Consider the following 72,089-nt stretch of genomic DNA (forward strand, 5'->3'; position numbering starts at 1 on the left):
CTTTACTTCCAAATATATGGTCAATTTTGGAATAGGTGCAGTGTGGTGCTGAGAAGAATGTATATTCTGTTGATTTGGGGTGGAGAGTTCTGTAGATGTCTATTAGGTCTGCTTAGTGCAGAGCTGAGTTCAATTCCTGGATATCCTTCTTAACTTTCTGTCTTGTTGATCTGTCTAATGTTGATAGTGGAGTGTTAAAGTCTCCCATTATTATTGTGTGGGAGTCTAAGTCTCTTTGCAGGTCTCTAAGGACTTGCTTTATGAATCTGGGTGCTCCTGTATTGGGTGCATGTATATTTAGGATAGTTAGCTCTTATTGTTGAATTGATCCCTTTACCATTATGTAATGGCCTTCTTTGTCTCTTTTGATCTTTGTTGGTTTAAAGTCTGTTTTATCAGAGACTAGGATTGCAACCCCTGCCTTTTTTTGTTTTCCATTTGCTTAGTAGGTCTCTTCCATCCCTTTATTTTGAGCCTATGTGTGAAAAAGAATAAAAAGAAATGAACAAAGCCTCCAAGAAATATGGGACTATGTGAAAAGACCAAATCTACGTCTGATTGGTGTATCTGAAAGTGACGGGGAGAATGGAAACAAGTTGGAAAACACTCTGCAGGATATTATCCAGGAGAACTTCTCCAACCTAGCAAGGCAGGCCAACATTCAAATTCAGGAAATACAGAGAATGCCACAAAGATACTCCTCGAGAAGAGCAACTCCAAGACACATAATTGTCAGATTCACCAAAGTTGAAATGAGGGAAAAAATGTTAAGGGCAACCAGAGAGAAAGGTCAGGTTACCCACAAAGGGAAGCCCATCAGACTAACAGTGGATCTCTCAGCAGAAACTCTGCAAGCCAGAATAGAGTGGGGGTCAATATTCAACATTCTTAGAGACAAGAATTTTCAACCCAGAATTTCATATCCAGCCAAACTAAGCTTCATAAGTGAAGGAGAAATAAAATCCTTTACAGACAAGCAAATGCTGAGAGATTTTGTCACAAGCAGGCCTGCCCTACAAGAGCTCCTGAAGGAAGCACTAAACATGGAAAGGAACAACTGGTACCAGCCACTGTGAAAACATGCCAAATTGTAAAGACTATCAATGCTAGGAAGAAACTGCATCAACTAACGCGCAAAATAACCAGCTAACATCATAACGACAGGATCAAATTCACACATAACAATATTAACCTTAATTGTAAATGGGCTAAATGCTCCAATTAACAGACACAGACTGGCAAATTGGATAAAGAGTCAAGACCCATCAGTGTGCTGTATTCTGTGTTGCTTTTGAGTCTCAGATCCCAGGTCAGCATGCATTTCGGCTCTGTGTCACTTCCTTTGTGTTTATGTGGCGTTTTGTCTGTGTTGCTGTGTAGAGTAAATAAACTGTTTATAAAGAAAAAAAGAAAGAATTGTCACATGAACAAGGTCACAGACTTAATTTAACTGCAATAAGTGCCAGAAAAATCTGTGTGAGACCACTCCAGTGAAAGAAGAAGTGACCGAAGAAAGGACAATCTAGATAGAGCCCAACTAGAAATTGTAGCAGCAAATTAAAGGGAAGTGCCACATCTTTGAAACGAATGAAAAGCTATATCTCTGAGGAAGACGATCTAGGCTTGAATGAGCCAAGAGAAGAGCTCACAAGTCCATGAGAAACACTTCAGTAGATATCAGCATATAGGATCCCATTACAAAAATGATCCAGCCAACTCCAAAACAGCATAAGAACCTTTGTAAATTCGGAGAAACCTTTCTCCAAGCATCATGATGTCACTAAGTCACCTATTTCACCCACATGTCTATAAGCCCTCTTTGGTTGGAAAATGGAGAGGAGGAAGAATTCCAAAGGATTGAATATGTATAAAATTAAGCTGCTAAAAATGAACTAGAATGAATTACTATTAAATGGTTGATATAAATACCTTGGCCACATGCAACAATTTGGCTGGTGAAAACTGCATATCTTATTATTTGTTCAAAATTATTCTCTTCCCACCCTGACAGTATTTCATGGTAGGAGGAGTATTGCAATCCACCACATTGACTTTGCCTTGGCCAAGGGTCTTGTTTTGTTCAACGGATATTGAACAGAACTGACATATGCCATGTCTAAGCAGAAGGTTTAAATATGCTCATAGGGTTTCCTGGGACCTCTTCCTTTCTCTCCACCATGAGAACAAAATGTTTCAAATAAAAGCCAGTCCTTCATCCTGCGTTTTGGAATGACAAGATATGTGAAGCAAAGTCTAGCTGAGTCAGACAATCCAGATGGAGAAAAAAGTCATAACTGAATTTCAGCCTTCCTGTGACATGAGGAAGAAATAAATGCTTATTGCTAAATGCACAGACTGTTTTTATTTTCATAACAGCATAAAAGCTGACTTATTAATTGCTTTATAAAAAGATTATATGAATTATGGTTATGATTATGCAAATGACCTTTTTCAGTAGAGGATCAAGTCTGACAGCCAGTATCATTGGATTCTGTTATTCAAAGTGTCTCCCTCTTCTTGACAGTCATTAATCTTTGAGACATATACACTTGGACGGAGGATAGTTCTACATCTTTTCTTTTCCATTAGTCTTTTTCAGTACTTTTTGTTGCAGAAATTACCTACATTGTCATCAACTTTCAGATATATTTGTTATACTGTTTTCACATAGCTCTATATTTTCTGTCTTTACCAGTTTGCCCAAATATGAGTGTGCCTAGCATATTCTTTTTACATAAAATAAGTCATCAGAAACCTTGAGTCTTTAGGGTATTAACATTGCCATTTGGAGGTGGTAAAATTTTTTATGGAAAATAATTTACAACATTTAAATTTTATTAACTCCAATTAATGGCAGAAAATGAGAAAAGTAAACAAAATAACTGAGTGCCTACAGGTGAAGTGGTTCTCTGCTGATAACTATTGAAATATTGGCATTCAATTTTCACCCTAAAATGGGATAATAGTCAATGTCATCTATTTAAAAACTATATGGGATCATGATTTCATAATTAAATTAAATTAAATATAATTCTATTGCATTCAAATTTGTAAATTGACTTATTCAGCCAATTCCTCATTATTTGCAGCTGCAGTCATTTGACTTAATTAGGTAAAAAGTTAACGAGATGCTACCATTGATTTAATAAAATCTTTGAAGACACTTTTTATTGCTAGATTGTTATGGCAGAATATTTCCCTCCGAGAAATTCCTTCATGTGACTCTGTGAACAAGATCTATCACATCTATCTCTTAATGTTTATAATACTGGGAGTGAATATAAATAACTGAATTATTTCTTCAACTACTAGACATCAACCACTGGATTTGGATCCACTGTACTCTAAAGGAGGCCATTTTGCCATCAGACCTTAACATTCCCTTAGGTACCTAACACACCAACATTGACAGAGATATTAGCAATATTTTACAGGACTTGAATAGCAAGCTTAACATTGTTTAAAAAATAATGTCATATTTATAAATTGAGCTTAAGCTCTTGCTAAACAATCTTAGGCATCCTTAAATAACATCAAGATAACAACAATATTCTACAGCGAACCTATAAATGCCCAACTTCTAATTTTCATGGGAAGTTTTATTCTTCAGATAATGCTACTTGGGCTTCTAAATACTGAAACACAGAAAACTCTGCATAATGAAGGGATACATATCAAAGCAGTGAAACAAATGAAGTCTTGATTTCTCCTTTTATTGCAATGCCCTGAATTTTGTTTATATATAAAACATGAAAATGGCTTTCTAATTTTTCCCCTTTAAAAAACGTTATGTGGAAACACTTAAGTACAAACTGAGTTTTTTTCATGACTGCATTTTAATGTGACATCAGCCTACCTCTTCCACACAACAGAGTGTTCATTAAAGTCTGCAAGCTGCTGCAGCAAAGGTCTTCTGTCAAGGTTTCTGTGCATTTCCCCTTTGGTTTCACATTTTTAATTGGTTTAACCAAAAAGAACATAATCTCTACCTGGTAACAGGAAGATATCCAAGTTTCATATTGGCTTTCTTATCTCTAGTGGCTATCTCCAGCAATACAGAATACTAACAAACAAAATCTAAGGACCTCAGTGACTAGAAAAAAGAGAAAGACAATCATTTTTGGAAAGTTTTACCACCAGACCACATGGTTCCATGCAATTTTCTCTGGTGTGATCTCAAACATATTGTAAGAAGACTCCAATAAGTTGAGGATTTTTTTTGTTAAGGTGCTATATTGTCAAGCTGTTGAGTAATGCAGCTGGGTCTAAAATTTTTGGCTGTTTAGTCAAAGCTGAACAGTGTCCATAGATTTTTCTGAGCCACTTCCAACATACAGTAGCAGCTGCTGTGTTTATGTACAATACCACTGTGCAAGCGGCAATTAAACTACGAAATTCTAGATACGTAGTTGAGAAGCAGCAGGCAGTCAGCACACAACTGGCATTGAGCTAAAACAAAAGATTCCTACTTTTGAAATGTAAGTCAAACTAACAAACCCACATTGCTGTGTACAGAAAATGGTGAGTAAAGACAAACACTACTTGATAAAAGAGGACAAGAATCTTTCACATAAAATATAAATTTTGTTTTCATATTTTCCACATGTGGCTTCAAAAAATAATTACAAGCAACATGACTTCTTTTGATTTTTATAAAATAATTATTATTTAAGATACGTTTCTTATAATAAGGTATTATTTGAGTGTATATCCTCCACGTGCAAAATCCTAATAGTAATCTTATTAGGGAAAATGATTTTTAAATAATTACAGATTTTCCTGTTGATGTTGGGGGCATATGAATAAGGATGCCAAAATATCTCAGATGAAAAAAAGGCAATTATTGTCACAGGAATTTCACTTTCTGGGCACTTCCTATGCTGCAAGTTTTAGATACAGTGTAAAAATTGCCTGAAAAACTAAATTTAGTGGACATCACATCTCAGCATCTGTCATTAACCCCAAACTGGATATTTTCTCTGTGATTGACTGCTTTCTGGGTTATTAACTGGAACAACATCAGGCGAGCCTGGTTACTTTTCATTAATGTAGTGTCCAATGTTATAATTTTCCATATATTGTTAAATAAATCTTTTCGTGCTTTAAGGAGAGTATGCTATCTTGCCATATTTGGGAAAAATAATTTACTTTTATAATTTATTGGTTTATTAAAGGATATAAAATAAACTTGATTTAATTCATACTTATTCCATCATTAATGAAAGAAACCTTAAATACAAATATCAGAGATGTTGTGTTTGTGTATTAATGTAACACAAAACAAACAAAAACCACTTGGTCTCTTTCCGATATTTCAAACACTCCCAGAATTTCAGTTATTATTTCTATCTGTATCTCTTTTCACTACGGACACTCTATAATATGATTGAATTGCCCTGTTTCTAGCATCAACACTAACAAGGAGGTAAAATATAGGATATCTACTTGAAAAGATTCCAAAAGAGCTGAAATTTGATCCTATCTAAATAACTTATTAATTGTAAAACCTAGAGTGGTCATTTAAGCCTGGTTAAATTTGGCACTTTTTAAATAATTACACCTATGCCTCTTTAAAGAGTATGTAAGACAATTTCTCAAGTCGGGGCACAATTACCCTATGGAGCATTGTGGATGTGGCTGGAGCAATACCAGATCAATTGCAAGGCACTCCTCATGGTTAGAGGCCACGCCTTCCTGTTTACTGCTGTCTTCCATTCCCCCACTTCATGTCTGCCATGGAGTAGGTACTCAATACATGTTTGATAAATAGAGATTGAAACATTTCAAATTTGGGGAGTGCCAATTTAACAAAATGTTATGTAGTTGCAAAAGAGTTTTTTTATATTAAAATGACATTGACATATTATTTAGTAAATTGCAATATATGAATTTTTTTTTTTTTTTGAGACGGAGTCTCACCCTGTTGCTGAGGCTGGAATGCAGTTGTGATCTCAGCTCACTGCAAACTCCGCCTCCCAGGTTCAAATGATGCTTCTGCCTCAGCCTCCCGAGTAGCTGGGACCATGGGCAACTACCACCACACCCAGCTAATTTTTGTATTTTTAGTAGAGATGGGGTTTTACCATGTTGGCCAGGCTGGTGTCGAACTCCTGACCTCGTGATCTGCCCAAATCGGCCACCTAGAGTGCTGGGATTACAAGTGTGAGCCACTGTGCCTGGCCAAATTATTTTATTTTATTTTATTTTATTTATTTTTCATTTATAGTGATTTCAATTGCCATACTTCGTAAAACATTTAAGAAATCGAAGTTTACACTTGGGATGGGGATTGCTATTTGGCCCTCAAAATATATTTATCTGTTCTTTTGTATTAATCCTTTTAAGTGGGCTGCCCATTTAGCAACCAAGTGTTTCAATCTTCATGTTACGGAAGCCTGTTCGTGTTGACCAATATGCAGAGCTCCTCTTTTTCCTGGGACACGTGTAAACTACATTCACTGAGCCCCCTTACATCCCTGTGCCACCATGTAATGTGTCTGGGACATTGGAATTGACATATGCCAATTTCCAGCCTAACCTTGGAAATGGCCCATGAAAATGTCCTCCCACTCCTGCTCATTGCTCAATTAGACACCAGGAATTCAGGTAGGACCCCAAGACTCTAAGTGGAAGTGGAAACGCTATATAAAGCATCTGTGTCTCTGAATGATTTCATGGAGGAGAACCATTCAGAAGACCTATATAAATGAGAACACATGCCTTTGTTTGAGCAGGGAATAAAACTTCACTCTATTAAACTAACTGGGATATTGAGATTTCTTTATTCCTGAAAAGAAGCTTAGCCTACCCTAAATAAAGCAAATTTGTATCCAGAAAGGGGGGGCTGGGATATCAAATTACTATGTGTCATTGGCTTAATGTAAAGATATGGAAGATAAGGAATTTTATATTGAAACTTGTAAAGATATAGGTTATGTGTCAGGAAAACTTTTGGTAAAATCATCAACTTTGACAGCATAAAAGGGCTAGGTATATGCCATTGTGCTGGAAGCCATAAGGTAAGAAGTTGGAAAATAATGTCATAGTTGTAGGTGTTGGCTAGAATTCACTATTTTTGGAAAAATATGATGAGAAAGATGAGTTCAGGAAATAATTGAATGATTTATAAGTAGGAAAATACATAGATTATAAAGCTTCCATAAATTCTTGAACTTTCAGAGTTGGAAAATCATATTGTACTTACACTTCAAATAGGTGAAATTAAAAATTTAAGTCTTTGAGGCTGTGCACAGGGGCTCACGCCTGTAATCCCAGCACTTCAGGAAGATGAGGTGGGAGGATCCCTTGAGGCCAGGAATTTGAGACTTGCTTGGGCAACATAGTGAGACACCGTCACTACAAAAAATACAAAAAACAGCTGGGCATGGTGATGTGCGCCTGTAGTTGAAACTACCTGGAAGGGATACCTTGAGCCCAGGAGGTCGAGGCTGCAGCGAGCTACTATAGCACCACTATACACTCTAGCCTGCGCAAAGGAGTGAGACCCAGACTCCAAAAACAGTCTGGGATAGCATAGGACTAGTAACATTTCTGATCGAACAATGTAATCAAGACATACAGTGGTATGATCTGGAGAAAGTGGCACTGGGACAAGAAAGAAATGAGATAAAACATATCTGAAAGTTATGTCTAAGAAAGAAATGTTGGATTGGTTAGTAGCATTGAAAGGATTAGAAGAGACTGTTTTGAGAGGACTGCATTGCCTAAGAAATGAGGAGCCCAGGCTAAAATAAAAATGTCTCTTAGGTCAGGCGTGGTGGCTCGCGCCTGTAATCCTAGCACTTTGGGAAGCTGAGGCGGGTGGACTGCTTGAGGCCAGGAGTTTGAGACCAGCCTAGCCAACATGGCGAAACCGTGTCTCTACTAAAAATACAAAAATTAGCCAAGCATGGTGGTACGTGCCGGTAGTCCTAGCTACTTGGGAGGCTGAGACAGGAGAGTCCCTTGAACCCAGAAGAAGGAGGCTGCAGTGAGCAGTGATCACACCACTGCACTCCAGCCTGGGGGACAAGAGTGAGACTCCATCTCAAAGAAAAAAAAAGTCTTTCAATTATGACACTCATTAGAGTCATCAGGCTCCCGCCTTACAAAGGCAGGAGTGGGCTGTGAAAATGAAGAGGCTGCTGACACCCAAGGTGAGAAGCAGCCCCTCACTACTGCTGAGGAGGGATGGATATGCTGGTTTTCTCCTAGGCCTCTGCTGACACCACCCTACTGCGCACCTTATTGCCGATACTATGGAGTCAGCAGTTGCCTCATTATCTCTAGCTAGAGATGAAAGCCCTGACCCCTCCTTTCCACGTGCCTCCTCTGATACTACCCACTTATAATAATGAGAAGCTTCATATATTCTTGATACCTAGGAAACAGTTCAATTGGAATATTTTCTATTATAATATAAATTTGTCAATTTCTTCTTGTCATTCTGTCAAATAATATGCAATGAGATGTATTTCAATTTAACATTATATTACTTTTCCTGGTAATTATTTTTTATCATAATGAAGGTAGTGACCTTCACGAGATACTACCCACTTGGAGTAGGTGGCACCTTGTTCCTGCCGGATGGGGAGTTGACATCCAGGCCTTCTGTGTAGTCTCTGACACTGTAGAAAATGGTTTCTAGTTGCCCTGGGAGGGCTGAATGTCCCAATTCTCTATTCAGCCTACTCTGAGACCACCTTGGTGGTGGATGGTGGTATTTGGGTCACCTCATTACAATTTGGGAAGTGTGGAAGTCCAGGCTCCCCAGGCAGCCTTTGTGGGTGTGGGAGATGGGTAGGGGTTGAGGTCACATTTTGTTTTCTGTGGCTAGAGTTGGGCAGCATTGACTGTACATTTTCTGCATGGCTATGCTTCCCTTTTCTGGTCAGCTGGCTAGAGACAGCAAGCTTTATCGGAGCCTTTATTGGCATTTCTGGGTTGTCAGCTTCTCCTGCACACAGTCTGGGGCATAGGAGGCAAAATGAAAGCTCAGAGCACTCACCAGCACATCATTTTTGGCTGCCGAGGTCCCTGGCTGGTCTGCCATCTTCCCTCCACTTTTAGAGTCTTCTTAAACACTATAACATATTAAGTATTTTTAGTTGAACTTAAGTAAAGATATAGGGAAAAGTACATCTATCCCATCTTTCTAGAAATAGAAGTTGTATAATTTTAGAAGTATTATCATATATCGTGTTATTAATATCAAAATGTTTGAGATCAGAAAAATTGTAATACGAGCAAGTTATTTTACAGTTGAGACATGTGAAATCCAGAATTGTCAAGTTGATTTTTAGAAGGTTCTCAAGGCTGGGGATTTATTGCATCCTACATTGCTTCAAGCTTAACATAGAATTTTCTAACCCATGAAGCTTCACTATATTCTTGATACCTAGGAAACAGTTCAATTGGAATATTTGCTATTATAATATAAATTTGTCAATTTCTTCTTGTCATTCTGTCAAATAATATGCAATGAAGCATATTTTAATTTATCATTATATTCTTTTTCCTGGTAGTTTTTTTTTTATCATAATGAAGGTAATAACCTTCATTAGCCCTATTTTTTTAATTTAACATTCTTCAAACTTCTGTGTTGATACAGCAGCATTAACTCTATTTCTTAACTTTTAAATTTCAATCTTTTTGTGTTCTTGTAAGTGGTGTATAGCTGGATTTGGGGAAAAAAATCTAAAAGTATTATCTTCTTTGTAACTAGTGAGTTGCTATCATTTTTTATATTTTTTGATTTGTTACTGCCATCCATTTTTCATACGTTCCTTAACCCTGCTTTTTCTTTTTTTTTTCCATCTTACCTTCCTTGTAATTGATTGGGGTTAGCATTCTCCTTTTTACTGCCTTTATTTTGAACAACTGATACCATATTTCTGTTTCATAGTGATTCACTTTAAATTGTTATTATTTAAATTTAACTTTTATTATTATTATTATTTTTCGAGATGGAATCTCCCTCTTGTTGCCTAGGCTGGAGTGCCATGGCATGATCTTGGCTCACTGCAACCTCCACCTCCCGGGTTCAAGCAATTCTCTTGCCTCAGCCTCCTAAGTAGCTGGGATTACAGGTGCCCACCACCACGCCCAGCTAATTTGTGTGTGTGTGTGTGTGTGTGTGTGTGTGTGTGTAATTTTAGTTAAGAAGGGGTTTCACCATGTTGGCCAGGCTGGTCTCAAGCTCCTGACCTCAGGTGATACGTCTTCCAAAGTGCTGGGATTACAGGAGTGAGCCACTGCACCCAGTCTAAATTTAACTTTTAAAAGCAAATATCACCATTATGCTTGTTGAAAATAATTGGGGATCTTAGACTCCTTTAATTCTGACTACCAACTTCTGTGGTACATGCTGCATATTTCAGCATTATAATTCTATCCATTGCATATTCATCAAGTCAGTCACTTTCTTATTGTTACTTCTGCCTCCCCATGTCAATTTTTCCTCTTGAATCTTTCATTTAGGATCCACGTTTTTTTCCCAAATACTTCATCACTATTTTCCAGTTTTATTGTATTAGAAATAAATTCCCTTAGTCTTTTTCGAAAGTGACTTTATTTCATGAACTGTTGTAGAGTCATGGTTTCATTGCACAAAATTATACTATTTTTTTCTACTGTCAGCAATTTGAAGATGTTAGAATAGTTTGTATCATACATAAATCTAAGCATACTCAATATTATGTGGCATATTACACTACCTCACTGTATTTCTGTGTGTTTTTGAGAATGTTCTAATTTAAATGAAGTTCACTCCACAGCCACCTAATTCCTCTGACTTGAGTTATATTCAAGTGTCTCAAAATGTGACACAGCCATTATTTTGCTACTTGCCATGCCTTTACCGTTGACATTGAAGAACGGTACAAATGTGGTCACTCATCCATCTCCTTGCTCTAATTCATCCTAGGTCAACTGAAAAAGTGTTTCATGACAACTTGCAGCATAGAGACAGAGAAGACACATGGGCATATGCTTTGGACTGCAAAACCCATAAGGTGTCCTTCCAATTGTTAAATGGGATTCTATAAAAGAAGCAACAATGTTGATTATTTAACTACAGTATTGAAAGAAGTGATATAGTGAGTCAACTTGGCTCACAATACAAGACACTTGAAGACTAGAGCATGCTCTTGGGTTCTTAATAAGCTGTGATCTGTCTGTACCTCCAGGTGAACATGGTTGTTTTGACCTTATTGAAGTTTACACCTTTGCCTGTTACTGTCCATTATCTTCTAACATCTATTGTTGCCTTTGAAAAATCTGTTGGGAATTTTCTAAGTCTGATCATTTGTAAGATAACTTCTCTTTTTTTAGGTTATGGGTTGTTTTTCTTATCCCTTATCTTTTTCTTTCTTCTCCGTCTTTTACTGGTATATATCTAGAAATAGATTTTAAAATACTTTTCCAGACTTCATAAGTTTTTATAATATAAGATTACATGTTTCATCAACTCTGAAATATCCTCAGTCATTCTTTTCTCTGAATATTGTCTTTCCTAATTCTCTTTATTCTATCCTTCCGGAAGTCTTTTCCAAAGATTCTCTGGACATTCTCATTTCTTCTCCATGTCTCTCCAATTTTCTTATATTTTCTTTATTTCTTGGTCTTTCCTTCTAAGCAAAGCTTGTGAAAATTAATGCTATTCTCTTTCATGGGCTCTTACCCTGGGATGTCAGTTATATAGAAAAAAAAGTAGTATTCAAGAATGAGAATCTATTCTTGGTCTTTGGAGATCAAGTCAGTGTTAATTTAAATATGAGTTTATTGGCCCTATTTTCCTTCAGATTTAGAGGGATCTGTGATTCTTTTCAATGCCGCGGCACTGTGTAACTTTCTTAGCTGGAAAACTGCACTTTTCCCTGAAAATGATAACTCAGCTCTCCATAATGTCTCTTTCTAGTATCAAAATTATATGGTACATGAGTTCCACAGAAAGGTAAATATGTAAGTAATAGCATACAATCTTAATGATTTTAATCTTATTGAAACACACAAGTTAAAATTTTAGTTTTGCTCTTGCTTGTAATTTTGTGGCAAATTTTCTCCATTTTTTTTCCAGATTTGATTGGAATTTAAAAATATCCCTAAACCTTTACTTTATGATTAAGAATATGATCATTGAGGGCAAATGAGAAGAGATGATTTTACACTGTTATCATGAGACAATTTTTTAAAAGACAATTTTTAATGAATCAGCAATTGCTGTTTTGATACTATAAAAGATGCAATGTATAAGATATAACTTGCTCTTCAGGAGGTTCAGGAGGACTTTCAATTAATATAGTAAGAGCAAACTAATAAGACATGAGATGTTTAGACAAAGAAGTACGCCTCTTGAGTTCTCATCAGATATACTTTTAACAGAGATACAAGAAAAGAAAACCTTAAATTCCTTCATGTGCATAATGAAACACTAACGATGTTATCCTTGGGAAGAATTTTTTTCTGCGGAATGTATCCATATGGCCTTCAAATTCTTGAACATCCTAGAATGACATTCTAATTGAAGAACAACAGAAGAGAGGTCAAAGAAAATAAAGCTTTAAATAATCCAAGAAATTTCCCACATTTTGACCTTCATCTGTAGCCTCCATTTTTTTACCCCTTCCCTCAGTTTCCCCATACAAGGTTATTTCAGGGTTTTTCCCCACTGCTTCTCTCCTTTTTCCTCTTCTACTTTATCCTGTTTAAGCTACAATGTCTAATGTCTACAGTTGTTCAGAGTACATATTGTGAGACATATATATGTTGATTTTTCTTTCACAACACAAAGTATCTAAATAGAAGAAGCTATTTTTGCAGGAGTGATATGGCCTTTTGCTTTCTGTTCCCTGGTCAACTCAAAGTAAAGATAAAGAGCTCCATTAAATCTCTTTTTAATCGTGTAAGTGCCCTGATGAAATTGTCTCACAATACAAAACCATTATGTTAGACACAAATTAAGGCATACACAAGACATTACAATGGTATTTAAAGTGAAATATTTATGAAGTGATTTAAATACTAATGACACAGCATTCCTAAAGGAGTCACAAAATTAAAGGATAGGAACATTCCGCACCAGCATTTTAGTCCCTCAGTCTGTTGCATATATTGTTTCTCATTACTCAGTTTGTAGAAATGTAACCGGGAGATAGAAGAGAAAAAGAGCTTGTGGAGAATGAAGAATTATATTTGAAGGACATGCCCTCTCTTTTTACCCTTGAATATTAATACCAAGTCCAACTTTACATGGTTTACATAAGAAGCTCCTTATGCAGTAATTCCAACTATACCAGACACAATCTTCACCTTTATATTGGAGAGAACGTTTCCTGCTCTAGATGACTGTAAACAAACCAGCTTAATCCCGCCATTCTTCAAATCCAACTTATTTGCAGCTCTCTATCCTGCCATTCTTAGGACGCTGGTAATCAAGTTCCTCATTATTGCGTTCTAGTCGTCACATGCAGAAACTGCAACGTCCGGAAAAGACAAATACATTCCTTTCTGTATGTACCTATTTTATCAATGAGAAAATCTTTCCCAGATGCCCTCCAGCAGACTTCACCTGATTCCCATTGTCTAGGTTTAGGTCACATGTGCATGTGGTCTTATCCAGTAATGATCCAACTGCTAGTAGGACGGTTTTCCTGTGCACATGGATAAGCAGATGGCAATTAATCACACAAAACCAGGACTATTGCCAATAAAAAGAAAAGGGCTGGCAAGGCTTCTAATCAGAAAACTGACCATATCTGCCATAACTCCCGAACATTTTTCTAAAATTAAGTAAAATAATACAAAAGAGAAAATAGGAATTCATAAAACTTAATTAATACTATTTCCACCTTTGGTCACTGTATAGTCTCCTAAGGCGTTACTCTTCATTTATTAAGTCTATTTACTCACAGCTCTAACATGTGGTAAATTGATGTCTTAAAACTTTTAACATTAGAAACAGCAATATGAAGATGAGATGAAACAGACTAAAGCAAACATTTTACTGTACTAAATAATATTGGATCAAATTTACAAGCCCAGATTAAAATATTAACAAAGAAATGATATAACAAATGGTCATTTTGCACAGGACAGGGATGAATGTTGCTTTGTATTGCAGTAGCTCTTTAGCTATCATTGCATAAAAACCAAATGTAATGTTCGATGCCCTAGATAATACTTCTAAAATATATATAGATACATATTTCAGTTTCCTCAGTGTTTTGAACATTGTGATAAAGAATGGAGAGCAAATTTCAAGACTAAATATTACAAGCAGATATAATGCTTAAATTTGAAGGAAAAAACTACATTTTATTGGATAACTCCTCACTGCTTGGTTGATGATCTCACTTAAAATATGTGTATTGTGACTAAAATATAAAGCAGACAAAATCTACCACTGCGACTACTTTAAGAGTATGTGAGTAGACATACTTCATTAATGTATGCTATTACACTTAGTAATTAAAAATGAAAACAAAAAAATGTAATATTTTGATGTGATTCTCTTTAAATATTTTCATGTATGCTATTACACTTAGTAAATCAAAGAGAAAATGAAAAGAAAAAATATAATATTTTGATGTGATTCTTTTTAAATTGGTTGTTTTAGCTTTCATTCAAATGAAATGTTTTTGATACTGAAAAACAACGTTTTTCTCTAAGCAATATAATTAAATTCATAAGATAGTTTCAATAATTATGTCTTAAAATATCAACATCTCATATTTCAGAGTTCCCGCATTTTAGAGATTGAATATTGTAAATGTAACTATGCAAATCGACTTAAGTATTAAAAAGCAGTATTCAAAATAGTAAGATCTTCAAGGTATGACAGGTTACGTTCTCTAGATAACAAAATGATTGTTTTAAATGACTGACCATAAAATGGTTTAATATTTGCATTATGTAAACAGAAGATGCCATTAAATCATTTTCATAATATTATTTGAATGAAGTCAGATTATATATAAATTGAAACTCCCTGACACAAGGCTGTGTTGGGACACTGAGAATGTGACCCAACCAAAACTTATGTGAAAAAAGTGATTGAATGCTCCTGTAGAACTATTCAACTAGTTAATATCCCCAGTACCTCTCAAGAATATTTTTGTCTATCTAACTTCGCTGATCATTGGCAGAACTTAAAACAGTTACTCAGTTAATGTTAAAAAGATAAAAGATCTGAAGTCAATTTTGAGCTAAATAATTCATTGATGTGGCTGAGTTACTCATGATTTTTGATTCTTTAGTTCTGTTTTTGTTTTTTCTTTTTTCTCTTGACAGTAAAAGGAGTGGGTTGAGCTAACTGGTCTCTCTTCTACTTTGTCCTACACTGTATTTGAACGTTTTAGTTATTTTGTTAGAGCTTACACATTCAAAGACAGTGTGAGAAAAACAGAAGGTCCTAACATTAGTCATGTTATACATAAGGTATTTATGCAATATCTACATGTATTTAGAATTGAAATAAGGCTTGTAAGTTTTTATTCCATATCACTTATTTATTGGGATTCAGTATAAATATCTGATAAAATTAGTTAATAATTAGTTAAGACAAGAATAAAAGAATTTTAAAAACTAGTCTATCAACTGTGAAGAAGAAAAAGAAAGATATGTGGCTGATCTATATCCCTTTTGAAGTTAGTATGCAAGAAAAAACTTTAAACTCCAAAATATCCTTACCAGGAGAAATCTGTTTAAGTCACAATGTATTGTATGTATGTCAATCTCTCTATATATTATTGGTCTAAGCAATGCCTTGTAACTTGTTGGAATTATGTGTATATGTTTTCAAATATACCATTTCTTCTGCCATTCAAAATAAGACTTTAATGTAGTTAGTAATTCTTCTCCCAATACAGAGAAATACTATTAGGCTGAAATCATGTAAATGCCTTATCCAACATTAAGTTGTACCCTCCTTCTATAGTATTTCAAATTAGGAAGTGATAGTATTTGTGCAATTTATGATTAAATCCAATCATTGAATACAAGCCATATACCTCGAGGCAAAGAACAGAGACCAAATAAGTTACAAATTGTTTTCCATTTGACCTGCAGAATTATAAGGTAATGAAGAGCAAACTCATTAAGAGATCACTTTATATAAGAGACAGGACTGTGCACTTTACTTTAATAATCTAATTCTTATAAGACTCTAGGAAATAGGCACCATCATTTTCCACATTTTACAGATGAGATATCAAAGATTCAGAGAGGCTATGATATTAACTTCCTTAGGGTTATATAGTAAGTCAGATAGATTTTACCTTTTCAAGAAAGTTCATTGTTTACTCTAACTTTAGATTTAGAAAATTGCAATTTATAATCGGATAGGCCACACAAGTGCATTTTTAAGGGTCTAGAACCCTTACCATATTTCTGAAGGCAATGCATGATGTATATGTAGATATAAATATAGATATGGATATAGATATACTGAGAGTGAGGGAGAAAGGTGGGAGAGAAAGAAGAAAGGAGGAAGAAGGAGCAGGGAGAGAAAGGAGAGCGAGAAATGAGAAAGGCAGGGAAGTAACAGGAAGAAAAGAGAAAGGAAGGCAAGGGGAGGAGAGGAAGGGAGAGAAAGAGAAAAAGGGAGAGGAGAGGAAGGGGGAAAGACAGAAAAAAAAAGGGGGGGAGGAAAGCAGATGACCAATACAGAACTTTCACATGCAAAAAGGAAGAAAAAGTCACATGGTGAAGAAAATATAGGGTAGATTTGGAACCGGAAAATCATAACTCAGTGTCAGGCAAGCCCAGAGAGTAGAGCTATTCCTGAAATGAAGACATCTAGACCTTAACATGGTTGCATTTGTTTCTTAATTTTGTTTCAGTCTAGAGCATTTCTTTGCAGTTTCTTTAATTCTTTTGCATATTTTCAGCATTAAATATTTCCTAACACTTTTCAGCATTAAATATTTCCTAACATTTTGCCTCTATTTTCCCCTGCTACTCTTGTTTTAAAAACTTTCAAAGCACCCTTATAAACTCCAAATAACTCCAGAATACACTCCAAATGACTTAGTTTGCATTTGAAGACCTTCAAAATCTGCCTCAAACTATTTTTTAGCCTTAGATCCCAGGACTGTTTATCACTAGTACTGAATAAATAGAACATTTTTATATATTTCCAAAAACATAGCAAGTTTTGAAAATTTAAAAAATTATTTATAGTTTAAAAATATTCTTAGTTTCCCAAATTTTTATTTTAAAAAATACACTTATCACAATGAGAAAATGTTATCTCCGGAAGTAATGTGTCGTATTTTCAGTAAATAGACAGATTTAATTCATCCAGATAAAGGAGAGATAAGGGTACATCTCCTTTGCAATTTTAGATTCACAGCAGAATAGCTCAAAGGTTTATGCTCAGTCAGTGATGAACTTTGTATTTTGCCTCTTTCTTTTGAGATTTTAATACTGGTAAGAAACTATATTCTATGCTTCCATTTCTTATGTTTTAAATCCGTATGCACATGATCTTATTTTATCATGGGTTGTTGGCAAAATAAAAGAAATCTACAGCTCTTCATACTCTCCCTGCAAAAATGCTCTTCAAACAGCTGCAGAATACCAATAATTATCTTGGTCAGTTCCAGTGGAGCAAAGTCAGGCAGCTAGCATTTAACTCCTTGGCTAAAAAATAGCCTGCATAATGAAATGTAAAATAGAGATGCTCTCTCTTACACCCAAGAGTGGCTCATCCTCTTTGCCTAGATAAAAAGGAACTTGCAAGTACAAACAGCTGAGGGTTTGTCACAGCTGTAGAACAACAACTCTGGTGGATACTAAACCACCCTCCAACCACAGATTTTCATTTAAATATAGCTGCATAAATTGACATCTGAGTATATGGACAAAAGATTTCAAATAATCTATATTAAACCCTATTGAAATCCATCTGTTACTAGGTGTTATACTGAAAATATTTCCATAAAATTTCTTAGATAATGTGATAATATAATACTTTTTAAAAAATGCTTCTTTTCTGTAAACATGTTGATGCCAAATAAAATATTCTGAAGTTTTGTTCTTCAGAAGAACTCTTGTCCATGCTAAAACAAGCTGATAAAATATCAGCACAAATTATATTTCTGTGAGGCAGTATAAGAAATTGAAGGGAATCAGGTATTGACTGGCTGCAGAAAGCACAGACAAAATTATCTTAGAGAAACCATACATTGATACAGAGTCCCGAAAAGAATGCAGGCATGGAATGGAGTGAGGGGGATAAAAATATAATAGCTCCTTTTCAGTAGCTGTTGGTAAAAGTTACATAGCATCATTTAAGAAACCCTTGGCTTTGCTACATTCTGTGGAATACAGTACCCTGCACTTGGGGACAACGGGAGGAAAAAAAGCATAGATTTTGTCCTTAGGGGATTTATAACTGTATTAAAGCCAAATTTTTCATTTAAGAATATATTTATCTATATTAAAGAATAAAATAGTAAATGAAAATCAGCTACCATATAACAGGAATTATATATTTTAATTCTATACATATATAATTAGTGAGGAATAACAGATTGTCAAACTGATTCCTTAAAGGAGGCAAACCTTGAACCTAATTATGAACATGAGTAGGCCCTCTTCCTCTGATTGTATCTGCTATGCCTTTCCCCCGTGCTCTCCAGATTCCAGCCTCATTTGGTTATTGACTCTGTGTGCTGTGGGTAACCCAGGAGCTGAGACAAAGGCCCTTGAAGTAATCAGACTTCTTAGGAGAGAGTGCTGCTCAGCTGTGGCTGGTATCTCTAAAAGGATTTTTAAAAGCTGGCTCTAGGACCAGAAGAAAGCTGGAGTGTTGAAACTTACCTATTGTTGCTCACATCACAATTATTTCTGTTGAGAACCAGAAAATCAAAACTCTGATTATTTCTGTTGAGAATTAGAAAATCTAATTCTCCAATTATTTCTGTTGAGAATCAGAAAATCAAAACTCAGAGAGGTTAAGCAGCTTGCCCAGGGCCCTAGGCTAAGTTCCAAACACCAGCCGTCAAGTTCCCTGGTTTACACTCAATCATGCTAGGCTAGATGTGTGGTTTTTCTAAACACATGCCATATAAGCTTTCTTGTATTGTCATATCTCAGATAGTTATTGATATTAGATGTTAGCTTGGGAATAGAGAGGGGATGAGTGCTATGATTGTCCCTAATACATTTCACCACTACATTTTAGCATTTATCACAAGATAGTTGTTAGTAACTATTGGACTTTGGAATAAAGTACTACCTGAATCAAGAGTTAGTGCAATGCTGAAGGCTTTAACTTAAGACTGTCAGGTCACAAAGGTATTATTTGTCAAATTATTATAATAGTGCTCCAAACTTAAAAAGAATCTAATTTACTTCCAATGAGAAACTGAAGCCATATTTGTAAAACTGTTAATTGCTTTTTTAACCCTTTAGTAAATCATTAGTATGGCTTTAGGCTATTCACAAATCAGGAACTAAATTTCAATTTAGGAAGTTACTGCCAGAAATGTGTCTTAGTTATAAAAATAAATATAATTTTCATTACAGGAAAAAACATGTTTATAATTCTACACTTAAAAAATAAGAGAAGTGAATAAGGTGACCTTAATTTAAATGCTATAAATAATACCAGCATGGACTGACATGACATCCTGTAATACCTTTATGCAATTTTTTTCTTATATTATTAATGTTTTCTGTGTGTATATGTATGGAGTAGATAAGGATAATTTTAGTCTTAACTTTGAAAAGCATTGAAAATGAGATTTATTGACCATACTTTATGTTATGTCTACATTCACAAAAGGTGAAAATTACTTCATAAAATCTAATCTCTACTTATTCTCTCTTGATCCCCATTTATCTCTGTTATGGTAGTATACGATCACACTGGATGATTATAAATACTTAATAGTAGCTTTTAGGCAAGTTATTTTGAATTTGTAACATACATTTTGTAAAATACCTGAGCATTAAGCCAATAAAGCATGCTTCACTTCTAATAAATAATGGATGTTATCGGTAAACTTAGTAATCAACTATTTAGATTATTAATAAATAGTAGATTAACGGATTTACACATTAATACAATCGCCCCACTCTATTACTTACTCCTTCCAATGTTATATGTATTTGTCTCAGCCCATTAAATGCTTGTAAAGGAAGAATACATATATATATAATTCCATGTTTTGTACATCAAATTACTTATTAAATATATCTGTAATATATTTAAATTATTGTTTAAGAAACTTTCAACCTACATTTTATAAATGTTTTCTTCTTTTTTTCAATACTTTGCACATTAAGGATTCAATAATGTGTGGGTTAGGGAAACCCTATAATAGTAAAGAGAATACAATGAATTTATATAGCGTTTTTTTTTTAATAAGATGTTCACAGTACTTTCAGTATATTATCTTATTTATCCTCACTGACTTTTATTAAAAAATTGTTGGGGTGACATCTCTTTTATTCTCTCAACATTTTTATTGAAAAGCTTTTGTACTTCTCCTGTAAACTAGTAAGCTTTGTTACCCTTGAAAACCAATTTTTGTCAATATTGTTGGACAGATTGACCAGTTTTCAATCGATATTTTTACATAAATATACATACCATGTCAGAAACAGGAAGCAATTAAAAAGTAACTGTTTTGACGCTATGTCTTTCTGTTCTTAAAATTTTTCTTCTCTTTCATTTAGCATCTTCACTCTTTCTCTAAATAGTTGCCAGCATAATCTGAAATACAGTGTACTTCTCTATCAGCCCGAGTATATTCTTTAACCTACCCCATATTCCTCTTTTCATCTTTCAAAGCACTTCCTCCAGAAGATAAATATCTTTTGGTACGAAGTCTATTCCTGTACACTATTCTCCTCAGCCCTCTACAAAAGCTGACATCATCTGTTCTTGCTTTGCTGTACATCTTTCTATTCTGATCACTTTCCTTGGTAATGAATTTGAACATTTCTATCAATTTCAGATGCAGAAAAGAGGTCTAAAAATCAATTATTTCTTTGCCAGTTTTTTAAAAATAATTTTTAAAAGCATTACATTTATCCCCCATGGAACTTTTACCTCTACTCATATCCAGGTTTTTGTATCTATTCATCTCTCTCCTGACTTTATTAGTAATTATTTCCAATAGTTGAAATTATTTATTATGTACTTTGGATAAATAAATGTGTCCTGAACTAGTAAATTCTTTGAGGAGATAAATTCTCTTCAAAATTTTATTTTTATTATTTTATTTTATTTTATTGTTATTATACTTTAAGTTTTAGGGTACATGTTTAATTCTTATTGTTGCAACAGGATTTTTGTTTTGTTTTGTTTTGTTTTTGACAAAGTTTCTCTCTGTCGCCCAGGCTGGAGTGCAATGGCACCATCTCGGCTCACTGCAACCTCCACCTCCCAGGTTCAAGCAATTCTCTGGCCTCAGATTTCTGAGTAGCTGGGATTACAGCCACCCACCACCACATCCAGCTAATTTTTTGTATTTTTAGTAGGGGTTTCACCATGTTGACCTAGGCCAGTCTTGAACTCCTGACCTTAAGTGATCCACCCGCCTTGGCCTCCCAAAGTGCTGGGATTACAGGTGTGAGCCACCTTGCCCAGCTTCAATATATAGTTTTTGATATAAGACTCAGTGTGCCCATTTTAAGCTGCCAGAGTTTCACCGAGGGTGTTCTGACTTAAAGCATTTTACCAACAGTTTTATTCTTGTTATATCGCTGTCCTAGATTCTAGAGCTCAATTATTACATATTTTCTCTTATAGTCTTTTTTATCTTACATTCTCACATCATATTTCCAAAGGTAGAGTATATGCAGTCAGCTCAAACCACAGCTTCTGCCCCTTTCATTCACCTATTTACCTCTTGCTCTCCGTTTAAGTCTCAATTTAGCTATCATTTCTTCTACAAAACCCACTCTGGCACTTTCAATGGACTCTGCATTTTCTGGGTCACAACCTTTCTCATGCTGAACTCAAATAAGTAGTGACAGATTTAATCCTAGCATCTAGAATTGTACCTGGCTCGCTGTAAGTGCCAGGATATATTTACTGAATGAATAAATGAACGTGCTAAATTCCTTTCCGATGACATATTAAGAAAAGTACTTTGCTAAAGGAGGTTGCAAATTTCTGCTCGTTTTACTACATGTTCAGCATGAAAATGTTAATTTCTGAAAATACAGAGCTGTTTTACTTATCTGTGTATTCCCTGCAGCTTCTATTATGGTATTTTACACACAGTTGATTTTAAAATATTACATACGTATAAATATATAAACATATGTTTAATTTACCTATAAATATATTTAATAATGTTTAATTTACATATAAATATATAAGCATATACTTGATTTTAAAATGTTAAATATAGAAGTGTCAATATCATATGGAAACTTATTACATTAGCTAAGAGTACAAATTCTTGTTTCTGTATGTGTGTGAGAAGCATGTTTTGGTTTTTTCCAGATCTAGTTTTGATATGTTATTTTATTTTTGTTTATTACCTAAACTTTACACTGATTCTCATGTATTCCTCACGAAGTTTTGAGAAAACCAGTTTATCAATTTGCAGTGAAAAATGCAATCTAGCACAGAATAATTAAATCAGCACAATCCAGCTTATTTCTGTAAAGAGATTTCAATAAAAGCCACACTATAATCAAAACATACCTTGATAGTATGAATACGAATAGGAATAAGAAGTCAAAAGAAAAAAACTGCTTATATTCAGTACCAACATGCAGTGTTGTATTCATATTTCCAGCAAGGATGCTGGCACTGGACCTGAAGTTACCACGGCAGAATTCAGAGCTCTTTCAAATTAGCTTGAAGAGCACCATTCTGCTATATCTAACATATTCAACTCATCAAAGTAATCTACAAGCAGATTTTAAGTATTCAGACTCAAAATACAAAAAGAAGAAGGCACCTGTTTGTGTTCCTGACTTGTCTACATGATAGTATAGAGTTTGTACATTTAAGAATGTTAGAGTATAAAAGAATATTCAAATCGCTTCAAACAAAGGGTTTCCTCAAGCGGAGTCACATAAAGAATTTAATGGAGAAAAACTTTTAAGTTGAAATAAAATTGGCAGCAATTATTTTTATCAAAGAGAATGCAGGCTGACAGCATCAATTTCTTTACACGGGAAGACCTCTGCACACACAGACATTTGGGTGAAACACACAAGAAGAGAGAAAAATAATGCAAATCAGAGTGAAAGAACAGAGATAAGTAAATCATCTCACCAACAAAGTGAAACACCATTACTCTATAAAACTTAACTGGTGACAAACACCCGTCTTTGGCAATCAAGCAGAGTTTGAGTTTCAAATATGACCTTTGAGAATTTGCAGATAAAATCAGTAGTGTGAAAGGAAAATAAATCTCGGGACCCCAAACTCAGTAAGTCAAAGGGAAAAGTTAAGCTGGGAACTGGGTCACATAAACCTGCCTCCCCTTTTGGTTCCTAAATAAGAGGGCTACAAGATGAAAAGCTACATGCTTCACCTGTATTTTGTCCCCAAGGAAATTCCTAGTGAGCTCCAAAATCTTTACCCTAAGCTGTTTCTGTTAAAAGTTCACCATGGCAGTGTAGATTGATAACTTATCTTTACAGGTGCAGTCACCCCCCTGCCCACCAGATACAAATGCACATCTGATTGTTCCCCTGCCCCATTTTGTCTATGGTGTTTTATGTAAAAATGCAGATTCCCTGAATATTTCCTCTGCCCTATATGTCTATATCATCTTATGTAAAAAATACAGATTCACTCATAAACAAAAGTTATCTAGGGCCATGGAGGAAAAGGCAGGAGCCCCTATACAGAATTTCTCCATCATTTTTTTTTCAGGAAGAGAAGCCTTAAAATGCTGGGGAAGGGCAAGAATCACTGGCTTCCTGGAAACACTCTCAAAACCAAAGACAAAGACAATATTGAGGACAGCCAGAAAAAAAAAAAAAGACACACTATATAAATATAAAACAATTCCTTTCTTTGCCAGAAGTCATGTGAGCCACAAAACAACTTAAAATGAACTCACAGCTTTAAAGTGAAGAAAGAAAGAATGAAAAGAAGAAAGAAAGAAAGAAAGGAAGGAAGGAAGGAAGGAAGGAAGGAAGGAAGGAAGGAAGGAAGGGAGGAAGGAAGGGAGGGAGGATGGAAAGAACATAAACCAAGAACTGTATGCCACAGGGAAATAATTTTCAAAAATGAAAAAGAACCAAAGATTATCCAGACAAAATGGCATAACTGTCATCAGACATGATACTTCAAGAAATGTTAAAACTTCTCTGGCCAAGGAAATATAATCCAAACAGAAACATAAACATACACAAAGAAATAAAGAGACCCAGAAGTAAATAAATGAAGATAGAGTAAACTTACTCTTTTGTCGTTGTTGCAGTAAAGTGTAATTGTCTATAAAAAATAATTGTAATACATTGTATTGTGTTTCAATAGCACATGTAAAGTAAAATGTATGACAAGAATAGTGTAAGAATAGGAGAGAGAATCTGGGACTCTCTTATTATAAAGTCTTTACATGTGAAACAGTATAATGTTCCTTAAAAGTAGTCACTAATTAATAGTAAATGATGTAAAATCTAGGGTAACTATAGTAAAAATTTTAAAGTGGTATAAATAATAAGCCAATAGATGAAAAAAATGAATTATAAATTATAAAAAATCCTTAAACCAAAAGAAGGCAAGTAGAAGCCGAAAAACAAAGGAACTAGGAGAGCAAAACAATTCTGATAAAGAAGAACAAGGAGAATTCAAACAATCTAACTTTCATATTTACTATAAAGCTACAATAATCAAGAAAATGCAGTATTAGCAAAAAAAAAGGGATATATATAGATTAATGAAACAAAATAGTCCTAAAATAGAGTCATGAAGATCTGGTCAACTGATGTTTTTTTATTTGTATTTCAAATGAACTTTGAAATAATTTTAAATTTACAAAAGACTTGCAAAAAGAGTACAGAGTTCTTGTATACCTATTACCCAGGTTCCCCTAGAGTCAAAAATGTACATTGCAATGGTGCCTTTATCAAAATAAATACATTTATATTGGTATGATATAAACTAAACTAAACAGTTTGTTTACTGTTACCTTTTTTCTTATTTTTAAATAATAGACAATTTTTTAGAGCAGTTTTAGGTTCAAACAAAATTGAGCAGCAAGTACAGAAATCTCCTACAAGTCCCTCACCACATGCAAAGCCTCCCCCATTGACAGCATCCCACCAGGGTGGTGCATTTGCTGTGATTGATGAACTCTGTAGACACATCATTACACAGATCCACTTTCATTTAATATCCCAGAATCCAAACCAGGATGCCATGTTGCATTTAGTCACGTCTCTGCAGTCTCCTACAATGTATGACGGTTTCTTAGTCTTCTTTTATTTTTCATGAACTGAAGAATTTTAAAGGGTATCCCAGGTATTGTTTAGACTTCTCAGGGGTTTTTCTGACATTTCTCATAAGTTACGAATTTGGGGGGAAATCACAAAGCGAAGTACCCTTCTCATTGCATTATATTATGAGGTACATGATGTCAACATGTCATTATTGATGTTGTTAAACTCCATCTCTTAATGTCTGCCAGTTTTCAACCCTGTGAATTTCCTTTCTCTATTCTATTTACTAGAATTGAGTGTTTTATGATTTTAAGATTATTTTGATGGCAGGACACAATATAATAACACTCATAGATGAAAAGGCAGAACCTTTTGTTACAGCTAAAAAGGAGAGAATCTGGCTGGGCATGGTGGCTCACACCTGTAATCCCAGCACTTTGGGAGGCCAAGCCAGGCTGATCACCTGAGGTCAGGAGTTTGAGAGTGTGAGACCATTGTGGCCAACATGGTGAAACCTTGTCTCTACTAAAAATACAAAAAAAAAAAAAAATTCCAGGTGGTGCGTGACTGTGATCCTAGCTACTTGGGAGGCTGAGGCAGGAGAATCACTTGAACTTGGGGAGTGGAGGTTGCAGTGAGCCCAGATTGTGCCATTGCACTCCAGTCTGGGTGACAGAGTGAAAAAAAAAAAAAAAAAAAAAAAAAAAAAGGAACAAGGAAAGAAAGAAGAAGAAAGGAGAGAATCTTTCCAGGCAGGTCATTCAGGGGGTTACGCCCTCAGGGACAAGGTATTAGCAAGCTGTCACTGTAGGGGCAGCTTATGTATGGCAAGCAGGATGAGGTTAGCCAGGGTTTGCATGCTTCTTGTGGATTGGCCAATTTGAATAATTTTCCAGGTGTCAAGGCTGAAGATAGGGACTGCTTCTGGTTGTCTGGTACCTGGAACCAGGATGGCTGGGGAGGGTGCAGAGTGCCCTGAAGAATGAGAACTGGATAAGGGAAGTGGTTGGAATGTGGACTCAAGAAGAATGAGCCAGCCTCTAGACAAGGCCTCAAAGATGGATCAGACAGCATTGAAAAACAAACCAAAAAAACTCAACCAACCAACTAACCAACCAAATTATCTTGGAAGGATTGGTCCTTTCTGGAAGCTTTGAGGGAGTAACTATAGCATACCTCATTCTTTCTGGGGGTTGTCAGCAAACCTTGGTCTTCCTTGACATCACTCCAGCCTCTGCCTCCGTCTTCACATGGCCTTGTGTATTTTGTTTGTGTCTCTGAAACCTCTCCTCTTCTTATAAGGACACCAGTCATTGGATTGAGAACCTACTCTAAAAACAGAAGGATTTGGTTTCAAGGCCTTAACTAATTGTAATAACATCTGCAGAAAACTTTTTTCCAAAAAAAGGTAATATTCTGAAGTTTAGAGTAGACACAAATTCTGGGGGGACACTATTAATCCTTTTCCTGTTTAGAAAAATCAAGTACAGCTCACTGCCAGTGCTCAGTTAATTTTACATAAACATGCTCTTTGAGGCTGAAGCAAATCTGACTAATTTTCAATGTGCAAAAGAATATAAACACTCTTCTTGGACTTCATCTAAACAGAACTAACATCAGAATCATCTGAATCATCAGAATTGTCTATTTTGGAAAAATTAGATTCATCAAATGAATCTTTGGCCAACAACTGTTCAAGAATGATGCTAACATCACAAGTAGGTGTAGGAATGCTACATTTTCTAGGATTTGACATTTTCAGTGATCGAGAAGTACTGTATTTTGTAAAAGGAAAACCACTACTGAAAACAGCATGCTGTAAGTAGAATGATGTCATTTGTTTCCAAACTTGACATATTAGAATGACGCAAAAATAATAATAAAAGTGAAATAGTCTGTGGTAACATTGTCTCAAGGTAACTGCTGCAGCTGCAAGCACCACTGGCGAGTATCCTCGGGGCTAATGGGAAAAGTGTTAAACACACTACACTTGTTCTATGAATTACTAAGAGGAGAGTATTAAGCCTCTAACAATACTTGCGGGTTTTCCTACTTCTTTCAAATCTGCTAGTTTTTGCCTCCTGTGTTTTGAGTTTCTAAGTTCATATTTGATATGTCTTCTTGGGGAACTGACTCTTTTTTGTTATGTTACAGCTCTACTTTATCCCTGATTAATAATCTTTGTTCTGCCATCTTGTTTGTCTAAAATGGTTATGTCTGTCTCAGATTTGTTTTCTTTGTGTTTCCATGGCATAAATTACTTTATCTTTTTACTTTTAACCTAACTATATACTTATATTTAAAGTATGTTTCTTGTAGACAAATAAGTATATTTGTTTAAAAACCTGTATGTGAACATTTGTATTAGCTTGATTCATAATAGCCTCAAACTAGTAATTACCCAACTGTCTTTCAACTGGTTAACAGATAAACAAACTGTTATCACCATACGAGGAAGTACTACTCAGCAATAAAAATAGAAATAATCAATACTCTCAATAATGCAGATATATCTTAGATTTTTTTTTGCTAGCTGAAAAATGACAGATCAAAAAGGCTATATACGCAAGATTCCATTTATGTAACGTATTTTAAAAGGCCCTAAGTACAGACAGAGAACAGATCAGTGGTTTCCAGGTGCTGGGCTGGGGATTAGACAACAAGGGGCAGCTGGAGGGAATTTGAGGAAATGATTCTGATACAGACAGGAGACCAGGAAATACTGGGTCGAAGAGGGCTGTCCCCGGCAAAGGCCTCAAGCCTAGACCTCAAGCCTAGACCTGCCGCGCAAAGTGAGAATATTCACCAAAGCCACCCTGGCCTGCCCCACCCACCATCCCGTACCCATAAAAACCCGAGGTTCCACTGGCAGAGGAGTGGCAGAGAAGGAGAGAAGAGCAGAAGCAGCCAGATGTCGGTGAGAAGCAGCTTGACTTCAGAGGGACGGCTTGACTGTGGGACCTCAGATTAGAGTTCAGCCGGGGATGGCTGAATTCCAGGAGAAAACTACCCTCCCACTCCACCCCTTTTCCAGCTCCCATCCCGCTGAGAGCCACTTTCATTGGCAATAAAATCCCCCGTGGTGTTCACTGTCTTGAATTCATTCGCGTGACCTGATTCTTCCTGGACTCTGAACAAGAGCTCAGGATGCAGAGGGCTGTCACATTGAGCTGTTAAACACTTAAGCTGTCTGTGGACAGCAAAGCTAAAAGAGCACACTGTAACACATGCCCTTTGGGGCTCCAGGGGTCCCGGGTACCCCTCAGACCTTGCCACAGGGCTGCACAGAGCTCTGCACCTCCTGGAGCTCAGAAGCAGTCATCCTGGCCCCCGCATCCGCTCACTCAAGTGCTTCCCTTCCCGCAAGCGGTTGAGAGCTGCAGGCTGAGCAAATGAACCACCGCCATCAGACGACAGGGAAAATTTCCTGTTTCAATTCCATACCAAGACTGTGATGGTGGACAAATGACTTTATGTATTTGTAACTGCATCGAACCATAGACCACATGGGATGAATTTTGTTGCAAGTAAATTAAGAAATACATTTTAAAAATATTTAAGAGGAAAGAATAGCTCAGCCTTAATCACATAGGGGCAATTAGAGAACTGGATATGTGCAACAGTGAAAATTGTTTGATTCACTTTCCTAAGAATTTTAACTTCAGAACCTCACTGGAAATCATCTATGATGCTTTGCATGCTATTTATGCTCAAGGAAACTCATATTATATTTTATCTAGGTTTCATAAACTTTTCATTTCCTCAATTTGTTCTATATTTTAAAATGGTAGAATCTAGCCATAGCAGATTCTTATTACATATTTACTAAGGAAATAAAAGTCACCCATAGATTGATTTTTTGGACTGACTCAGTATATACCACCTGAGTATCACATTAAAGATGGTCTTCCCGGCCAGGTGCGGTGGCTTCATGCCTGGAATCCCAGCACTTTGAGAGGTCGAGGTGGGAGGATCACGAGGTCAAGAGATTGAGACCATCCTGGCCAACATGGTGAAACCCCAACTCTACTCAAAATACAAAAATTAGCTGGGCATGGTGGCGGGCGCCTATAATCCCAGCTACTAGGGAGGCTGAGGTAGGAGAACCACTTGAACCCAGGAGGCAGAGGTTGCAGTGAGCCGAGATTGCGCCATTGCACTCCAGCCTGGGTGACGATAGCGAAACTCCACTTCAAAAATAAAAAAATAAAAAATAAAAATAAAAAAGATGGTCTTCCTATAAATGTCAGAATGCAATAACAGCTTTTACAGAAGGTTTTCTTTACCAGATTAGTACCTATTTAGGTGAATTACATAGTTATACTCACCAGACAGACAAGTTTAAATATATCTTGATCAATCTTTTCAATAAAACAATCATTGTATAGCCTAAAGTCAGTAACTTTAGAAAGTGTCTTATTCTTACAAAGTCTTTTTTTTTTTTTAAAGGTAGTGGCTCATATAGCATGGACTTCATTTCTCCTCTCTCTTTGTATTATATTAATACGTGTACTCTTATGTACAACTGTTAAATCCAGTTTAGTGTAAAGCTGACTCCTTACATATTTTAAATTCAGCCTAAAATTTTCTCAGTACATAGAGAACTATAACCTAAATGGGATTGTAAGCAAACTATAACCCACTCTTGGGCCAATCATCAAGTTTTAGCCGATCAAAGGGAACCAACTTTTGAAACCATGTTAAAATAAGGCAAACACTGAGCTCTAATCAATCCTTCTGCTTCTATACCTCACTTCCATTTTCTGTACATCATTTTCCTTTTTCTGTCCATAAATCTTCTTCCACCACATGGCTGCACTGGAGTCTCTGAGCCTATTCGGCTCAGGAGGCTGCCCAATTCATGAATTGTTCTTTGCTCAATTAAGCTCTGTTAAATTTAATTTGGCTAAGGCTTCTATTTTAACACAACTATTTCTCTTTATTAATTTATCTGTAATCATACATGTCATGAATGAACACATAATTTTATGAAACACTTTTTGTGCTGTATTATGCCATCTAGATTCTGATAGTTTATTTTCATCTGCACAAATAAGCACATAGTCTTTTACACATAGCTTCAACTCATATCCTTGCCTGTCATGTTTCTTTATCTTGAAAGGATTTCAATTGGAGAAACGAAAGCTCTGAAATCTTTACTCTTTAATTTAATTTGACTTTTTAATATTTAGAACTTAAGGGTCTTTTCACTTTCTTTTGATTCACCTTTCACAATGAGTTGGCATTAGTTTTAAGATTTGAACAAACCAGTTGCCTTTTGAAATTTTTTGGTTAAACATTATTTGTAATGGCAATTGTTTTGATTACCTTCCTCTACTATGCGTGTACGGCACCATTAGAATATTACCTACATTTCTTATCAACAAGAAGAAAATGACCTCCATATCAACCAGTAACTATTTTGATTACCCCTCCCTGCCTTGAGGAATTGATGTTTATGGAACTTTCTGCCATTCTTTTATAGCTACCAAAGTTTTGTCTTTTATGGTGCAGTGCCTCTAAACCTAATTATACAATCAAATATCTGTTTTAAAATGTCTTATGTATATTAATAATGGCTGAGAATTTTTTCCCTTCCAACATTTTCTTTCCTTCTTGTTTTAATATTTATTAATCTTAAAATATTGAGGCTTTTTCTTATATATGTTTTGGCCGTAATCAGTGTCCATTAAATTGACACTGAGTTTCATTTATATTTTCTTTTTCTGCTTGCTTATTGGATTCTTTCTGTTTTTTCCTTTCATTAAGTTTCTCCAAGCTTCCTGCTTCTTTTAGGCTTTGCTTTTTCCTCTTCCTGTAGCCTTCTTTTTGAGATGCTAGTCCTCCTATGACTGTCTCCCTTCTTTTCATCCATGAAACCTGATGTTACAATCTGCCAATCAGCCATAGCCAGAGTGCTTGCTCTGAACCAGGTTTGGACACTATTGCTTATTTCACTGAAGAATGATCTTGCTGACTTTCATTACACTTTTTCATACATTTTTTCCTACCCTTTGTTTTCTCATTTTCTCATTTTTCACCAATTTGCACTATCTCTTCCTTTGTCCCACTTCCATTTTTTTTGTATACTCTTCTCATTTACACTAAGTTGCTTGTTTCTTTTGTGTCCAGATGCCTATAGTTCATCTTCTCCAAGAAAGATTCAAAGCAAGTTTTCCTTTCTATTTCCTGTTACGTCTTCCTCCTCTTGTCCTTTTGTTCTGTCATGCTTAGACTAGGCAGTGAGTTGGAGGGAAGGAACTGACTAGTTTGTGTAACTAGAAGTATTCTATTAAAAAAATAAGCAAATGAAAAGTTGTAGATTTTGGCTAAAGGCATGAATTGGAGAAGAAGAATGTGGATGATACACCAAATAAGGAAATTATAAATTCAAGGAAAAGAAGAGATAGATGTCGAAAATGGTAGATAAGTTTTATTAACTGGAGTGAAGGTCATAGTAGAAGTATAATGAGGAAAGTTAGTCAAAGTCTAAAATAATTGCAATTCATGATCTGGAGTGTTAATTTGACACAAGTAGCAGTTGTGAATGAGTGATAGGAACACTTGCCCGTATGAAATAGGTTCTGCTTTTCTGTACTTACAGTGACTGTCATGAAGCCTAATCTGAAAAATAAAAAAAAAAAAATAGAAAGAAAAAACAAAGTACATTGAAAATATCCTGTGGATGACTCATTAACACTATTGATTTACAGAGCTTTTCCAATGGTCTTAGCAAATGGCACACCAGGAGATTATATCCCGTGCCTGGCTCGGAGGGTCCCATGCTCATGGAGCTTTGCTTATTGCTAGCACAGCAGTCAGATCAACCGCAAGGTGGCAGCGAGACTGGGGGTGGGGCGCCCACCATTACTGAGGCTTGAGTAGGTAAACAATGAGGCCAGGAAGCTGAAACTGGGTGGAGCCCACCGCAGCTCAAGGAGCCCTGCCTTTCTCTGAAGACTCCACCTCTGGGGGCAGGGTATAGCTGAACAAAAGGCAGCAGAAACCTCTGCAGACTTAAATGTCCCTGTCTGACAGCTTTGAAGAGAGTAGTGGTTCTCCCAGCACGGAGTTTGAGATCTGAGAACGGACAGACTACCTCCTCAAGTGGGTTGCTGACCCCCAAGTAGCCTAACTGGGAGGCACCCCCCAGTAGGGGCAGACTAACACCTCACACAGCCGGGTACCCCTCTGAGATGAAACTTCCAGAGGAATGATCAGGCAGCAACATTTGCTGTTCAGCAATACTTGCTGTTCTGTAGCCTCCACTGCTGATACCCAGGCAAACAGGGTCTGGAGTGGACCTCCAGCAAACTCCAACAGGCCTGCAGCTGAGGGTCCTGACTGTTAGAAGGAAAACTAACAAACAGAAAGGACATCCACACCAAAATCCCATCTGTACGTCACCATCATCCAAGACCAAAGGTAAATAAAACCACAAAGATGGGGAAAAAACAGAGCAAAAAAACCCTGAAAATTCTAAAAATCAGAGTGCCTCTCCCCCTCCAAAGGAACATAGCTCCTCACTAGCAATGGAACAAAGCTGGACAGAGAATGACTTTGATGAGTTGAGAGAAGAAGGCTTCAGATGACCAAACTTCTCTGAGCTAAAGAAGGAAGTTCGAACCCATTGCAAAGAAGTTAAAAACCTTGAAAAAAGATTAGACGAATGGCTAACTAGAATAACCAATGTAGAGAAGTCCTTAAATGACCTGAGGGAGCTGAAAACCATGGCACGAGAACTACGTGATGAATGCACAAACTTCAGTAGCTGATTCAATCAACTGGAAGAATGGGTATCAGTGATTTAAGATCAAATGAATGAAATGTAGTGAGAATTTTAGAGAAAAAAGAATGAAAAGAAATGAACAAAGCCTCCAAGAAATATGGGACTATGTGAAAAGACCAAATCTACTGGTCGGTGTACCTGAAAGTGACGGGGAGAATGGAAACAAGTTGGAAAACACTCTGCAGGATATTATCCAGGAGAACGTCCCCAACCTAGCAAGGCAGGCCAACATTCAAATTCAGCAAATACAGAGAACACCACAAAGATACTCCTCAAGAAGAGCAACTCCAAGACACATAATTGTCAGATTCACCAAAGTTGAAATGAAGGAAAAAATGTTAAGGGCAGCCAGAGAGAAAGGTCGGGTTACCCACAAAGGGAAGCCCATCAGACTAACAGTGGATCTCTCGGCAGAAACTCTACAAGCCAGAAGAGAGTGAGGGCCGATATTCAACATTCTTAAAGAAAAGAATTTTCAAGCCAGAATTTCATATCCAGCCAAACTAAGCTTCATAAGTGAAGGAGAAATAAAATCCTTTACAGACAAGCAAATGCTGAGAGATTTTGTCTCAAGCAGGCCTGCCCTACAAGAGCTCCTGAAGGAAGCACTAAACATGGAAAGGAGCAAACAGTACCAGCCACTGCAAAAACATGCCAAATTGTAAAGACCATCAATGTTAGGAAGAAACTGCATCAACTAATGAGCAAAACAACCAGCTAACATCATCATGACAGGATCAAATTCACACATAACAATATTAACCTTAAATGTAAATGGGCTAAATGCTCCAATTAAAAGACATAGACTGGCAAATTGGATAAAGAGTAAAGACCCATCAGTGTGCTATATGCAGGAAACCCATCTCACGTGCAGAGACACACATAGGCTCAAAATAAAGGGATGGAGGAAGACCTACCAAGCAAATGGAAAACAAAAAAAGGCAGGGGTTGCAATCCTAGTCTCTGATAAAACAGACTTTAAACGAACAAAGATCAAAAGAGACAAAGAAGGCCATTACATAATGGTAAAAGGATCAATTCAACAAGAAGAGATAACTATCCTAAATATGTATGCACCCAATACAGGAGCACCCAGATTCATAAAGCAAGTCCTTAGAGACCTACAAAGAGACTTAGACTCCCACACAATAATAATGGAAGACTTTAACACCCCACTGTCAGCATTAGACAGATCAACGAGACAGAAAGTTAACAAGGATATCCAGGAATTGAACTCAGCTCTGCACTAAGCGGACCTAATAGACATCTACAGAACTCTCTACCCCAAATCAACAGAATATACATTCTTCTCAGCACCACACCACACCTATTCTGAAATTGACCACATAGTTGGAAGTAAAACACACCTCAGCAAATGTAAAAGAACAGAAATTATAACAAACTGTCTCTCAGACCACAGTGCAAACTAGAACTCAGGATTAAGAAACTCACTCAAAACTGCTCAACTACATGGAAACTGAACAACCGGCTCCTGAGTGACTACTGGGTACATAACGAAATGAAGGCAGAAATAAAGATGTTCTTTGAAACCAACAAGAACAAAGACACAACATATCAGAATCTCTGGGACACATTCAAAGCAGTGTGTAGAGGGAAATGTATAGCACTAAATGCTCACAAGAGAAAGCAGGAAAGATCTAAAATTGACACCCTAACATCACAATTAAAAGAACTAGAGAAGCAAGAGCAAACACATTCAAAAGCTAGCAGAAGGCTAGAAATAACTAAGATCAGAGCAGAACTGAAGGAGATAGAGACACAAAAAACCCTCCAAAAAATCAATGAATCCAGGATCTTTTTTGAAAAGATCAAAAAAATGGATAGACTGCTAGCAAGACTCATAAAGAAGAAAAGAGAGAAGAATCAAACAGATGCAATAAAAAATGATAAAGGGGATATCACCACCAATCCCACAAAAATAGAAACTACCATCAGAGAATACTATAAACACCTCTGTGCAAATAAATTAGAAAGCCTAGAAGAAATGGATAAATTCCTCAACACATACACCCTGCCAAGACTAAACGAGGAAGAAGTTGAATCTCGGAATAGACCAATAACAGGCTCTGAAATTGAGGCAATAATTAATAGCTTACCAACCAAAAAAAGTCCAGGACCAGATGGATTCACTGCCAAATTCTACCAGAGGTACAAGGAGGAGCTGGTACCATTCCCTCTGAAACTATTCCAATCAATAGAAAAAGAGGGAATCCTCCCTAACTCATGTTATGAGGCCAGCAGCATCCTGATACCAAAGCCTGGCAGAGACACAACAAAAAAAGAGAATTTTAGACCAATATCCCTGATGAACATCGGTGCAAAAATCCTCAATAAAATACTGGCAAAGCGAATCCAGCAGCACATCAAAAAGCTAATTCACCGTGATCAAGTGGGCTTCATCCCTGGATGCAAAGCTGGTTCAACATATGCAAATCAGTAAACGTAATCCAGCATATAAACAGAACCAAAGACAAAAACCACATGATTATCTCAATAGATGCAGAAGAGGCCTTTAACAACATTCAACAGCCCTTCATACTAAAAACTCTCAATAAATTAGGTATTGATGAGACATATCTCAAAATAATATGAGCTATTTATGACAAACCCACAGCTAATATCATACTGAACGGGCAAAAACTGGAAGCATTCCCTTTGAAAACTGGCACAAGACAGGGATGCCCTCTCTCATCACTCCTATTCAACATAGAGTTGGAAGTTCTGGCCAGGGCAATCAGACAGGAGAAAGAAATAAAGTGTATTCAATTAGAAAAAGAGGAAGTCAAATTGTCCCTGTTTGCAGATGACATGATTGTATATCTAGAAAATCCCATTGTCTCAGCCCAAAATCTACTTAAGCTGATAAGCAACTTCAGCAAAGTCTCAGGTTACAAAATCAATGTACAAAAATCACAAGCATTCTTATACACCAATAACAGACAAACAGAGAGCCAAATCATGAGTGAAATCCCATTCACAATTGCTTCAAAGAGAATAAAATACCTAGGAATCCAACTTACAAGGGATGTGAAGGACCTCTTCAAGGAGAACTACAAACCACTGCTCAACGAAATAAAAGAGGATACAAACAAATGGAAGAACTTTCCATGCTCACAGATAGGAAGAAACAATATCATGAAAATGGCCATACTGCCCAAGGTAATTTATAGATTCAATGCCATCCCCATCAACCTACCAATGACTTTCTTCACAGAATTGGAAAAAACTACTTTAAAGTTCATATGGAACCAAAAAAAGAGCCTGCATTGCCAAGTCAGCCCTAAGCAAAATGAACAAAGCTGGAGGCATCACGCTACCTGACTTCAAACTGTACTACAAGGCTACAGTAACCAAAACAGCATGGTACTGGTACCAAAACAGAGATATACACCAATGGAACAGAACAGAGCCCTCAGAAATAATACCACACATCTACAACCATCTGATCTTTGACAAACCTGACGAAAACAAGAAATGGCGAGAGGTTTCCCTGTTTAACAATGGTGCAGGGAAAACTGGGTAGCCTACGTAGAAAGCTGAAACTGGATCCCTTCCTTACACCTTATACAAAAATTAATACAAGATGGATTAAAGACTTAAACGTTAGACCCAAAACCATAAAAATCTTAGAAGGAAACCTAGGCAATACCATTCAGGACATAGGCATGGGCAAAGACTTCATGACTGAAACACCAAAAGCAATGGCAACAAAAGCCAAAATTGACAAACAGATCTAATTAAACTAAAGAGCTTCTGCACAGCAAAAGATACTACCATCAGAGTGAACAGGCAAGCTACAGAATGGGAGAAAAATTTTGCAATCTGCTCATCTGACAAAGGGCTAATGTCCAGAATCTATGAAGAACTCAAACAAATTTTACAAGAAAAAAAAGCAAAGAAACCCATCAACAAGTGGGCGAAGGATATGAACACTTTTGAGAAGGATACTTCTCAAAAGAAGACATTTATGCAGTCAACAGACACATGAAAAAATGCTAGTCATCACTGGCCGTCAGAGAAATGCAAATCAAAACCACAATGAGATACCATCTCACACCAGTTAGAATGGCCATCATTAAAAAGTCAGGAAACAACAGATGCTGGAGAGGATGTGGAGAAATAGAAACACTTTTACACTGTTGGTGGGACTCTAAACTAGTTCAACCATTATGGAAGACAATATCGCGTTCCTCAGGGATCTAGAACTAGAAATACCATTTGACCCAGCCATCCCATTACTGGGTATACACCCAATGGATTATAAGTCATGCTGCTATAAAGACACATGCACACGTATGTTTACTGTGGCAATATTCACAATAGCAAAAACTTGGAACCAACCCAAATGTCCATCAATGATAGACTGGATTAAGAAAATGTGGCACATATACACCATGGAATACTATGCAGCCATAAAAAATGATCAGTTCGTGTCCTTTGTAGAGACATGGATGAAGCTGGAAACCATCATTCTCAGCAAACTATCACAAGGACAAAAAACCAAGCACTGCATTTTCTCATTTATAGGTGGGAATTGAACAATGAGAACACTTGGACACAGGAAGGGGAACATCACACACCAGGGCCTGTTGTGGTGTGGGGGGAATGGGGAGGGATAGCTTTAGTAGATATACCTAATGTAAATGATGAGTTAATGGGTGCAGCACACCAACATGGCACATGTATACATATGTAACAAACCTGCACGTTGTGCACATGTACCCTAGAACTTAAAGTATAATAAAAATATATATACATAAAATCTATTCATTTTTCTGTTTTTCTGGTTGACAGAGCAAATACAATCTATTTTCAAAACAAGTCTTGAAATTCATACTAAGGATAAGAAAAAAATATATTCTATGCACATTTTTCAAAAACTGACACGAAAAGAAATTTTATACCTATTGTTTTTATTCCAAAATGTGTAGTGCAGAAATGAAATATGTCAGGAGTATTACTGTTAATGCTAGGCAAATAAAATAAGAGTGACAGTGATATTCATAACAGACATATAGAAGCATTGTGAAAAATTTTACTGCCAGCTGAGATGAGCAAAATATAAGCATAAGGTGTAACTCACTACACCTTATTGAGAAGATGAGAGATGTGGGTTTAAGGGATTCCTGCTCAGTTTAATTCAAAAGTTCAGGATCACTTTGCATTAAATTCAGGATCCTGCTACGAAAGGCAGTACTGAGGCTTCCTTAACTATCACTATTTTAACTTTATTTTTACCTTTTCTAAACTTTCGTTTTTCTCACTTTCTGTTGCTTTCTTGTTCTTCTAATTTCTATCAATATTCTTGGCATGTGCATCATTTTACTTGTATCTTACTCATTACTCATATAGAACTTTTTAAATATGTCACTATCATTCTTGCTTTTTTTTTTTTTTTTTTAGTGAGAGAGATTCTTCCTCTGTCTCTCAGGCTGGAGTACGGTGGTGTGATCTCGGTTCACTGCAATCTCTTCCTCCTGGGTTCAAGTGATTCTCCTGCCTCAGCCTTCCGAGTAGCTGGGATTACAGGCAGTCGCCACCACACCCAGCTAATTTTGGTATTTTTTAGTAGAGACAGGGTTTCACCATGCTTCCCAGGCTTGTTTTGAACTCCTGACCTCAGGTTATCCACCTGTTGTGGCCTCCCAAAGTGCTGGGGTTACAGGCATGAGCCACCGCACCCGGCCTATCATTTTTATCAATTATATTTCCAACGTAAAGTTGGTAAATACATGATAATGGTGTGTATTTAACTTATGCTTGCCTTGCTCTGATCTTTTGGTTTGGTTAGGAACTAAACTGATCTTTAAAGATTATGACCTACAGACTTGTGAACTTTCATAAAACAAGGAATTAAGACAAATAGTTCTGTCTAATAATATAATTAAAATATAAATACTTGAGAAATAGTATAAATGTACTTCCACCTTTTTCTCATAATTCACTGAGATTATTTTCTCATCATATTTTTCATATATTAAGAGAAACACTAAAGAATGATAGCCCTGAAATATGATATGTAACTAGAGTATAATAAACAGAAACCTAAGAAAATTAAATTTTAAGTAAACTTTCATTTTAAGTTTAATATATTTAGTAACCATAAAAAGCAAGTAACAGCAAATGTAATAATATACATTGTTTGCACTTCTATTTGTATATACATATACACATATAATACACTAGATATAATGGCAATGTAAATACCTTCAAAAAATATCATCATGTCTGGTCAAATAATTTCAGAATTATTTATGAAGCCATTAATCACAATAATTTGTATGAAGCCATTAAACACAACAATTATCTAAAATACTTATATTTTAGTTGGTTCTAATATTGATAAAGTTTTAACAGCTTTAAATGGAAGTTTTGTCAAAATGAACAATAATATTTTAAAGTGTTCCAAAATTAAGCACTTACAAATAGACTCAGGTAGGATACTGTACATCCACTGATAAAATAAGATGTAAGTGTTATACGCTATCATATAATAAACTAGAGTTGTACACTACACTGGTTTCATGTGGAATCCCTGGGTTTATAATTCCATATCTGTATATTTGTTCAGAATTGTAATGTTTACTATGTACATTATGTGCCCTTGACACTGCCTTCAAAAAATGAATAAAGAAGGAAAGATTAACAGTAACACAGAATGAACCCAATCCAAGCAGCGACTACTGTTATTGCAGTAACAGAAACAGGTTCTGTGTTGCTTAGCATTGTGTCGGTTTCATAATCCATTGGGATGTGATTTATGAAACAGTCTCACAGAGGAGGCGAATATACAGATTATATTGCTGTATCATAATTAAGCAATTTTTCAAAGAGCAAACACTTCATGTGCATAACAGTCTTACCTTATCTGCTCCTGCAGGTTTGTTATTTTTTGTATTTATGATTATGCTTTCAAAAATACATGCAAATTTATTGTTGAAATTACAGTATTGGCTATTCTTTCTGATACATATCACAGCAATTATTGTATGTGACACCTGGAAGCAAAATGGCAATCTAACTATTCTATCTAATTGGAATATCATCCATTATTGATTTTGTATTCCATTTAGATGTAGCAATAGTTGACTTGAAATCTAGGAAATATAATGGGATTTATTACTATCAAAACAGTATAACAACTTAGAAAAAATCTTAGACAAATAAAAGGAACAGAGTCTGCTGCCTCCCCAGTGATGATCGCTGTGATTTTGTTACAGCATGAACTGGATCATAAGAATTAATCCATGACAATGTTTGCTCCAAAAAACAGATGAAGACTCACCTACTTGTGATTCTCTTCCAATTTGGGTATTCAAACTAATACATGTTAAAATATCTAGAAAATATGATCGTGAATTTCTTGTATAAGCTGACTACTATCTTTGCATAAATAACACAAAATATGTCATTGTTAGTGGTATATTTTTATGCTAAGCAACTTCAATATAATTCAAGCCCAAAGTAGATTGATTAGATAGACCTAAGCTGACAAAAATATGAGAATTTGAAAATAAATTTTACTGTGAAACTTAGGTTTTATACTCAGATTAAATGTTACCTTTAAAGTGGAAAATGTTCTAAAACTGATATTCCTTAGTCACTTAAGATTCTTTAGTTTTGCTTTTATTTTTGACCCATAAAATGATATTTAAGTGAGAAAGAAAACTACTCATTTAAAAAATTGTCTTCTGACTGTTACAACTATTGCAAAAGAAATAATGTTTACAATTTCTATACTTTTAAAATCTGTATTCATATTTGTACATCTGGAAAAATAAGCTACCTTCACAGAAAATATTTATTATATATTTTTGGTATTTTCTACATGACTGAGACTATATGAAGACTCTCCTACAGTTTTTGCCAACTCGGAGAATTCAGAGTGGTTCAGCCATCACACAGCACTTGGAGAAAATTTCCATTTCATCAAAAGGAAACTTCCACGATGAAATAAAAATTTTCATTGGTGTTCATATTGAGAAATACTACCACACTAATGTCAAATATGTTAATGTTTTCAAGTTGTCGTAATGCAGTTATAATTAGCAAGAATGAATACATTCAGCTCTGGAGTTGGGCAAACCCAGAATGACATTCAACCCCTGCCACACCCCTACTGTCATTTTGAGCAAGTAATTTAACTCTGAGCTCAGCTTCATCTCATGTAAAATAGACACAGAATGGCTTTAAGTCACAATAGTTGTTTGGAAAGATAAAGACAATAATACCTATGAAGTACTTAGAACAATGTCTGATATAAAGTAAGTGGTCAATAGCTTTATGTGTATTGTAGTTGTCATAATTGTCTTAGTTGTAGTCATCATCATCTCCATTCTCATCATCACACTGCTGGGTAAGTCTCCAGCCGTTGGCTCACAACTTGCGCTAATGCAATGAGATATTACTAAAACTGTATAATGACGTACTGAAAAACTCTACCAATACTCTCTAATTTGCAGATTGCTTCAGTGAGTTGTGTACATGTAGTTATAAGAAATGGATAATGCAGCCACAATGGTCTAACAACATAAAGCTTTATTTTTATCATTCAAGTTGACTTCTAATGAATCCCAGGCTGTTGTCACTACTCTGGGTCCCTTTGTCTGCTTGTTTTCTCTTTTAGTGTGTAGTTGTTTTCCTCGTGATTGCAATGTGGCTGTAGCCCTTCCCAGCCTCAATCTGTGTCACAGATAGAAAGAATAGGGAAGACCAAAGGTACAGAGACACAAAGAGGAAAATCCTGTAAGCCAACCCAGCCTGTCTCTGTCATCAGCGTGGCTGAGAGCATCGCCAGGGATTTCTGCTTACAACTTAACAGAGCAAGGTCATGTGACCAATCCAGCTATAATGAAGTCTTAGAGGCTGACAATAGAGCTTTCAGCCTCTGCAAAGGAATGCTTTTTGAGAGGTAATCTAATGTCTGTAGCCACAGAAGAGAGCAAGAGAATAAGAGTAGTGCCATATAAAATAGAAATCTTTCAGTCCATGGGTCTTCTTAATAACTGTACAGAATTATTTCAGCTTCTAAAAGTATTTTTCTGAACTGAAAGTGAACCACCTACTTTGGGCAGGTAGTAAGAACAGACTGAGACAGGGATAGAGATTTTTGCCTCCAAAAAAACTGTAAAACAACAAAATATTTAACATTAATCAGAGTTCTACATGCTGCAACTTGAAAATGTAAGTAGTCAAATAAGTAGCTAGTTATCTGGAGACAGGGCTTTGCTGTGGCCTAACTTTTGCTGAAATGGTTCATTTACCCCAGTGTAGAGATGAAACAAAGCCCTCTTTCCAACATCCCTAGTGAAACAGAACACCCAGAATTTTCTGAAGTTCTAGGAGTTCTGGAGTCAGCCCTACCAAGCATACCAAACTTTAGAGGGGGAAAAAAGATAAAGATAGTAATATTTGAGACTGGTGATGAATCAGACATTTCTATGAACACAAATAAAATGGTCCATGTAAAAATTCCCACAACTGGAATAGTAAGTAAAACTATATGCAGCTCCTAGATAGCATATTAATCCATTAGAGTGATGATATTGTAGGCTTGGTGAACAGGAAGCAGTTAAGAAGAATTACAAAAATACATCCTACTCCTCAGGGGAATCTGACCTCATTGCCCTCACAAGTTGGGGAGAGAGAATTTTGATGATTTAATTTCCATTACTGGTAGCTGTTTTAGGCTTGAACACTTAAAAATTGATAATGAGGTATTAAAGGAAGGCAGATAAGAATGGGGTAAAACAAGAGTAGGTGAGTGACTTTCTAGGAAAAGTTTTGCTCAATGTAAAGAAAGATCTACATGAATATATAATCTGTGATCTCTGTTTCCTCTGGACACATTTGTTTCTGGATATGATATGTCATAAAGCTGTGTACCTCTTGTTACCAAGAGGGAAACTAGGCTGACATAAAATCCTATTTACCAAATGTGGTTAAGAGAAAAGAAAGTAAATTTTTATGATGCCATTAAGCTCCAAATATGGTCAATCATGAGGGTTCACTATCACTGAATTTCCCTTCATGTAGGACACACTTCTTTACTATTTAAGCTACCTAAGGTTTTATTAGTTTGTTTTTGTTATTTGCCTCCAAAAATACATAAACTAATACAACATGTTTGTGAAATATAAAGGAATATGAGGAACAATAAAGACCAAACAGGTATTGAGTCAGAATTTAGGATTATTTTACAGGTTAAATTTTTAATAACTAAATTCCTCTTCTAAAATATTAATGGGGGAAGGTATAAACCACGGTTGTCTAGAACACTAGTTATTTATTTTTACGGTTAATTTTTTTGAGATAATTATAGATTCACATGAAATTATAACATATAAAGCAGAAATCCCATATGCACTTAACCCAGCTTCTCCTAATGGTTAACATCCAGCAAAACTACAGTATTATACTCACAACCATGATATTCATATTGATACAATGCATTATTATTAAGATTTCCTCAGTTTTACCTGTACTCATTTGTGTTTGTGTGTGTATGGATTTCAATTTTATCTCATGTGTAGGTTCATGTATCCACTAACACAGTCAAGGTACAGAACAGTTTCATTACCACAAGACTCTCCTGTTGCCTTTTTAATATCCACCTGTCTCAGGCACCATCCCCTTCTCTCCACCGCACCCTAATTGCTGGCAACTGTTAATTAATTTTGGCTTTTCAAAATGTCCTGTACATGAAATCAACCTGTATGTAACCTTTCGAGATTGTTTCTTTCTTTCAGATTTACCCAAGTTGTCGGATGTGTCATTGTGTTTTTGTTTGTTTTAATTGCTGTGTAGTTATTCTATAAGATGGATGTACCAATCTATTATACAATCTATAATTGTTTACCACTTATCCTCTACCTATTAAATGACATCTGGATTGTTTCCAGTGTAGACTGTTATGATTAAAGCTACAACGTGTACTTTTGTTTAGGGTTTAGTATAATTTTTATTTCTATGAGACAAATTGCAATAGTATTCTTTTATTAATCTTTTAATGGCCACAAGATATGAATGAAATTCCCCTCTTCATTCTTGATATTGATGATTTGTGTCTTCTCTATTTTTATTTTTGTCTAGCCTCCTAGAGGTTTTTTTTTTTTTTTTTTTTTAGACAGAGCCTTGCTGTCACCCAGGCTGGAGTGCAGTGACGCAATCTCGGCTCACTGCAGGCTCCGCCCCCTGGGGTTCAAGCCATTCTCCTGCCTCAGCCTCCCAAGTAGCTGGGACTACAGGCGCCCGCCACCTCGCCCTGCTAATTTTTTGTTTTTTTAGTAGAGACGGGGTTTCACTGTGTTAGCCAGGATGGTCTCGATCTCCTGACCTCGTGATTCGCCCACCTCGGCCTCCCAAAGTGCTGGGATTATAGGCATGAGCCACCAAGCTTGGCCAATTTAATCTTTAAAAACTGATATTATCATGTTACTTTCTTGTTTAACACACTTGACTAGCTTGCAAAATTCTATTACTATTGAAGCCAAATCCTTCATACAACTTTTATTGTTCTGTGTATTCAACCACTGCCAGCGTCCTTATCTCTACAAATTTAGTACACTTTTTTCTTCCTCTTATGTTTCAAACAGGACAGCCTTATTTTTTTCTGAATTATGTTATATTACATTCTTACAGATATCTTTTGGTCATAATTTCGTTCCTCCCAAATTTCAAAATCTTGTTTTAATATATATCTTATTAAGTTTTTATCCTTTGTTCTCAGAGAAAGTATTTCTTCCTTTGAAAAATCTCCTTGACTCCTTGATTTATGTCAGATCCTTTCACTTGACACCTTCATTAAAATATGTGTCTTTACCTCTGCACTATAAAATTTTTCAATTCTTGTTTGTAGCCCCTGTTAGACTATTAATTCCATGAGTGCATTAAGTTACATGTTTCTTTTTGATTTTTCTGTAATGCTGGCATCTGGCAGTAAAACACAGCACTTAGCACATAGCAAATGCTCAATAAAGGCTCTTAAATAAGTGGATTTTTGAAAATTATCAACACTTCTCTTTGGAAATGGTGACTTTAGCAATTGACTCACTGAATTTCTCTATACAACGTGTCAGGAAACTTAAGATCTCTGTGACAACGTATTCTCTCTGCTCCTCAAACTATTATCCAAAATTTTCTCCCATTCTACTTCAGTCATATAATAACATCTTTATATCATGGACATTGATACCATCAAAATGTCAGCCACTAAACACTCTTTAAACATAACCTTCTGGCTGGGCCCAGTGGCTCATGCCTGTAATTCCAGCACTTTGGGAGGCCGAGGTGGGCAGATCACGAGGTCAAGAGATCGAGACCATCCTGGCCAACATGGTGAAACGCTGTCTCTACTAAAATACAAAAAATTAGCTGAGCATGGTGGTGCACACCTGAAATCCCAGCTACTTGGGAGGCTGAGGCAGGAGAATCGCTTGAACCTGGGAGGCAGAGATTGCAGTGAGCCGAGAACACGCCACTGCACTCCAGCCTGGGTGACAGAGCAAGACTCCATAAAAAAAAAAAATCTGCTTATATTTCTTCTTCAATTATTTCCACTGCCCTGTACTTGACATCAATGGAACTACAATCTGATGACTATGTTTTGACTCTCTACTACTCCAACATCACACTAAAGATTATTTCTAAAATACTTCAGAATGTATCTCAGGAAAAAATTAATCTAACTGCCGGTGCCCTCTGTGAGTGCTGCCAGGCATCTGATTGGAAATGGGGACACCACTCCTCACACGGGGCCTTGACATTGCCCAGACATTGCCCATTCCTAAGGAAATTATTTTTTGATTATCTGCCTAGTAAAGATTAACCCCAAATCCAGGTAAATGATTTAGAATGTTTTCCACTGAAATGCTAGAATTACATGTGAGTTAGAGATAATAAGCAAGTAGGAAATAGGAACAATTCAAGGTTGGTTAGTTCATTTGCTCAGCAACATCTTCGAGGAACGGAGCCCTTTCTATGCTGGCATCCCCACCTCTTGGTATTACCTTCCCTCATGGTCATGAGATGGCCACAGCAGTACTAATGCTGTGTGAACACAAGACGATATCCAAAGAAGAGAGGTGTTTTCCTCCAGCAACTGTCTGCATTATCAAAGAAAACCTTTCCCAGAAGCTGACCAAGAGGCTCTCTCTCGGGTTCCAGAGGGCATAATTAGGCACCATGTGCATCCTCTTACTAATCACTAGCAAGGAGATTGCGACCAAAGGAGTCTGTCACATCAGCACTCCCCAACATTTTTGGCACTGGGGACCAATTTTGTGGAAGACAATTTTTCCAGGGATGGTGGGTGGCGGGATGATTTGGGATTGAAAATGTTCAAGCATTAGATTCTCATAAGGAACGTGCAGCCTAGATCCCTTGAATGTGCAGTTCACGATAGGGTTTGTGCTCCTGTGAGAATCTGCTGCTGCTTATGGTCTGACGGGAGGCCACGCACAGGCAGTAATGCTCGCCCATCACTCACCGCCTGCTGTGTGGTCGGGTTCCTAACAGGCCACAGACTGGTACTAGCCTGTGACCCGGCGGTTGAGGACCTCTCTGTTAGATACAAGATTATTTATTTTGGCATAAAGTGGTTAAAACCTTTCTGTAAATAAATATAATGGTGAATATCTCCACAAAATTAAATCTTTGTTAGCAACAAATGAAAAGACATGGCTTTTGAAATTCAACCAACAGCAGGAAAATACTGTCACAGAAGTCAAGGAAGCAACAGTTTGAAGAGAGAGAACTTAATTAAGTTCTCTTAATTTAATTAATTAAATACAGTGATTCTGATTCAGTGAGATATAGAAATAAAAAACACACTAATAATTTGAAGGTCATTTCTAACTCTTGCCAAATAATTTTTGTTGAGTGACAGGAACACACAGACTTGGAAGGAAATACTTACAATATCTCAAAAAATACCCATCTTGTGAATGGTATTTCCTAAGGCTGACTCTCCTTAACTCTAAGATCCTCTGCTTTAAGACTTAGAAGGAGGAAAATAAATAGAAAATGGAAATTGGGATATACAAGGAGTTAAAGTGACAGTGGTTAAAATGATAGGTAGATTAAAGGTGGGCTGTTTCATTCACTATTCTAGTTGGAGTTCAGGAAAATAATATAAAATTAATCTTTTGAAGATAAAACTTAGAAATAATGGTTGTTTCTGCTTTGGATGGGAAGGCAACTTATATGGCATCCTGTGGAATTTATTAATGCCTCTCATTTATCGTAAAAGACAGATTCTTCTTTTACAAGACAACAGATGAATTTCCTTGAGATTATTCCTCACTTTCTGCATCGTGATATACAGCGAGTAGGTGAAGAGCTGATGACAGGGTAGGAGTTATTTCTAGGGAAGGTCTAGCGTTGATCACTGTATTAGACAAAACAGTAATTTGAGAAATGTTGTAAATATTCGTAATATCACATTAGCACATACAATAATTGTCAGCTCCATAACCAGGCGTGCTGTTCTCTCTCTTTCTAGGATAGCTAATACGTCCTAGAATGCTCTGATACACTGCAGGGTTACTAACACTGTCTTTAATGCAGCATTTTTCTTTGAACGACTGAAACGAAGTGGTCTCTCCAGGGCATCATAAATCTTAGTTTTCATTTAGAATATAGAAACCATAAAGAATATAAAACAATATTTAAGCCTCAGAGAAGGCCAATTTCCAATACAAAATGGGATTGTTATGAGAGTAAAGGAATGAGCAGATGAGAATAGGAACACCGCAATTTACACCAGACTGCCAGAAACAAAATAAAGGAGGCACGGGAGCCCTGGGGACTCTACATGATAGAGCAGTGACCAGAAAACTGAAATGGTCCATATGGACTATTCATTTTTTCAGCCATCTCTACCAAAGACTGTAGAATATCAAGCTTTCAATGATGTTGCTAAAGAGAGATGCTCAAATGATTTTAAAATATACTTATTGAAACTTTGTATGAATTAAGTTAAGAAGTCATCATTTGAGGTAAATATGCAATAGAAATAATATGATTTGACAAAGCTTCGAGGTAAAATAATTGCATGGAATTAAGTCACAATACATTATAATTTTCTAATTATATACAACGTCTTTAAACTTTCAAAGCCATTAAAGCATAGCGGGAATTTAATGAGATATCTAATTTTGTGTACATCTATTGCATGATTCATTTCTTAAAAGTTCTTGTGAGTCAAAATGTGGGCAGGGAACTTTCAGGCTGTTTATCTCCCAATAATATGTTATTGTTCTATTTCTATATATTCCTTGGGATTTGCAAAAATTACAAAGATAAATTTTCTTGCAAAAATCGAAGAGCATCTTCATTAATTAAAAGGAGGAAACTTTTCTGTAAATCTTTATTAGAAGAGTTGACTAGCCCAAATATATCAACATATTTTATTGTATGTTATTTATAGTTAAAATAAAAAAAGTAATAATTGACTTAATCACCAAAATAACAGGTAATCAGAATTAACATTTAACAAGCACATGTGATAAATGAGACACTCTTCTAACTGTTTTAGATGTTATCACCCATTTTACCTTCATGATAACTTTATGAAGTGCTGACAATGTTTTCAAGGAATTTTGTAAATCTGTTAACTAGAACACAGTTTATATCACTGAGTACATTAAGGAGCTGGAGCTTGACACTAGGTAGTCTGACTTCAAAATCTGCTTGTAATTTTTTTTCACTCACAGAACAGCAAGTTGTTAATATTTTTATCTAAAATAATTTTACAGATAATGCAGTCATAGTGTATTGAAATGTTGTAAAAGTATTAATATGATACAATTTAAGGATTTTCCAGGAAAACATAATCTCTTTCATTCTTCTCATTGTGTTTGTTCTCAATCCATTAATAAATGACTAAATCCCTTTGCTTAAAATAATACAGTAAAATAAAAAAGCTCATGGATAAGAAAATATTTCTTGTTGTAATTAATCACCTGTTCTCTTGTATAGAGTTTCTAAAATGTGGGCAAAAAAGAGCCCTGGTATCAAAATTACCAAATGTACAAATTATTTAAACATTTCTAGACATATCGCATTTCTTCTAGTGGAGATCAAAAATGGGCACTGAAGAAGTTTTCAGGCAATTTATGTGTACAGTAAAGTGTTAAACCTTGACTCTCATAATAATTAATTATATATTCCTTAAAGTAAGATGCGAGTGAGCTTGAATACATTGTATAGCTTAAACTGTTGAGCTGTAATACCACTAAAGATGGAAGACTGAAAATACAAAGAAACAGTCATAGATTCTTGTAAACATTAAAATGCTACTGAGAGAGGCCACTGACTGAGGATGATTTCAAATCATTTTTTTTGTCAGAAGTAAATGTTTATAAAATATCGCAAAAGATTACCAACTATTTAACGTATTGAAAAATGTTGACTATTTGTTTATAGATTATCCTTTACAAAAAAAAAATTAAAATATTTGGAAATTAATATTAATTGACTATGACAAACCAAATGTCACTAAAACATATTGTAATATGACATTTTTGTTGCTTTTTCAGAATTATGGTATATGTTGCTTTAAATATCTACATAATTGACTGCCATTTTAAGGTCTTTGAAATGTACAATTTCCTATTATAAATTATTTTTGAAAAGGGAATTGCTTTGTATTTTGAGAATTTTCAAAAGCAAAACCAAGACCTATGCATATGTCAATTGCCTAACATTAAAGTATTAAAATAAAAAATTACAAAATACTTTGGTTTACAAAAGTATACAACTGTGTGGGAAGGAGGTAAAGAGAAGTTAAAGGAAAGAGAACAGATTTTAAAATTCCTATCTTACTCAAATGCTCGAATTCGAGCTGGAATGCAACCCATGCAATCTGCAGGGTGTCAGTAAGAAACAGAGCAGCAGATGAGTAGGAATTGACATCTGTGGCTTGGGAAAAAAATTGGCAAGGAGAGCAAAAAAAAAAGTAGTTAAAGAGCTCTAAATGGCCATAAAAATATAGTCTTCTGAAAAACACAGGACAGCTTAAATTCTTATTTTTATTATCTTCCCCTATAAACTAATACATGTTTAGGAGGATAGCCATAAATAAGAAACAAAATAGTCATTCTAAAAATAAACAAGCATGTTGTGGAGGGTAGAAATACAAGGGAGTATTTTGCTATATGGAGTAGATTACTGATAATACTTAATGTACCTCAGCAATACTTTGCAAAATACATTTCAGGTGCCATGAATGACATTGTTACAAAGCTTGTAGAATTGTATTGTTCAGAAACTTTCTAAGGTTTATATAATTTTTCCCTTCAGAAAACAAAAGCTGGGAAAAGAATGATGCATATTGTTTTCTATTTTCTATGAGTTACAATAACAAATGAATTACCAAGATGAACTAGAGAGTAAAGATATTAAGTCAATACAGGGTCTATGATTCTAATACAATTTTCTATCTTTAATTAAATAAAACAGACAATGCACAAATCCATTATCAAAAATCAAAAGTCATATTGTTGTATTAAATACATTTTCACCAAATGCTTGAGAACACATGCATTTGATGGTAAAGACATAAACAAAAAATGCTAATTAATAAAACAAAACACTTTTCTGTTGTGATATTAAATTAGACTTTTCATTATTTATGATTTATAGGGAAAATTTATAAACATAGTTAACCCCATGATAAAACCACCCATAATAACAGACATTTAGATATAATGTGTATTTTTAATTGGATCCCATTTTTATAAATAAGATAATACAGTTATTTTTTTCCTCTTGCATGTGGGGTGGGAGAAATGGAAGGAAATTATTAAAGGGTACTGTTGTGTTCTCAGTCCGGTATATGGTCAGTTGTGCACATAATAAATTTTATCAACTTTGATTTTGTGTTTTTTCTGATAGTAGAGACAGGCAGGCTAAAAAATTTGCTTTTTGTTATTCTCGCTATAACCTGACTACACGTCTTACTTGTTAACAGTTTTGAGCTCATTTATGGTGTTTTGATTTAATATTATGATATTACATATAAAAAAAGCAAACTAAAACATCACCAAATCATACTCAATTCTTCAAATTTCCGTAATTAGAACATCTTAATAAGACAAATTGCAACTATCAGAGTACCACAGTTGAAATACCAATATTTCTAAAATATCGTGTTCACAAAACATTTTGCATGTGTAATAGATGTTAAATTTTAGATATATTTGAAATTTGGATCGAAACCATTTTAACATATTTACTATTTTTTCATAATAAATGCAATCCATGGCTACGAAGTGAAGTAAAACATTGTAGAAGTCTTCTTTTCTAGCCCATTCTCTACTAAGTCCCTTTGTAACATTCTGTGCAATGGCCTGTGCTGATTTATCTGTAAGCCCCGCTACAGAAAATGTTTATTAGTTCAGTTAATTTATCATTTGGCTACCTTCCGCATTCTCTAAGATGCAGCTAGAGATCATTTGTGGACCCAGAAAACCTTGGCTGCCCTAATTTGTACTGAGCCACCCAAATGGTTATTACAGCAGTAGGATAACACTTTCACCATGGCCTTTGGCTGTATTTGTATGGCCATTTTAATTCTTCGCAGTTTGCTTCCCAGTGACCAATATTCTTCTCTTGGGTTGTTTCTTATTGACATCCAAGTAAAATACTCTTGAAGCAATGGATTGGTTTTGTAGATTAATGCAAAGTTGTTTCAAGAAACCTGAATTACAGGCTGATTCTTGATATACATAAAGTTTTGGATTCTACTAAACGTATGTTATTTTCAATGGAGGTAATAAAATAAACCTAGTTCTATTTTCTCTATATTTTGTCACAGGCGTTTCACTCTTGTATAATTTATGATTTTATAAGAACTTTTAGAAAGTTGAAATTTTTTCCAGCATAGCAAGATAACATATGAAAAAGAACTTAGAAAAGACCAGTAAAGATGGCTCTGACCTTATGTAAATCATACTATAAGCATCTTTTGCCTAAAAAAAGAGGTATAATGGTTTCATGTAGGAAGGCACCAGTTTTATGAACAAAACTGGAAACAATTTAGTGCTAGAATATGGGTATTTAAAGTATTATTTGATGACTGTAATTGGAGATAACAATTGATAGCTGGGAAATTTGTATTTATCTAAAAAAACTAGGACTTTGAGGACCCCAAATCTTCTTCGACTTATTGCAAATTATACTTTCCATAATACACAAACTGTTCAAGTTAACACAGCTCATAATTTTTTAAATATTATTTTAATTTATATTGAGTAACAGAGGTGTGTATTTTAAAAAGCAATAGTGCTGAAGGTTGAAAAAATGGAGAATTCCTTTGGTATAAATGTGTCATTCTAAATAAAAATGGTTATATATATATTTTTGGAATAACCAATTTTAAATATTATTAAATAATTCTTTTTTTTTTTTGCTAGAAAAGGGTTTAAAATCTTCACTGGTTCCTTTCTGCTACCAATCCAATAAATGTATGGATTTTTAACATTAAATTAGCAGTCAGTAGTTATTCTCATTATGATAATATCCAGTGATAAGTCAAAATATATGATTATTATGATTTCTTTTATAAAACTAAACAGGGGGAGGCTGTTATAACATGAAGGCTTGCTCTCTCATGTACCTGTTGGGGGATACAGGCTGTAGGCTGAGACCTCAGCTAGGTCTGCTAGTTGGAATGGCTACACAGGACCTCTTCATGTAGGTACATGTCTCCCTCACAGTATGATGGCTGCATTCCAGAGAAAGCATCCCCAAAAGAACAAAGGAGAAGTTCATAATGTTTTTATACTTGGATTTAGAAGACAAATAGTTTTACTCTTGGCATGTGCTACTGAGAGAAGCAGACACAATAATTTCATGAAGTTCAAGAGGAATGGACTCTTCCAGTCAACAGTAAGAGCATCAACACCACATTACAAGAACAACATGTGAGAATGAATATACTCTAATGACCCTATTCAGAAAGAGCAATTAACTGTATATTGCTATGACTACCCTGTGTTAAACTCCTTGACTCTATATTTTTCTATTTCTTGGTCGTATATAAATATATAATTTCCAAGCAATTTCTATGGTTTGAATGTTTTTGTCCCTTGCAAAATTCATGCTGACACTTAATCGCCAATGCAACAGCATTGAGAAATGTGGCATTTTGAAGTGATTGAACCATGAGGGCACCTCCATCATGAATGGGATTAGGCCACCTAATTAAAGGACTTGATGGAGGGAGATTGTCCCTTTTGGCCATTTTACCTTCTGCCATGTGAGAACAGTGTTCCTCCACCTTCATTCTGGATGAAGGTGCCATCTTGGAAGTAGAGATTGGATCCTCATTAGAAAACAAACCTGCTGGCAAGTTGATCCTGAACTTCCCAGCCTCTAAAATGGTGAGAAATAAATTTCTTTCCTTTATGAATTACCCAGACTGTGGTATTGTGCTATAGCAGCACCAACAAAGACAGCAATGAAGAAAATTCTAATCATTAAAATAGCAATCTTAACCACATGCCCAAGACAATAAATGTAAAAGATACATATTCAAATATGTCACCAATGAATTTCGGGACTATTTAAACATCAGAAAAAGCTGATCATCAAAGTTCCTGTCTAAGGATGGAGGGACAGCAGGAAGGCCACTGTCAAATACAAAATAGGTGAATGGCCTAAAGTTTTTAATAGAATGGATCAAGTCTTCCAAAATTTTGGTGTATAATGGCATCCAACAAACAATTTGGTGTCTAAAAAAATCATTCACGTGAGAACAGAAAAAAATGCTAATGTTGAAGTGTGTTCTGGTTTTAAGTGCTCTATTTTTAAGAGAGATCTCACGTCAGAAGTATACACAGTCATTGCTGAAGATACTCAATTTCTTTAAAAAATGATAAATATCCATTTGGATAGGATTAGAGGAAGCATACGTATTCCAAAAGTAGGGTGGAACATATGTGATGATTATCCAATAGTCAAATATGTTGATTTTACTTTTGTTTCGTTTTCTTTTTAGCCTCATCTTTCTGTTGCTCAAAGTTTTTCTTCAATTCTCAAGTCAGAGTTAAGTTATCCAGAATATAAACTTCTCATTAGATAATTTTTTCTCTCTTTCTGTGCATTTGTGTGTGCGTGCGTGTGTGTGTGTGTGTTTATAAAATCTTTCATGGATCTCAGAATTATAAATAACAGCTGTCCATTCAGCATCTCAATTTAGATTTCTGATAGTCATCTATGAGTTTGTAGTAGAAAAAAGTAAAGTTTTTCTCTTGCACGTTTTCATGTCTCAGTTAATGATATTCCTTCTACTCATCAGTTGCAACACAGAACCTTAGAGTCATCTTTGTTCTCTTCCAATAGACCCCATATACAATACATTATCAAGTACTGTGGCTTCATTCTCATAAATAGATTCAGAATCTAACTATTAACCAGTATGTGCACTGTTACCATCCATCGATGCTAGCTCTCAACTGAATACCTGCAATAGTCTTTTAAATGATGTCCTATGATATGGTTTGGATGTGTCCCACCCAAATCTCAGCTTGAATTGTATCTCCCAGAATTCCCACATGTTGTGGGAGGGACGCAGCGGGAGGTATTTGAATCATGGGAGTCAGTCTTTCCCGGGGAATTCTCATGATAGTGAATAAGCCTCATGAGATCTGATGGGTTTATCAGGGGTTTCCATGTTTAGTTCCTCTTCATTTTTCCCTTGCCGCTGCCATGCAAAAAGTGCCTTTTGCCTCCCATCATGATTCTGAGGCCTCCCCAGCCATGTGGAACTGTAAGTCCAATTAAACCTCTTTTTGTTCCCACTTTCACATATGTCTTTATCAGCAGCATGAAAACAAACTAATACATCCTATTTCCACAATTATCAGCACCACTTCCTTCATCCCAGGAAATCTTTCCTTAATATAAAACTAGAGTGAGTAGTTTAGAAGTAATGAAGATAATTCTTTTAATCTAAAATTTCTAATGGATTTTTTTTCAATAAAATAAAATGAATATTTCTGCCATAACTTATATACCTTTCAAAAGCCAAAATCTGCTGTTCTTACGTTACTTTTCGGACTCAGTTTTCTGTCATTCTCGCATTTTTACCTGATTCAATTACCTAACCCTTTTGCCCTTCTCCAATTAGGCTAAGTACAGCTTTACCTCAGCATCTTTAAACATAATTTTGTCTGAAAATTTTTTCCATTAAATGATCATTGCATACGTCCTGGCTAACTGTCCCAGTATTAGGAAAGCCTTCCTTAATTCTCCAGCACACTCTGTCCCCAATGCACTATTTCTTAAAATCTTCAGTGTTTTTAAAAATTATCTGACACACTATATATTTATTTTATCATTCATTTTTTATATATTTCCACTACTAGAATGTAAGTTACTGAAGTGTAAGACTTTACCTGGTTCAGCTATTGTTCCATTTCCAAAGCTTAGAGTAGTCCCTAGTAAAGAATAGCTGTTTAATAGCTATTTGAAAAATAAACAACTCACTAAAAATGTAATGTGATAAAAATATAAAATAAAATTTGTTAGATTTTCAGTATCCTAACTCTTGATTATGTAACTCTGGCTAACAAAAAATTGAGAAAGTGTTTGAATTTTAGATATTTGTGAATGAGTTTGATGTGCCATATTCAATCAAAGTTTTAAAGGCATCAAAGTCAGGAATCTCGTTTCTTGGCTCTATATGTGCGCTCATCCCAGGATCACTCTTTTTGGCTCAAATTACAAAATTTTAGTAAATCTTTTGTGAGAAATTTTGTAAGCCCCAGGAAAATTCATTCTCCCTACTTCGTGTTTTCTCTTTATAACTTTTGAGTGATTTATTTGATGATTTGGTAATAAAGGCAAAATAAAATTTGCTTCAGTTTTGAATATTTGTAAAATGATGATTTTATTAAAATAATTTGTGAATAATTTTATTGATTCAATAGAACATTTTTTGATTGAATCAGTAACATTAATTGATTCAACAGCCCCAAGGAAATCTTTTCTTTGAGGTTTTGATGGTGTTCAACTGTAAGTCCTCAAGACTTGGTGCTTTCATTGGGGTAATAATTTTTTAACAGTATCTTTTAATATTTTCTATTTTAATTAAAAAATTTACTATGACAAATTTTATTCTCTCTGTCTATGTGTCTCTGGTTATGTTCCCTAATGTTTGTATTAATACATCTTTATTTTAAAGGACTAGATCTTTAAACTTGATATCAACATACCCAAATATAGGCTATAATAACTAAAATTACTTTAACACAAAATTTCATATTAAAATAGAAAAACTGCTACTATGCATCTGCATGCAGATTCCAGTGAAAATATTAACGTTGTAGGTGAATCTATAAAAGAAGTTGTAGATTGCACAACAGGCGTAAATAGCCAGTTTCCTGATAGCATCAGCACTAATTTTTTAAATGGATTGAGAATTTTCACTATATTTTTCCTGGAATGGTTAAGGAAAAATGACTTTAATGACAGTGAACATTCCTGTGAAAAAAATAAGTAAGACTAAGAGACCTAGAAAATTTCATGTATTATAGAATATATGTAGATGATAAAATACATTGAAACATGCAAAACTATAAAATATATAACCTAATAATCCACTTACCCTAAATAAATAGAAAGACAGTCGAGAACTCCTTCCTTCCTTGCATGGAGGGAAGAGTGTGAAGTGAGCACCCAAGTTTGCTGTGAACCCCAGAACTAGGCCACCCCAGTGAAACTCAAGCAGACCAACCCCTCCTGCCCCAAGTTCCAGTCTGGCATCTATGGACTGAACCTCCAGGCCTACCCCAATATCAGACCAGCCCCACAGCTTCAGGCTCCAGGCCAGAATCTGATTATCCAGCTTATAGGTCTGTCCCAATGTGAAGCCAGGCCTCACAGTTCAGCCTTCATGTCAGCCTCATAGTCTCAGGATTCAGGCCCATTCTGGCACCAGGTTGGTCCCCACAGCCCCAGACTCTAGGCTTTCCCCACTAAACTCAGACTCCAGAACTTTACCTGTACACCCTGGCTTTAGACTTTCTCCCATATCTCAAACTCCAGGTCCATCCTGGTACCAGTCCAGCCCCTATCAACCCATGCTCCTGGCTGCTCCTATAGACACAGGCTCCAGGGCTGCATCCATGGACCCAATACACAGGAATACATCAGTAGATAAGAGTGCCAGACTAGACACCTGAGGATCCATGCCCACCTGAGAAGATCCTAGCTGCAGTATCACTATGGTGGACCCAAGCTTCAGATCTATAACTGTAGATCCAGGGCCCAGGATCTATGCTGGTCCCTTTGGACCCAGGCACCAGAATCACCCCACCTTCTCACCCAGGCACCAAGCCTGCCCAGTGATTTGGGCAGCAGGCCCATCTGAGGATCCCACTAGACAACCTGCCCAGAATCTCTGGACCAGCTGATTGGTAAAGGGCTTTCCCTGCTAGCCAGTCTGTAAAGATTGTAATAGGTGCTTAATTCTTCAAATGCATAGACACCAACGCATGGTAATGAGGACCATGAATAATCAGGTAACGTAACACTGCCAAGGGAATAAAATAAAGAATCAGAAGCTGAACCGAAAAGAAATGGATATTTATAATATTTCTGACAATGAATTCAAAATAATCATCTTAAAGAAGCTCAAGTGCTACAAGAGAACACAAACAGACCACTAAACAAACTCAGGAAAATGATATGTGAACAAAATTAGAAAATCAGCAAAAAAAAATCATAAAAAAGAATCAAACAGAAATATTTGAGCAAAATGGCACAATGACTGAACTGAAAAATTTCATAGAAATCTTCAATAGCAGGTTTAGTCAATCAGAAGAGAGAGAATCCGTGAGCTCAGAAACAGATCATTTGATGTTACCTAGTAAGAGGGACAAAATAACAACAAAAAGAAATAAAAACAAATGAAAGAGGCCTATAGGAAGTATGGGGCACCATCAAGTGACCAAACATATGTATTATGAGAGTCAAAAAATAATCAGAAAAATAAAATAACAGGAAGCTTATTTAAAGAAATAATGAGAGAAAACTTCACAAATCTGGAGAGAAAAATGAATATCAGATTCAGAAAGTCAAAATAACCCTAAATAAGTTAATATAAATAGATCTTTATTGAGATTATAATTTGATATTATATATATATCATATATAATACATACCTGATATTATATATATAACATATATATGTCAGATATATACTGATATTATAATCAAATTCTTAAAAGCCAAGGAAAAAGAGAGACTTTTGAAAGCAACAAGAAAAAACAACTCATCACATGAAAAGGAATCTTTATGACACTATTAGCTGACCTTTCAGCAGAAACATTGAAGGCTAGGAGAGTATGGAATGATCTACTCAAAATGCTGAAGGAAAAAAAAAAACTGCCTGCCAAGAACAGAACGTCAAGCAAGGATGTCCTTCAGAAATGAAAATAAGATACTTTCCTCAACAAACAACAGCTGAGGGCAGGAGTTAATTACCACTAGATTTGCCTTAAAAGAAATGCTAAAGAAAGTTCTTTAAGTGGAAATGAAAAAATACTAGTTGCTAATATGAAAACACGTAAATATATAAAACTCACTGTAAAGATAAGAATACGTTTAAACTCAGAATACTCTAATACTATAAAAATCGTTCTTAAATCACTTTTAACTCTAACATAAAACTTAAAAGATGAAAATACTAAGAATAACTATAGCTATAATAATTTAATAGATGCACAAGAAGAATTTATATTGAGATAACAATAACATTAAATGTTGGGAGAGAAGTTAAAATGTAAATCTTTTGTATATGGTCAAAATTAACTTATCCTCAGCTTAAAATAATGTATTATAACTATAATATGTTTTTTTCTAAGCCTCATGGTAACAACAACAAAAAAAACCTATACTAGGTACACTAAAGACAAAGAGAAATAAATCAAATCTTACCACTACAAAAACTCATCAAATCAAAAAAGAGAGAAGAAAGAAAGAAAAAAAGAAAATACAAAATAATCAGAAACTTAAAAAATGGCAATAATAAGTCCTTACCTCTTCATCAGTTCTTCAAATATATTAGATTAAATTATTCAACCAAAAGACATACAGTGAATGAATTGATTTTTAACGATTCATCTATAATCTGCCTATAAGACACTCACTTCAGATTCAAGAACACACATAAGCAGAAAGTGAAGGGATTAAAAAATTTCATGAAAATGAGAGGAGATGTGGCTATATTTATATCAGACAAAATACACTTCACGTCAAAATTATCACAAGACACTAAGATGGTCATTATATAATAAAGGAGTCAATCATCAAGAAGATATAACAATTGTAAGTATATGTGCACCCAATGTTAGAGCACTTAAACGTATAATGCAACTATTGACAGAACTGAGGGGAGAAACAACCAGCACTACAATAATAGAAAGAGACTTCAGTACCAAACTTCCAATAATACATAGGAAATCCAGACAGAATATTAATAATGAAACAGTGGATATAAGCAATACTATAGATGAAATGGACCTAACAGATACATACAAAACATTTTATGCAAGAATACTAGAATATGCCTTCTTTCCCATTACACAAGGAACATCCTTTATGATAGACGATATGTTAGGCAACAAAACAAATCTTAACAAATTCAAGAAGATTGCAATTATAACAAGTATTTTTTTTTTCTGACCACGATGGTATAAAACTAGGAATTAATAACAGGAGAAAAATTAGAAAATTCACAAATATGTGGAAATTAAACAAACACTCCTGAACTATCAAAAGGTTAAAGAGGAAATCAAAGCCAAATGTAAAAGAAATTATGGTGATAAACTCAAACATTAAGAAGAAAGATCTTCAATAAACAACCTAACATTACACCAGAAGAAATTAGGAAAAGAATCACAAACTGAGACAAAATTCAGAAGAAGGAAGGGAATTATAAAGGTCAGAGCAGAAATAAAATTAAGAAGAGTCTCAAAAATTAATAGAAATTATCCACAAAACAGTTGTTTTTTTTTTTAAATAAAATTGACAAACCTTTAGGTAGACCAACTAAGAAAAAAAGAGAAGACAAAAATCATAAATGAAAGAGGAGATATTACAGCTGACACCAAAGAAACAAAAAGGTATAAAAGAGCACTATGAATAATTATATTTCAACAAATAGAATAATTTAGAAGAAATGAACAAATTTCTGAAGACATACAACATATCAAGATTACCATGAAGAAATAGAAAATGTGAACAAATTAAAGAGATGAGTACACTTCTAAATACATTTTATGAGGCCAGCACTACCCTTATGCCAAAGCCAGACAAAGACACTGCAAGCAAATGAAATTATAGGCCAATATCTCTAATAAACTTATCTGCAAAATATTAACAGAAATTAAACAAGACACAAACAGATAAAGGTATATCCCCTGTTCATGGATTGGAAGGCTACATAATGTTAAACTGCCTGTGCTACTCAATTTTATATACAAATTTGATGCAATCTATATCAAAACACCAATGACATTTTTCACATAAATAGAAAAAAATTCTAAAATTAATCGGAACAACAAAAGATCCAAATAGCCAAAGAAATCTTGAACGAAAGAACAAAGCTAGAGGCATCACATTACCTGATTTCAAAATACACTCCAAAGTCGTTGTAATCAAAACATCATAATACTGGCATAAGAACAGTTATATAGACCAATGGCAGGGAAACTAGCAGAGATACCAAAAACAAATTCACATATTTACAGTAAATCAAATTTTGACAAAGGTGCTGGAAACATTATGGGAACGAGGACAATCTATTTTATACATGGTGTTGGAGAAAACTGGGTATTCACATGAAAAAGAATATAATTGGGCCCTTATCATATGCCATATACAAAAATCAGTTTGAAATGAATTAAAGACATATATATATAAGACTGAGCTATACAACTGCTAGAAAGAACCATGAAACAAGTTTCTTGACATTGGTATTGGTAATAATTTTTTTTGTTATCACCCAAAAAGCACAACAACAAAAGTGACACCAAACGTAAGATGGCATCAAACTAGGAAGCTTTGCATTGCAAAGGAAACAATAAACAAAGAGATAACTTACAGAATGGGAGACAGTATTTGTGAACCATACATTTGATAAAGAGTCAATATCTAAAATATATAATAAACTCAACTCAATAGCAAAATAATGATAAAAATCCAAATAAAAAGGGGCGAAAGACCTAAACAGGCATGTCTCAAGAAAAGACTCCAAATGGCCAATGGATATGTGAAAATATATGCAACATCATTAATCATAAGGGAAATGCAAAATCAAACCACAATGAACTATTAAAAATCAAACCTCATGACTATTAGAATGGCTGTTATCAAAAAGGCAAACAATAACTGCTGGTGAGGATGTGGATATAAGGAAATCCTAGTATGCACTTGGTAGAAATTTAAATTGGAACCATCATTTTGGAAAACAATATAGTGGTTCCTCAAATTTTTAAAATATAGATAATTCGGCAATCCTATTTCTGGGTGTATAATCAATGGAAAAAAATAAAATGAATGTAGTACCATTCAGACTTAAAAAAAAAGAAAAACCTTGTCATCTGCAAAAACATGAATAAATATGCAATATGGCATGCTAAGTGAAATAAGCCAACCACAGAAAGACAAACAGCACGATCTCACTTACAGGTGGACTCTAAAATAGTCGCTCACAGAAGCAAAAAGTAGAATGGCGGTGGACAGCAGCTGTGGTGGTAAGGTCCAGGGGAATGAGGAGATGTTGCTCAAAGGGTGCAAAGTTTCGGTTAAACAAGACAAATAAGTTCTGAAGATCTACTGTAGAGTGTGGTGACTACAGTTAATAATGTACTGTATTCTTGAAAAATGCCAACAGATACCTTAAATGTTCACAAACAAATGAAAAGTATTTCAAGTGATAGATGTTACTAGCTTGATTTAATTATTCACATGTATACGTATAACAAAACACAATGTACACTGTAAATATATTTAATTTTGACATGTTAATTTAAAAATGCATATAAGTAAATATAAGAAAACAAAGTAAAAAACATGGAATAATTGGAGAGGTAAAAACAAACTGCAAGTGTTTACAAAAGCGAGATGATATATGAAAAAATCTGAAAAGTAATCTCCAGATAAATATTACAATCATTCAGATTTTTTTGATATAGCTGCTATATATGAAAATTATGTAAAAATAGATATTTTATTTATGCAGATAATCTACTAATTAGAAAATGAAGTTTTAAAAGCTACCAGTTATAATTACATCAAAATATATGACATCTTTAAAGTACATGCAACCAGATATGGGAAAGATAATCACGAAACACTTTAAAAGCTACTAGAAGTTATTAAAGAAAAGAATGATGAAAATATAGTTTTTAATTAATTGTGCCATTATCCATGTGAAAAAACGTAAAATCGGGAAAGCTTTTGTACATAAAAGCAATTACAAGAAAGATACAGAGACATGGGAACTCTAATTCATTGCTAATTGAGATATCAACTGGTAAATTCAGTTTCGAAAACCTTTGACATCATCTAATAACATTTAAAATAACACATGTCCTATTATGCCACAATTTTTCTTTCTGCTGTTTATAAAACTTCCCCTATGAACACCATAATGTGCATACTAGAATGTTCATAAGCTGTAGATTATTATCGCCAAAACTAGAACTAACTTGAATATCCCTCACAAATATTATAGCTGATTAAATAAGTGCATGTTCAATTAGACTTTATACTGCAATAAAAGGCAAATGGTGGCAGTGTGCAGGAACATGGATACATTTTAAAATGTAATGCTGCAGGAAATAAGCTAGCCAAAATGAACTTGAAAAGTATGATTACATTAATATAAATTCAAAATATGCAAAACGAAATTATAGTTTAGGGATGAAAACTTAGGTGATAAAATCTATGAAGAAAATCAGAACAAAAGAAAATCAGTCAGGAAAGTATTTATCTGAAGGCAGTGGGCAGGCCTTATAATTAAAAAAATAATAATTTAGAGATCTACAGGGTTCTAATTTCTGATCACAGGAATTAGAATATTGTTTACACAATTGCTCACTTTATTTCTACATTGCACTTAAATACTTTATGTACATGTTATTCTGTATGTTACATTTAATTATTGAAAAAACATTAGTACTGAGTACATAGAAATATAAATGATAAAATAATGGAGATCTTTGAATGTGGGAAATGGGAAACTGCAGACAACTTTTGACAAACAAGATATTAAAACAGTACAGAATCTGGTCATAATTAACTGTGAGGACAATGACTAGTTGGTGCTAGGATACAGATTTAGTAAGAGAGATAAAGGTGGGATAATCTTGGATATGTATGAGGAAAACAAGGAGCTTTAAAGAAGAACACAGATTTCAAAAAGAAAGAGATATTTAATAACAGTTAAAATATCGTATTTTAAAATACCAGAGAAACGTAGAATACTGAGGATTGGGAAGAGGAAAACACTCATATTGTTGATCAGTTGATGAATTAATTATGTTTTGTCCTTTGATATACGGTACATTATAATTGGTTCTTGCTCCAAGCTAGAGTCAAAGGGTTTAAGGAGTGTGTTGTATAAAACAGACACACAGGGGGCCGGGCGCGGTGGCTCATGCCTGCAATGCCAGCACTTTGGGAGGCCAAGGCGGGCGGATCACCTGAGGTTGGGAGTTTGAGACCAGCCTGACCAACATGGAGAAACCCCATCTCTACTAAAAATACAAAATTAGCCGAGCGTGGTGGCACCTGCATGTAATTTCAGCTACTTGGGAGGCTGAGGCAGGAGAATCGCTTGAACCCTGGAGGCAGAGGTTGCAGTGAGCCAAGGTCGTTCCATTGTACTCCAGCCTGGGGAACAAGAGTGAAACTCCCATCTCTAAATAAATAAATAAATAAATAAATAAATAAATAAATAAATAAATAACAGACACACAAGGAAAGCCATTTTTCTCAGGAGAATGGAAGTTTGTCTGAAGTGTTGTGTTCTCCCATCTCTAGAAGCACTGACCATATTCATTCTCTTACTGCAAGACCTGCCCAGTCCAAGCCCCCAAACCAACTCTGTATTGAGATAGGAGACTCTTAGTCTACTCCATTTATCTTTCAGCAGAACTTGGCATTATGTCACTGTTGTCATTTTAGCCAGATCCAGGAAACACCAGGAATTGATCTTGTCTGAATCCAAACAGTTTGAAGATGCCCCCTCCAGAGCTAAGAAGATCGGGAGCTAAGATCCAGAGCTAAGATCCAGATCTCCAGGAGGATTTAGGCATGATTGAGCAGTAGTAGAAGTATAAAAAGAAGGTGGCATTGGTGGAAGCAATATATAATACTTACAGGTATAGTCTATTAAAGAAGAAAGAAAAATAGAAAAAGTTCAATGTAATTATTCACTTTTTTTTTTGACCACATGCCAGTTAAAGTCCAGGCACTTTTGGAAGGCATTTGCAAGCTTGTTCCCTGAATCCATATTGCTATTTCATGGAATTTAGGTGAGAATACATTTCTATCATGTAAATCCAGAGATTTGGAGATTTCTCTCTTAAAATACCTATTGTTACTCTAATAGAGAATTCTGAAATCTATTGATATTTCAATACAGGGACCGGAATTATTTTTCCTATATGGGCCAAATAGTAAATATTTTAGGTTTTGTGGGCAATATTGTCTCTGTGTCCACTACTCAACTCTGCCATTGTAATACGAGTAACTACAGACAATATGTAAGTTAATCAGTGTGCCTTGTTCTCAAAAATGTTAATTACAAAGTAGATGTTGGGCCATATTTGGCCCACGGGCTATATTTTACTGACTCTTTCTCGAATACAATAGACAATCCTAGTGCCTTAGCTTTATTTCATCTCCCTCATTCAGAATGAGTGCTGTTAAGATTTAAAGAAAGAAGGGTAGATGTTTTCATATGGAATGAAGGTAAAGGAAGGTACCAATATTAAATCAACCAAGTTAAATGTGTAGATCCAGAAGAAAGGACAAAATATGGATGGCAGGTATATAGAAAAGAGAAAGAGTAGGTTTAATTGATGAAGCAGGACCTGGAAGGGGTTACGAAGCCAACATATGTAGAAACTGTAACTTTGGAAAAGAATGAGACATTTCTTGCTGGAAACAGAGAAATGGTATGAAAGGTGGCTAAAGAAATGAAAGTCTTACATATGATGAAAAAATATCATCAGTGAAGAGTGGAAGCACAAGCAGATCTCACTGGATACCCAAAGATAGCACTGTAGTTAGAAGGAAAGAATTTTAAGACATTTTACTAAATTTCGTAATATTTAATTTTTTAAATTGAGATAAAATTCATATAACATCAATTTAACCATTAACCTTTTTAAAGTGTACAATTCAGTGGTATTAAGTCCATTTACAATGTTGTGCAACCATCTCCCCTGTTTAGTTCTAAGGTGTTTACATCATTCTAAAAGAAATCCCATACTCATTAGGCAGTCAATCCCATCCCCCTTCTCCAAGCCCCAATAACCACTAGTCTGCTTTCAGTCTCATGTACTTATCTATTCTAGGAGCTGCACATAAATGGAATTATAGAATATATGATTGTTGTGTCTGGCTTCTTTCACTTAGATAATGCTTTTGAGGCTCCCATAGGTTACAGCATATATAAGTACTTTATTCATTTGTAATGACTGAATAATATTTGTATGAATCTACTCCATTTCATTTGTTTGTTATCTTCCGATGAATACTTGTTGTGTTTCCACCTTTTGGCTACTGTGAATAGTGCTGCAATGAACATTCATGCACAAGTATTTGTTTGCATGCTTGTTTTTAATTCTTTTGAGTATGTACCTAAGAGTGAAATCACTGGCTCATAATAATAATTTTATGTTCAACTTTTTGAGACACCAACAAACTACTTTCCATAGCAGCTATATTTTACATTTTCGCCAGCAATGTTTGAGGATTCCAATTTCAGCACATTTTCATCAACTTCAGAAACGAAGAAAATATTTGCAAATCAAAGATCTCATAAAAATCTACTATCCAGAATATATAAGAACTCTTACAACTTGACACGAAAGGCAAAGAACCAAATTTTTAAAATGGAAATAAAACCTTGGATAGCTGTTTCTCCAAAGAGATGTACAAATGGCTAAAAGGTGCTCAACGTCATTAGTCACTGGGGAAATACAAATCAAAATCTCAGTAAGATACCACTTCACACCCACTAATACGGCAATAATAATAATAGTAACAACAATAAAAAGAGAATAGAATGTATTTTTTAAATGATCCACCATACAGTCAAGGGAAGGACAGAACATTCATTTTGCTGCTTAAGTTCTGAAAAAATATGAGATGGTTTAAATGCTGAAGTTAAGATTGAAGGAATGGGAGTATTTTATACAAATATTGGATATAGATATTGCAATAATTGGGCTGTTGGGGATGACTATGAGTGTTAGAATTTAAAATCTTGGAATCAAAGAATAGTTCAGGGTGATGTGATCAAAGTGTTATTTGCCCATGTAAGTGAGTGAAACCTAATATACATAAAATTCATTGAAATTTGGGAATTAAAAATAATAATTTTAACATCACCTATCATAGAAGAGCTAATCGCCTTCCATGATCACGCCCTTATAATCTTTTTTCTAATCAGCTTCCTGGTTCTATATGTTCTCTTTCTAACACTTACAACAAAACTGACTAACACTAGCATCACAGATGCCCAGGAAATGGAAACTGTTAGAAGAAAAATAAAAAATCAATAGGAAATCAGTAGTCATTGACATATATGGCAAAACACATCTAATTACAAAGAAAATGAACAAGATACTGATGTAATACTGGGCATAAATAGAGGTAATGGAAATAGAAAGTCATGCTAAAGTGCCATTACATCTGATGAAGTAATTTTAATGGTAGTGTCAGATCAATAATTTGCAAATGAAAGTGAATTAGTAACATGATGATCCATAACACCATGTTTATGAATTCGGGGAGTGGGAAGCACACTGTCTATAACTTAAAAAGAAGTTATCACCAGAGAAGGACACAGGATCAAAGAAATAATTGCAAATGTTCAAGACCAAAGATTTTGTTCAGTATCAGAATGCAGAATTCCTAGGGCAAAATAGAAAGGGTAGAAGAGTGACTACCAAGAATTGATTGGTTAGCCAGGAGAACCAACAAATAAATTCTGAGGTTTTAGGTTTTGTTAAAAATAGAAGGAAGTAAATGTGTTGCAAAAGGTGTTTTCAGACATCATTTTAAAATGTAGGTAAAATTAAGTTGGATTTTCTAGCATCATTGTAACAGGTGATGTCTCTATACTTCCTGCAGTGTGACAATTCCAATGCCTCAAATTCCTTTTACACCTGTTACTTTGTGTTACTTTTACAACTTCCTAGTGATATAGGCAGTTTAGTGTTTTAGCCTCATGTTATCTAATATATAACATAGAGTAAACTCAAAGTGGCAAAGTAATTTGAAACCTAGGAATCAAAATTGAATGCCCCAATCTGGGCTTCATATCTTCTACATCAACAATATCTTCTGAGGTATTAATTTTGCTGAAAATAGTGAAATATGTTTTCTGTAAAGTTTATTTGATTTCATTGCAATAATCCTCTATGAATATGTCTTACATTAAAGTTCATAAGGCTTATTTGAGTTAATAATACAAACTTAATTGGAATTGATAGCTTATACAAATGGAAATCTCTGTGGTTGAAAAAGTAAATAATTTATATCCTGAAATACAAAAGCCCATGTATTCATTTTGAAATAAAATGAAACAAAAACCCAAGGAGAGAAGGGCAGTAGATGTTTTCCCCTAGGAAAAAATGAAGCTGATTTTACATTGTGAGTCCCATGAAAAAGACTGTGTCACAGTTAGTGACATATCAGTACAAGTAGCATCCTAAAATCACAGGACTTTCATGAAATGCCAAGTATGGTAACTGTGCTAAAATGAGAATTTTTTATTCAGACGTATGTTTTACAAGTATTATTTTACCATGAGCATGATCTTTATTGAATAATATTTAGTGTTTTACAGTTTTCTAACAGGAACAGGAACAGGACATCACAAAAATTTGTTTGCATTTTGGTAATCACATATAACCAGGACTAGAGTACCACAGAATCAAACACATTTGCAACTGAGAAAAATGGCTTTTAATTGAATATTACAAAGTGAATCAGAAATACTAATGAAACAGGAGAAAATAGAAATATAAATAGATATTTGCATTGAAATATCTTAATTATTACTGAAATCTGTGCAGAGATATTACTGTATTTGCTTTGAAACAGTACAAAAAATATGGTTTTGTGAGTCATTTGGTTTGTGATATAATGAACCAAATTGCTTGCTGAAAATTTGGATAAATTCCAGCACAACAGCCACTATTCAAATTGATAGTGACAGCTCATTCTGAGGGAAAAATGTTATTTTCAAATGATTGATATGAACTCAAAAGGGTGTGAAGAACTATAGTGTACTTTGTGCATAGGAGTTGTGACAGGTTGGCACATCTCTAATTCTGATTTAAAACAAGCCAAGGCCCTGCAGTTTCCAATGCCATTAAGCTTATATACCACATGAAATTATTTGATTCACTGGAATATTCCACAAAGCAAAATGTGCCAAAATTTCAAAACTAGAAGTCTGATTTTTATATTAGACTGGCACCTCATCTACTGAAACAAATTCCAAAAATTTCTTCCAGTAACAGGAGGAAAATATTCATACATATTAATCAAACTTAATTAAAACTTAATAAACGCTGTTCTCTAATTGTGAAATTCAAAGTGTACCAGGTGAAAGAAAATAGAGCACCTGCCATAAAAGTAAGGCATTAAAACTTGACATTGATAAAATGTGGTCATTACTCTTTTGGATGACAAATAGGGCTAAATGCAGATTAATGGCAAAATTCTTCAATTCTGCTCTTTTAGATTTTACTGATTTGGCATGTATACATTTTAATTTCTTAATTGTATTCCCAAAAAGACCAATTACTGTTTTTCTGATACACAAGCAATCAAAGGAGAATATCTGTAGAAAAATTTGGGGGTTGTTTTTTTTTAAATTCTGTTTTATCAAAGATTCCATTGTCACAAAGCAGAATCACCTTACTGAAACCCATGCCAGAAGTGACTTTTCTCATAGTTGTGACTTCCTAAAAAGCTTAAGGTGGTCGTGTGTTTAGCAAGATGTTTTAAGCATTGTCAGCCCCTTTTTCCTAATTTATATGTGGTATTTATCATGGACTGCTGTTTTACTTCAGGCTAGCCCACTATAGTATAACCCCACAGACTGAGTGGCTTACAAAAAAACAGAAGTTTATTTCTCACAGTTCTGGAGGCTGGGTCAGGTCACGGCTCAGGTAGATTTGGGGTAAGGTCACGGCTCAGGCAGATTGGGTCTGGTGAGGACCCAATTCCTCACAGATGGCCGTCTTCTCACTCTGTTCTCACACGGATGAAGGGGCACAGGATCTCTCTGGGGTCTCTATAATCAGAGCAATAATGTCATTTATGAGAACTGCACCTTCAGGACCTAATCACCTCTCAGAGGCCCCACATCTTAATAACCTTGAGGGTTAGGATTTCAACATATAAATTTTGAGGACATATAAACATTCAGTCCATTGCAACTGCTATAAACAATGTTGGCCAGAAATCAAAAGGGAACATAGATCAAGGAAATAGCTATATATGTATGCTTTCGCATGTTATTCTCTTATGTTTCAGTGAAAGGGACAGGAATCAAATGCAAAGCATTCAGAGTCTCACTGAGAAGGTCAAGCTATAAGTAGCTTTAGGTAAGGCTTGAGAAAAGCACTCAAAAATATTTTCAGGAATATGCCTGTCTGTGTTTTGGCTCCATGCTCTTACAGGCAGACTCCGTTCTCGAGGGATGTTTCTACATGGTGGAACAAATAAACACCAGAAGATTTAGGCTAAAATGTATCTTTACTCTTAATAATCTTTAAAAGAAAATGTCATCTTTCTGTGTCCTTTCAATTTGGTAAAACAAATCTGAATCTCCCAGTTTGTATCATATGCCCTTTTCTCAACCAAAAACCATGCCCAAGGGGCTGGCAGATACTGGCTGACCCGGCTCGTAATTCTACCACTGTGTTTCTTATGCCGAAAGCCCCACTTGACCACATCAAGTAAGGGAGGAACCATCCCCAAAATAAACATAGGACTCTGTTACTAGAATAAAAAAAAGCGATGTTAGACATTTTGAAAGAAACCATGAAATAGACAAACTATTTCCCTGATGAATCTCTTTAATATTATTTTCTTCAGTAATGTGAAATTCTCATTTTAAAAATTTTACATTTATGTTTATACAAATATCATCATCTCCAAATGTTGCCAGGTGGCAAGTTGCTTATCATGTAACTTAAGAAGGAAAAGCCCATTGTGGTACAAAAACAGACACATAGACCAATGGAACAGAGTAGAGCCCAGACACAAGGCTGCACACCTACAACTGTCTGATTTTCAACAAACTGACAAAAACAAGCAATGGGAAACGGACACTCTATTCAACAAAGGGCGCTGGGATAACTGGCTAGCCATATGAAGAAGATTGAAACTGGATCCTTTCCTTACACCAGATACAAAAATTAACTCGGATGAAAGACTTAAATGTAAAACCCACAATTATAAAAACACTGGAAGACAACCTAGGCAATACCATTCTGGACTTAGGAATAGCAAAGATTTCATGACAAAGACACAAAAAGCAATTGCAGCAAAAGCGAAAATTGACAAATGGGATTTAATTAAAGAGTTTCTGCCCTCTTTGTGCAGAAACAAACAGAAAGTTCAAAAGAACTTAAACAAATTTACAAGAAAAAACAAATTACCCCATTAAAAAGTGAACAAAGGACATGAACAGACATTTTACAAAGGAAGACATACATGCCGCCAACAAGCATATATGAAAAGCTCAACATCACTGATTATTGGAGAAATGCAAACCAAAACCACAATCAGATACCATCTCACAGCAGTTAGAATGGCTATTACTAAAAAGTCAAAAAATAACAGATGCCGTTGAGGTTGTGGAGAAAAAAGAACGGTTATACACTGTTGTTGGGATTATAAATTCGTTTAACCATTATGAGAAACAGTGTGGCGATTACTTCAAAGACCTAACCTAAAACAGAAACACCATTTGACTCAGAATTCCCATTACTGGGTACATACCCAAAGGAATGTAAATTATTCTATCATAAAGAAATACATGCATATGTTCATTGCAGCACCATTCACAATAGCAAAGACATGGAGTCAACCTAAATGCCTGTCAAAGGAAAACTGGAAAAAGAAAATGTGTTACATATACACCATGGAATACTATGCAGCCGTAAAAAAAACAAGTTCATGTCCTTTGCAGGAACATGGATGGAGCTGGAGGTCATTATCCTTAACAAACTAATGCAGGAACAGAAAACCAAATACTGCATCTTCTCTCTTATAAGTAGGAGCTAAATGATGAGAACTTATGGACAAATAAAAGAAAAAATAGACACTGAGGCCTCCCACTGGAGGGTGGGAGGAGGGAGAGGATTAGAAAAAAAGGTGGGTACTAGGCTTAATATCTGGGTGTCAAAATAATCTGTACAACAGACCCCCATGACATAAGTTTAACTACGTAACAAAAATGCATATGTACCCATGAACTTCAAATAAAAGTTAAACATAAAAAAGAAATTCATTCATTAAACAAGAGGTGAGTTTTTCACTAAAAGTAAAATCATATTTATGCCTTAGTATACCCGAGAAGATGAGCTTGGTTGTATTATACTTTTTGAAATATACAGCAGAACTTTCATTTGTCAAAGTG

This window comes from Hylobates moloch, unplaced genomic scaffold (assembly GCF_009828535.3).
Source record: "Hylobates moloch isolate HMO894 unplaced genomic scaffold, HMol_V3 SCAFFOLD_3, whole genome shotgun sequence".
In the NCBI taxonomy this organism is placed as follows: Eukaryota; Metazoa; Chordata; class Mammalia; order Primates; family Hylobatidae; genus Hylobates; species Hylobates moloch.